This window comes from Parasteatoda tepidariorum, chromosome 4 (genome assembly GCF_043381705.1).
Source record: "Parasteatoda tepidariorum isolate YZ-2023 chromosome 4, CAS_Ptep_4.0, whole genome shotgun sequence".
In the NCBI taxonomy this organism is placed as follows: domain Eukaryota; kingdom Metazoa; phylum Arthropoda; class Arachnida; order Araneae; family Theridiidae; genus Parasteatoda; species Parasteatoda tepidariorum.
This window is the reverse complement of record NC_092207.1, coordinates 45746004-45806951: the sequence shown is the minus strand read 5'-3', so window position 1 is coordinate 45806951 and position 60948 is coordinate 45746004. Positions and strand designations below refer to the sequence as shown.

Below are 60948 nucleotides of genomic sequence, written 5' to 3'. Positions count from 1 at the left end.
AATATTCTATAATAGAAATCTGTTCAGTTATGCTGCCGCAGTAATAAGGTGTTAACCATGCATCCTTTCAAGTTGAATCATAGAATTAAGAATTATGTAACTAAGTTTAACATCCGCAATAATATGGCTCTATTTCGTACCATATTAAGGTAACAGAAAATGTAAACGTTACTATTAACGAACACGATTGGGAATTTCATTGTATTTCTTGATCTATAAATAAATTATCTCAATAATAATTTGGTCTTTATCTAACTCAATAAATCTCGGACTCGAAGGCCGAGTGGGCTTGTGCACAAGGCATCAGCCTGTCGCCCGTGTCAGATGGGAGCACCCATAACTCGAGTACCTGCGACAGTTTATAAAAACACACTTTAAAAAAAAGTCTAAAAAAAAATGATTCTATATGACATCAATCATTGAAGTCATTATTGATTTGTTTATTTTTCTGTCCTACACCAACCATTAATTTCGGATATATATTCGTAATTTTTTTAAATTTTTTTATTCACCAATCAAACGAGAATTGAGAAAACATTACTTACTGTAAAACATAATAAAACAAAATTAAAAGTAAAGCAGCGGTTTCTTCAATTCTTTTTGAAACAAGCATTAAAAAGATCACGCACATTGAATACGAAAAGAATTTTAAAAGTAACAAAGTAACACTTATTCTGCGTAATTTTTTTATTTTCCCATCCCAAAAAAGACCAGCAGATGGGTGTAACCAAAACTGATCACTTTTTAAATAGTAACTGATTTTATTGCATTTTATTTTCGAGACGGACAACGCCCTCATTTGAATTTTGTATCAATTCAGACAGGTGTATCAAAAGGCCAATGTAGTAAAATAAAAAAGTCAGATATCTAAATAACATTATCAGAATATGCGAGGAAATAAATCTTACGTTCTCCGACAATACAATTCATCTGTCAGTTTTATAAAGATATCATTTTTATATTTACTTCTCCCAGAGTACTGATTAATAATAAATAAAAAATATTTATTTTCACCCTTTTTTTCTTTAAGGATTGTTTGACAGATTTATAGATAACAATGTATATTTAACTTAAAACCTGCTGAAATTTTTATATCTAATATGAGGCATTTAATCGAATCTCACTATAAAACTGGAATATCGAATCGATGTATCAGATTTGGATTGTATTTTTCTCTCCTTATAATTTTAATCTTTCCTCATAATTTTAATATAAAAGTCTACTAAACCGGACTTAATCGTAACGATTTCCCGAGAAGTATTGTCCTCTTTTGCCAAACACTCTGAACCATGAAGGTAGCGGGTTCGAATCCCGTAAACTTGGATGTATTTTTGTGTTATTCTCCTCTAATATGCGTTATCTGTACTTTAAAAAGTGTTTTTAAGCCTTTCTTCATATTGAGCTTACAGGCCTGCATATGCATGAGAATAAAGAAGTGAATCAAAACGATTTCCCAATCTTCATTAAACTCTAATTTAAGTAGAAAAAAGTCCCGCGGTGAACTGATCGTTAAGACACGGTTCCCATCAAATCACCGAAGTCAAGTATCACTGGCTGCGGTCAGTGTGCGGGTGGGTGACCACTTGGATCAGTCTGCATGGTGACCGAGGGTGTGCGGTATTGGTCCNAATTAAAACGTGATTTAGTACTAGATATATTTTTTATTGTTAGAGGAGGGAGGGCACCAAAATATTTTCAGTGCTTAGGGCCTCAAGAGGTCTTAATCCGGCCCTGGGTGCCATCCCCTCTGCAGAGGATCAAAATTGTGATGGCATGTCTTCGGATCATCCTCAGAGATGTTTCCTAGGCCGTCGCCAATAGCCCATTGTGAAGCTCTAGTGCGACGTAAATGAACAACAACAAGAAGTAGAAAAAAATGGTTTTTATTAATTATGTTTTTCTATCCAATATGGCTAGAAAAGAGATATGGCGAAGATTGTAAGCCCGTTGCTTGGTCTTGCAAACTTTCTAATTTTTAAATTTATTTTTCCCAGGTCGAGAAAACAGAGAAACTAAATTTCTGGACTGCGGCAGAGAAGGTCGTAGGTTCATGCTCCGAAGTCTATGAAGTCCCACAGCTCTGAGTTTGCAAGGAAGGACCAATAACACACACAAGCGCTAAACTGAAGTAAAGTTCATAGTATAACACAGTATAGTAGTTTTTACACAAAACATACTCTTAAGTTAACACTTTATTTCATTGATTTGTTTTAATTCTTTTTTAAAATAAAACGGTATTTTTAGCTAACACTTTGTCAGTGAACAGTCCCGCAGTGGATTGATCGTTAAGACACGGTTCCCAGCAGATCACCGAAGTCAAGCATCACTGGCTGCGGTCAGTGTGCGGGTGGGTGACCACTTGGATCAGTCTGCGTAGGGACCGAGGGTGTGCGGTATTGGTCCTCGTTAAACTGTGCTACCGTAAAGTGCTCGACTTCGCGTGCAGGTCGTCGGGATACCGAAGCGGGGGTGCCATCCCCTCTGCAGAGGATCAAAATTGTGATGGCTTTCTTCGGATCATCCTCAGGGATGTTTCCCAGACCGTCGCCAATAGCCCATTGTGCAGCTCTAGTGCGACGTAAATGAACAACAACAACAACTTGTCAATGAACTTTTTATTTTGAACATAACTCAGGATGGGTCATAAATAAAATGGTACATTCGAACACTGAACGATAGAACAGTTTATCGAAAACCGATATTACACATCCTCTGTACCTTCGCAGGAAGACCAAAGTTTTCCCCAACCTCTTACTGACAGCTGCCAGTGATGTTTGATTTCGATTATTTACTGGTAATCATGTCTTACGATCCACTGCGGAGCATAAAATACATCTCTTCAATGTTAAGCAATAACTTGTGCCGTATCAAGTTACGTCCGTTTTCCTAAAAGTGCTTGTAAAATGAATAAAACTGTGATAAAAACTGATTTTGGTACACGAACCTACGACATTCTACTGGGATCCAAAATTTCAAGAAGCCAACATGTTAAACGTAATTTTTTGCTTTTATCTTAAATAGGACAGAAACATTGAGTTCCAACAACGATTTTTTGAAAGATTTTTTTTTATTGGACGCCAAAGATTTGTAAACCTAATATATATCGTGTTATCAAAGGTACTAAAATTGATTTAGGCAAGTACTATAAAAAGACAATGCTATTCACTGGTTTGTCTAAAAAAGAATATAGAATGTAATTTTATTTATACATAGGGAAGTCCAGCTATATCTCTACCAATTGAAATCAAAACTATACATGTCATAATGAAAATAAATTCCTTGTACTATACAGAAGGGTCAGCGCATTTGTTTGCGCAGGTGCCAGACGCTTCATTGTATTTCAAATTTCGGTTGTTATGAAAACAGTCAGGAAGTTTTATTAAGAACATTTCGAAAGTTACAAAAATGACTTTTTCCAACTTAATCCTCTCTTATTCGTTTTATAAATGGGTCGGCAGTATCATTGTTGGTGTAAAGTTGCTTAAAATATCGTACTTCATTCTGTGGAATATTTCGTATCGCATTCGGGAATACTTTGAAATCGGTATCATTCGCCCACATATTGGTAAATGGGCAGGTAAGATTTTCAAGTTTATGTTCAAAAGTAAAAATTTATTTCCATTAAAGAAAATGTTAAGAAATGTATATTTAAGACACGTTTTTTTCCCCTTCTAGTAATTACTGGTGGAACTGATGGAATAGGGAAGGCTTATGCGGAAGAGGTATTTAAGGCAATATTTGTATAAATAAATATGAATAATTAATATAAAAGCTGCCAAAAAATATTAGTTACCCCAGAAATCTATCAATTAAATTTTATTTATTATTGATCAGCTTTAATTTTGTCCTGGGATATAAATTTCAATCAATTCAAAAAGTTGATATGCTCCGACTTTGTAATCTTTAAAGTAGCGGTTCCCAAAAAGTGTTTCGCAAAAGGATCACAGCGGTTCCGAGAATTCAGACAATTTTTTTTTTAAAAATCTGTAACAATATTTGAAATTTTATAACAATATTTCAATTTAATAACAATATTTAAATTTAAATTGTCGCTAACAATATTTAAATTTATATGCAGTTATTATTTACTTAATATTTCGATTACTTCTATTAAAATATTCAAGCAAAATGTCAGTGAAAAAGATTGTAGATTTAAAAAAAAAATATTTATAATTACATCAGTATTTTCCATCAAACTTTTTAATACAAAGGTAATAATTTTTTAACAAAATTTGTAGTGACAAATTTTTGGAAAATGACACTTCCTTTCTAAACAAAAAATAAAAATTATCATTTTTGTTGGATATTTAGGAATCTTCAAGTCTGTAAGTATTTATGTGGCATGAATTTTGCACGGAAACAATCATATTTATGCAATTTATTCTTTCTAAAAAGAAACATTTTTTAAAAATGCTGATATTCTAAAATGGAGTCAAGCACTAGCCGATAATATATAATAAATGATGTTTTTGATGACTTCGATTACGGTGTTTTCAAATATCTTAACAATTTTTAAACATGAAGTTCTACTGCAAAGTTAGAGTAAAAATGTTGTACTTATAGAACTGTTATTAATGCAGGAGCCTACTAGCAATTGAGACTTATGTATACAGCTGTACCGTACTGTGTGTTACGACTGTACTGCATCGTAATTCGCACCGTAATGTGTTCAATATACATGCTAAAGATTGCTTGTCAAAAATGAAGACAAAAATTTTTTATACACCCACCATCCTCCTCACTGATTTGTCTTGTTTGCCACCCATAAATATTAACTTACGATAGCCAGTGTGTACATTTTTTGGTATTCATTTTTTACAAGAATACGAAAAATGTGCATAAAGGGTAGCTATTTTAGAACATCCTGTATACAGAATAATTCAATTGTTCACAAAAATAAAAAGTGTATACTGCCCTAATTCTAACTATTTCTTATAGCAAGCGAATTTTATTTTTGCTCTATTATTTGAGTTTTGGTGTTAATCTAGCTGAAGTATGATAAATATATTATCTTAAAATTGAAAGTTTTATTTATTCCTTTGATGGCAAATTCTTACTAGATCTAAATGCATGTTAGGTTAATCATATTGATATTGGTCTACTAATAATCATTATAACAAAATTTCAGAGAAATTGTCATTTGCCTCATTTTTTTAAAAGTTTTATAAATTTATGAGTATTTTTTGTTAGTTCCATTCTGATTTTTGGTTTTTCATTCTGATTCTTTTATTTCAGCTGGCTAAAAGAGGATTCTCCATTTGCTTAATTAGTCGAAATATAGAGAAGTTGAACACTGTTAGCAAAGAACTAGGCAAGTCCATTTATAGATTCCTTATTTATTATTACGAGGAGGCCCGAAAATGATCGAAGATTTGAAAAATCAATTAAAGAAGAATGGAAAGATATATGTATATTTAAGTGTGTTAGAAAACAAGAGTATTTTTCTCACCAAATTAAAAAATAGGTAACTTTGTTCAACAAAATAGCGTTACAGACTGGAAATATTATAGAACAATGCACCAGGCTGTTGCTGCAGATATTTATTTTAAACACATTATTTTAGTTTTTCCCAGTTAGCTGCACTATCAGTTGACGGATTTAGCAATGAATTTTTAAACTTTGTGAGAAATTTCTGGTTACCTTAACAGAACGCAGCAAATAGCGTATTTTAAAATTCGTCCCATTTTCTTTAAATTGCTTTTAAAACCATCGATCATTCTGAGGAAACTTTTGGTTCGGTTTCCGAAGATAGTTTCAAAATAATTCAATACGCTTTTACCTATAACTTGACTACAATTTTTGACTATTTTATTTTTATTCAACTTTCGCTGCTTAACACGTTCACGCCGGGGTGACCCACCGGTGGGTCACGCTAGATTGTCTCATCTTGGCAGCGCACCGGAGTAAAAACTGGTAAAAATAAATTTCATATTTTAGTTTTCTTCCGGGAATAATAAAAATCCATAACTACCAAATGTTTTTAAAGGATGCAATTTTTATATTGAATTGCTTCTTCGCCGTGATAAATTTCCTTACAGTGAATTGTTATTGTTGAGAATAGATTAACTCCTCCCGAATATTATCTAATATTGAAATAGTTCTTCTACCAGTATTTTCACTTTTCCCGGCGTGAACGTGTTAAAGTCTATTTCTCCCAACGTAGGAGCGAAATGTGAATGAATAAATTTAGTAAATTTACCAAAGCGACTGTGTGAATGTTGACATTCCGCGGAGAAAAATATTTATTTCTAATTTTAATTAAAATTTGTTCACGATTATAATTTTTCTCTTTTTAATAGAAGGTAACTACATCATTGAGACGAAATCGATAAATGTGGATTTCACGGCTGGTCCTGAAATATATTCAGAAATTGCAGAAGAACTTTTAAAATTAGAAGGTGGAATAGGAGTACTAGGTAATGTATGAATTGTAATTGAATTGATATGTGCGTTAAAATAAGATACTGTGTCAATGAATAACTTCTTAAATTGAAATACACATTTATATTTGGATATGTCTGAATATTTGATATTTCCTTAGTATAGTATAAATGTATCCAGGATGGTGTTCGATATAACGTAACAAGAAGGGAAGAGCAATTGATATAAAAAAGCAAAAAAAATTACTTGGGGTCGCAAGTGGGAGGGGTAGAAAAGACAGGGAGTTGAAAATTATATGTAATGAGTGTACTAAGAAAATTAATCATTTCGCGACATTTAATTTGTGCTGTATTTCCACACGTCACACATTTATGACTTCTACAGATCATGCACAAAATTTTTACTTAGCTCTTGGATTCTAATCATGTCAAAATTGCGTGTAATGGTGCACCTTCGCCAACACACCAGGTGTTAGGAACGAAATTTCCTAGGATGAAATGGGCTTCTTAAATAGGTCCTTGAAAAAAGTGATAATCTGTTGGAGAAGACAAAGGTTGTGATTCTTCCTTATGTTCCCGCCCTTTAGCAGTTTCGGATAGAGTTTGCCCCCCCCCTTTTTTTTTAAAGGAAAAAAAAATTCCTGCAATGTTTGTTCAATTTCCCTTCTTTATTTCGATTCATCCGGTATAACTGATTTTAACAGCAAATTAGCAAAACTCTGCTCGTGCCGTAAGTTCTTTTAAAAAGAAACATAACTTGATCAACATAGATTTGTATCATTTTTTTAACTATATCGAGAGTGGTGAGATAAAATTTTCCCACTTAGCAGGAATAGTTGTCTATAAGATTGTAATAGTTTTCATCTATTCAAACATGACCATGTGGTTTTCAATCAACCACTTATAAGTTTGTTTGGAAAATAAAAAAATTAAAAGATCGCCTGATTTTAGACGCACACACAATGACTAGAATTTTTGTGCTTCTTGACTAAAAAATTTCTGCAAAAAATGTCCTGGATGCCCGTAAATTTTATTTTTTTTTTTAATTAAAAAAAGTGGATATTTTTACCGTCACGTCTTCTATCAAAAGGTAACTGAAGATAGAATCGAGTTAACATGTCCTTTATACTAGCGAATGTGAGTTTAATACAGGGTTCGTACGCACCTGGAAAAGAATAAAAACTGGTGCAAATTTTGTTATAAGGGAGCTAATTATTTCTAAATATTAGTTTGAACTTTCTATTAGAATTTTATATCCTCCACCTTTCGAATCTACATATATTTACTTAGAGAAAATAAAATACTCGAGTAGCTAAAAACATAATATATGTATAGATATAAAAAAAACTAATATTACTCTTTTTTAATTCTTCCCAGGCGTGTATGAACCATGATATAGTTGTAGTTGTAGCTTAGCTACACTACTCTGAAACTGAATTGGCCTCAGTGAGATTCAGTTTCAAACTTTTGAAAAGAAAAGAAATTTTCTCAATTTATCGGAAACATGATATTTAATGAAGTTCTAAGATTTTCGAAATTGTTTTAGTCAGTTCAAAATTAGTTTCTGAAATTTATGACGCAGTGTTGTAAAAAATGATGCCAAATTAACAATCTAACTCTTTTCAGTTCTGGATGAAAGTTTTTTATAAATTAATTCACTAATTGTTTTTTTTTCTTCATCTTTTTTCTTACATGGTCTAAAATATATTGTGTTTGTGTTTATTGATATTGTGTATTTTGGGTAAAATATTTAAAACAACTTTGCTTTGTTAGAATCTATAGATAATGATCTATAAAAAATGTAATATTAAAAAATTAGAAGAAAAAAAAACCTTGCTATTCCGGAGAAAAATATTGCTTTGAATATTTTCAGCAGCTCTGTATTTTTTCTCTTAAATTGATGAGATTTTTAAAAATCGCAAAAAACAGGAAAGTATTTTTGTAATTCTATTAAACATAGTATTTGAAAGTAAATTAATCAACTGATAATTAAACTTGTTACTTTTTGCTGAACATTGCGAAAATCCACGCTTGAGTAGGATATTAATTTTAAAAAGGCTACTCTAACTCTTTGATTTAAAAGAAAAAAGGTTCAACTTAAAATTTTTCTCATATATTTGAAAAAGAAAAAAAAAATTCTATGAGCTCATAGCGCACTTACAGTTCCGTTTCTTAAAAAAGACCGTACTACTGCAAATTAAATTTTTCTTAGGCTATTCTTTTAGATGTTTTTGAGAGTCTGATATTTCAGTAATATTTTCACGATCACGGTTCTAATGTCAGTTGAAGTGAGAAAAATATCAGTTCAGAAGTTGACTGGTTTAAGGAAAATGCAAATTTTTAATTTATTTCAGAAAGCTTGAAAAATCAGTAAAGCGAGATTAAAATTAGAAGAAAAAAATACCGCGTTTAGTTTGGTTTTTGAAAATAACACGCAAGACTATTTTATTTTTTCGATCAGACACATGTTATTCTCGAGATATTCCCATTTTTAACAATATTTAACTTTTTGTTTTCCGATTACAGCACCACCTGTAAATTAATATGCAAAAACCTGATAGTGCAGCAAATCAGAAATGACGAAAAAGGGGATTCCTGTAAGGATGGTGTTTTCTACATTAGTGTGCGCCGCAAACTTTAATAGTCTCCCTGCTTTCCGGGCGCTTTGTATTTTAAATGTATTTATTTTAGTTTAAGTAAATTAATTTTTGTTTATTTGCAGTTAATAATGTGGGAATGAGCTATAAATACGCCGAATATTTCCACGCAGTGCCAGATGGATCAAATGTAAAGAAACAACTTTTTTTATAACTTAAGATGTTTAATACTTTTAACAATGATTTTTTTATTAAATTTTTTTTCTTTTACAGTTCATGATGAATTTGATCAATTCAAACATCACATCCTGCACAATGGTGAGTTCTTTTGTCTGACACACATTATTTTTTAAATTCTTCTAAAGCTTTCAATAAATATTTTAACTTAAGACTCGCGTTTTTGAAATATAAAGTTTATGAGATGGGCTACAGAATGCAACGATCAATTAACTAAAAAAAAATTGCGAAAGGATAACTTTTTAACTGTAACAAGTTATAGATTTTTTTTTATAAATAAATATAAAAGAATAACCTCCGGAACTTTAACTTGTAAATTGAATGTAACAAAAATTTTTGTCATACTCACATCACTCTAGAGGACATGGCGACATTTTTCGTCATGGATCTTACTTGAGGCGTTTAGTTAGTACTACTTTTAACTAAGAAAAGTCTTCATTATGAAAAGAGTTGAACGAAATTTTATTCCCCGTTTAACAAGTGAAGTGGATGGCAGAAAATATTATTTTTATTTGTATATGAATAGCTAATAAAATATGTAAATGTATAGCTAATATATTTGAGAGATGTATAGCTAATAAAATAATCGTATGAATGCTATATTCATCTATAGCTATGCATGCCGTAAATTTGTCCAAAAGGTTTACTGGATCGATTTTTTACCTTTCTTATAATTTTCCTTTAAAGACTACGACTAACAAGGGTAAATCCAATTATATTTTTACATAAGCAATCGCTTAGTAAAAGCATACAAACAGAAAATAATCTTAAGATATCATTTTTTAAGTATTAAAATTGTACCAAATATTATCCAATATATTGGACACTGTGTCTCGGGATTTATTTTATTTAATAATCGTCGATGAACAACGGATCGAATTTTGGGTTTACGATTACTAATGTTCAGCTTTGTAATTTTGAACCCAACCCAGAGGAAAAGGGAACTCCTGGATCAAGTATTGGGAGAAATTTGCTTTCATGGGGGGACTTTTCAATGGAACTAATCCGTATTTGCGTTACATGAAAAGGGAAACAACGTAAATCTCCCACGGTTAGTCTGACGGCCAGGAAACTCTAACCCATGATCCGTCTACCACTGGGGATATTTTACGCTAGTACTGTGGTCGGTGCGGAATTCGAATAGACCAGCCATCGCTGGGATTCGAATCCGGTACACCTCATTGGAAGGAGAGCGCTCTATCCCCTGAATCACCATGGCTCTTAGGACATATTGACTAATTTTGTGTTTATATATTTAGGAGTCGTACAAAATCTAATTTTTATACGTACTAGGGGGGGAGGGGCTCTAACCCCTGTTCGCTGCCGCTCATCTACCCCGATGAATGCTTCGCAATGATTGTTTTTATTTTATAAGTTTTTTTCTAAGTAAGTATAAATTATTTACTTAAAATATATCTATTTTATATTTTTGTTTGCTTATGGTTGGGTCCCCACTTCCAACATTCATTTCTTTTCGTTTAAATGTTTATTTTGAGGCAAATCTGGTAGGTTTTTTGAGGTAATGTTTATTTTGAGGTAATTCTATGTATATTATAACTCTATTAAGATCTATTAGCGAATATAAATAATTTTGCTTAGTAATTTTTTTAAAATCAAAAGTACTTGGAAAAAAAAAATTGCCGTAAACCGTAAAAATTCACAACTGTAATTTAATAATTTCGCTTACGAAACAGGCTTGATGTATGAAATAAAATTTGAACATAAAGTTCATTAAGTTCTAAATCATTTATCGAATCTCTTAAACGGTAATTTGAAATAGCATATTAATGCAACTTGCTCCCAAAAGTAATTGTAAAACGCTTAATAAGTTAAGACATCGATTTAAATAAGTTTATCTTAAAATGTAACAAAATAAGGTAATATCATATAGAATTAGGTCATAATAAAGAAACAACTCTTTTAGTTTTAAACACTAGAAAACAATCAAAATAACAGAGTAGAATAAGAAATTAATATTACTATATACAGGCAAATTCCTTATAATCTAGAATACCAAATTTTTTTTTTATAGGAAAATAACTTTTAAGATTTTTATTAAAATTACGCTGATGACAACTATAAAATATGGAAATTAATGTGGAAAAGCAGGATCCAAGCGATTTTACGGTCATTAAAAATTACCGACAGCAAATAGAAAACTGAGACATACCATCAATATTTTTATGTATAGTTAGAGATATAGCTTTCCGTAATGACATCCCATAATACATTTGTAGAATCCCCGCCAAATATGAAGTTAAAAAAAATATGCACGTTAGATATTGCAAATTATTATTTAAGCGAGTAAAGAACAAAACGATCGAAATCTAGCGAATTACTCCTGAGAAGATGGGACTGAAAACATTAATACGCGCTGCGCTTGTTTACTTGACAGGAGTTCATCTTTGGTTATTAAGTTTTCATTCGATAATCTGATTTTGTTTAAAGCCCCGTCTTTCTCAGTAATGATTCGTTAGATGTTGATAGTTTAAAACAGAACTAATACAAATCGGTATTATTTCGGTCAACATTTCGTCTTGATGATATATAAGGTGAACAGTTGTTTAGAGAATTACACATTTGATTATTTTCCTCTTCCAACCATTAGATGATGAAAATTGTGCTGCCATATATGGTGAATAAGAAAGGAATCATCATTAATATATCTTCATTGTTGGCTGTTTATCCAATGCCATTCTTGTCAACTTATGCTGCATGCAAAGTAAGAACACAAACTCTGAGTATCTTACAAATTATTTGAACTTCAGTTTATTCTTTTCCTATTTCCTTTTTAATAAAAAATATTGCACTGCTATAAGATGATTTTCTACTAAGTTACTTTTTTTTTTTAAAAGAATTGCAGTTAAGTTCTTTTCGAGTAGCAGAAAAATTTTACAACTAATCTTTTCAAGTGCTGATCCTGTAAGTTAAGAACTCGTTTTTTTTTTTAAATGAAATTTATTTTTCTGAAAATAGATTAATAGATTGAAACAATAATTATACTTCATAATATCAAAGAAAATTTAATATTCTAAAAATAAATACAGGTTTAGAGTGTCTGAAGTGTTACTTGCTTACTCGCTCTTTTCTCACCAGACATAGTTTCCAGCATCTTTAACCTTATAGAAGCGAAGCTGCATCTTGCTCATATATCATTGATCTTGTGCGAATCCTTTTAATCTTCGACTATGATTTTCAAAGTAATTAAAAAAAAATTTCAGCTCCTCTTTGTTTTATCCAATGTATCGTCCAATGATAGTATTTGAATTAATTTGAATAACTTAATGAAAGAACTTTTAAAAACAAATAATTTTGAGAAGTATGATATAATTTAATTAAAACACTAAATATTTAAGTGATTCATTGATAAATTAAACATATCTTTTTGAACAATCTTGATTTTTTTTAAAATTTTTATTTTTACTTTGAAGGTGTATGTCGATTATTTGTCGAAAGCAGTTCAATATGAATATAAAGACAGTGGAGTTATTATACAGGTAAATAGTGATTTCCTTCTATTTCTTTCTAAAATTAAATAAGTTCTATAATTCTCGATCTTTTGCATTAAAAAACAATGGCAGAATGTTTTAAATATGGACATTGCTTTGCAGGAATTTGAAAGAAGTGTAAAGATTTTATAACCATGCATTCATTTTAAAAAATTTTCTCATCTTCAAATAATCACGATTTCCTTGACCCCCTTCTCCCTGAGTGGCCGTTACTTCTTTTATTCCAGTTTTTTCCTGTTGCTACTCTTATTTGTTTTATCATGAACATCGTTAAATGTTCTTGCTTTTTGTTCACAACATCGCAAATTATCAAAGTTTAGCATTGTAGTGTATCTACCACTACAAAAATACAATCCCAATTCACTAGTATATAAGACATGTTAACTCGATTCTATGTAGGGGTATCTTTTCATAGATGAAGGTTGACATTGTCCAAACAACAATCCCCACAGTATTAAGAGTATAGCTGTCTCCAGCTCTTGTGCCTTTACACTCGTAATCTAATTCAATTGTTTTGATATTTGCATCATGTTTGCAAAATAGATATATGTATCAGTCCTTTTATATCAGCATCATCTAATTGCAGAGCGTTCTCCCGGGATATGTGGCGACAAAGATGTCCAACAGAAAACCTAGGTTAGAGGTACCTTCAGCAAAGGAATTTGTAAGCAGTTCCATAAAGACAATTGGATATGAATCGCATACTTATGGATACATTGTCCACAGGATGAGGGTAAATATTAACACTAAATGCATTTTATTTTGATAATTCAGAATAAGTGTAAATTTAAGCAAGGAGAAAAAAAAGAAGCAAATATCATGAATAATTTTGGGTTAATTTTCACAAACATAAAATGTGATCTTAATGGTTAAAAGGGTTATCTTAAATATGATGAGTAACAGAATAATTTAAATTACAGAAAAATGAACAAAAGAACTGAACAAATAGAACAGAACAAACGTACTTTATTTTGTTAATTTTTAGAATATGAAGGGGATTTAATTAGGATGGTGGTCAAAAGTTTAAAAAGCCTTCGTTGCTAATTTTCCTTTTCTATGACTAATTTTCTTTCTTCCAATTGCAAAATAACATATTTTTATAGCATTAAAGTAGTGACTTTTGCCATTTAAAATTACGAACTTTGAAGAAAATCGGTTAAAACATTCTCAAAGCAATAAAACTTTAAGAACAATTCGATCAATTCCGTGGTTTAAAAAAATAAATCATACGTCAAAACTAATCTTGCAGAAAAACAATTGTCTTGGAAATATTTTTTTCTCGTGAATTTGAGTTTCATGGCATCTGGTTTGTTTGGAAATATTACAGGATGACTACAAAATACTGTTACAAATATAGAATCATTTTATTGCACAGATATTAAATAGAAAATAAGTACATAAATATTATGAACACTATAAATGGAAGTTTATCTTAATTTTTTTTTATTCGAATCTAACACCATCTTTATTGATTACTAAAGATAATCTCTTTCACCATTGTTCGATGGCGGCACGAATCATTTTAAAAGGTTTATTGTCCTATTCCCGCAATAAATTAACTCTAAGAGAGTTTCCAAACTTCTGTGCTGCTTAGCATTAACTTCTTTCTCTAGAATCCCCAAAACACAATTCTAAAGGATTTAGATTAAGAGCCAATCTTGTTTGATAAACTTTCGGGCAATTGACATGGAGCATGGAGCCAAGCCTGTGTTATTTTGGCTCTGTGTAGAATCTTACTGAAATATCCAATCCCATTTTGGTATACAATCTAACAGCATAAGTGGCAATACATGTGTAGCCAATACTTTTTTTTTGTAATATTCAGCATTGACTTTTATCGACGGATTTCTGAAAGCGTGCGAACACTATCAGGTTCGCCGAACATCGAAGATTGCTGAATACACAACATTATTTTTAGCAATATAAGTTTGTTCTGTGTAAAATGTTTTCTCATCAGAAAAGATTCTCTGTCCACACTTTTGTTACCGTGCTGTTTCAGCAATTTCGTACATCTTTGTAACCTTTTTTAATTGCAGTTTCAGTTTGTAGGTCAGTAGTCAAAGCATGAACTTTCCTTTTGCGATAAGGGCGAAAACCCAGGTCTTTATTTAATACAATGTATAGTTCTCCGATTCACATTCGCTTCTGAAGCCTTTTTATTAGCAGAACGTTGTGGATTTCTTCGTTATCTTTTCACGAATTCTTTCAATGCGCTCTTTTGTACGAATTGAGCGCTCACGATGGGTCGATCTTTATGGCTATTAGAATCGATTTATAGTTCTATAAGACCCCTAGCGATTTTAATTGTTTAAAGATTCTACAAGCAGAAAATCCGCTATCGAAAAACTGTTAAACCATCAACAAAAATCGTCAGCACTTATATAAAGTGTCACTCACTAGAATGGTGAAAGGGCAATTGTTTACCAAACGGTTAAAATTAATTTTTATTTGTTGGAGCCTTAAAGTAATTAGTAGCCTTCCTAGTAATTGTCAATCAAGTTATCATTACCTGCGATTTAAATAGGAAAAATTATTTAACAGAGCTCATTATTTTAGTAGCCTTTTCAGAAACTATTTTTATAAACGACGTTGCTATGTATTTCCGTCCAACTAAAGCCCTGATTATAAATGAGCTATTCTTATTTCTTCTTACAAAGTTGAATGTATTCAAAATGACTAGAAAAATATCCCCCACTTTATCCCATTGGTACCTGAAAATTAGAGGTAAATAAATTGTCATAAAATGTATTTCATGTTTTTAAAAAGTTAACGAGAAATATTCCTGACCACCATAGTAATTCGATAACTCAAACTAATATAAAGTTATGTTTGTAGTGAATAATTTATTGCATGTAAGTGGTTGCTGAACCAGGTGCATTTCCACAGCTTTGATTAGTTAACTAGAATAACCTTGAGGGATCACTTGACGCCTCCTAAAAAGAATTGAAAAAATCCCCTTACAAAAAACTGAATGAATAAATTAGTTCTGTTCAACTAAATCATAAGTGATAAATGTGCTTTATTTTGTGCACATGGGATTGTGGATTGAAAATCAAAAATTGGTTTGAAAAATATCTCTAACCAAAAAATATCTCCTCCTCCAAATTTATATTTTCATATATGAACATTCCTAAAACTAATTCTCACTTGTTAAAAAAAAGTAGCCTTTCTCTTAATAACTATGAAAAATTTATATTTTGTTTATATTTTATTATTTTATTTATATTTTATAAATTTTACATTTTCATATATGAACATTCCTAAAACTAATTTTCACTTGTTAAAAAAAATTGTTGAAAAAAAGTAGCCTTTCTCTTAATAACTATGAAAACTTACCCCTTTTTTGTTCCGAAACAAAAGCAAGCTATTCAATTGTCAGAGAATGTTTTATTTTGTTGATGACAGAGGTATATAATTTTTTGTGTTTTGCAGTTATTTTTAATATTATTCCAGTTCTCAAATGTAGATTGAAATAGAAATTTATATTAATGTGGTTTGCTGATTCCAGGGTTTCCTCCATGAATGGTTGAAGTCCCATATGCCCGCAAATGTAAATCTTGCTATTTCTGGTTACATAATGCGAAAGAACAGGGACAGCTATTACAAGAAACAGCAGAAGAAATCTTTGGTGTTAGAATAAAGGAAAATTATACATAGTTACTTCATTTTTGCTTGTTAAATATTTTTTTAAATGTTAAATGAAAAGTATTTGTTTTAAAATAAAGTATATGTGCAAGTAGAAATGAGCTTATCAATTATTGAACTCGTTTGTTGTATTTTTTTGTTGATAGTTTATTCATTTTTATTTTACAGTAGCGTTAAATTTTACAGCATTTTACTTTGGGAAAGTGCTACGTGAAGTTGGATTAGGAGCGAAAGTCTTATATTTATATATATTAATGTGGAAACTGAACTAAGGATCAAGAATATGAATCTAAAAAAAAAATGCTTGACTTTAAACTTTTTTTTCGATATCTAACTTACATTAAATGCAATTTTACAAGACGTATCTTTGTAATCTTAAATTTAACAAAATAGAAATGCATGAGGGGGGGGGGGACACCACCCCTTCTCCCAAGTTTTTGGAACTCCTTCACAATTTCAGAGACCATTTAATTTGTTATTCATTCACGTTTCAAGCAATAATTTTAAATCTTAATGGTTTGAGAAGGCAAATTTAATTATGTTAATTGACTGGCACCTACAATATTCGATACTAAGAAATAAGTACTACCTTAGATACACTTAGAGGGACTTACAATATTCGAAATTAAGAAATGAGTACTTAAGTACTACCTGCTTGTAACCATAACTTTTTTTGCATAGCCTAGACTCTTAAAATATTAAGGATTGATTCAGAGTTCATACTAAAAAAAAATATTTTTTTCCCTGACCTTTCTAAATTTACGTAAAATTCCCAGATTAAAAAAAAAAAAAATGCAACAAAATTTATATTTTATAAAATTGTAAATTAGAATGATAAATAAAATCGAAACTCTAAGGAAGCATTTATAAATTATTGTTACTTAAAAAAAAATCAGATGATTTAAATTGCACCAAATCTGCTTCGAAATAATAAATCTACAGAACTATAAACATAACTGAAAGGGGAAAGTAAGACAAAGGGAACTTACTAGACAATATTAAACAGGAAATATTAAAAACAGACAAGCAAAAACAAATCAGCAATAAAAAAGTAATATTTAATTGTTAGCTTTAAAATAAATAAATTATCCTAAAACATGAAACAAAGCTGCAAAAAAATAAATAATAAAACTAATCAATAAAAGAACTTTTCAATATTTAAATTATTTTTAAAAAATAATAAAGCTTAATAAAATTATCATAGAAATATGTATTTAATTTAAATTAAAGCAATAGAGGAATGTTTTTAAGAATAGAAGGCTGAGAAATCAGACTGTAAAACTATTTCAAGGATAGGTTTTACAGCTTTTCATTTAGACTGGAAATTTGAGAGTTTGTTTTCATTTGTTCAGTGTATTACCCTTTGTAAATACTATTTTTTTCTAATTTTGACATTAAATATAAAAAGGATGGTAGATGGTCAGTGGCACATAACAGAATATAATTCTGAAAGATCCATGTTTTAAAATATACCATACCAAAGTTGAATTCTGAAAATGAATAAAAATTTAATGCCTTCTTTTTGTTATAATTAAAAATTATCAAAAATTCATAAATGCCACACATATAAAAGTTTCAATTGCTGAATAGAATACAAAAGTGTTTTTTAAAAAAATATGATTCTTTTTTGTCATAATATGGCAGGAAAATGAATCATGCAAATGGTTTATGAGCAGGAAAAAGCAATAACTGCCACATTTATGTAATGAAATGCTTCATATTATTTTTTTGGCGAGTAGTTTTGGTGAAGCAGTTGTGTGTTAAAAGAAATTGGCTTCAAGTATCCCTTGTTCAAAATTATTTTAAATGTTGACTTACTCTCAGATTTTATTTTTCCAATAAACTTTAAATCTTTGGAGGTTTATTGAACTTTCACTAAAATTATACTGAGTTTAAATTAAAATTTCTTCACAATTTCAGGAAGAACGAAGCACTTGGGTATTGAATGAAAATACACAAATTAAATCAAACATATTCAAAATCATTAATTTTAATTGATAAGATTAAGCTCTTTTGACTGCAAACAACATGAAACTTAGCAGAATTGCATCTGGTGAGGACGCCCACTGCTTTTGGCACATGTAAAGATTTTAATTTTATTGGTGATTTTGTTTTTTATTTATTTTAAATAAAGATATCTATACTTCTAGAGATTTAATTCAAGGTGCCACGGTCTGAAATAATCATGACAGCAGAAGAAATTCATAGTTTTCAAACAGAATTAGCTAAAATAATTTGAGTTTGGCAGGAAAAAAAGAGGTACATCCAGTTATTTTAGTATAAAGTGCACAAAATGAAAAATATAACACCTTGCCTATTGATTTAATCAACGGAATGTAATGTATTAAGAAGCAATTTCAATGGTGAATGAGCCTAAACTTGAATAAGCAGTGCAGACTATATTTTAAGTTTGTAAAGGAACACAAAAATGCATTTTCTCAGAATAAACATACTTTTTCTTAGACGGATTTGTAATCTTGATTCTCAAAACATGAGAGGAAGCCTCTATCTTAATAAGATTTTTTCAATGGTTTGGTTGGGAGAAGGTGTCGTGAATTTTAGAGCCCATTAATATTAGGGCTATTCCATGGTAACTTACGTTACATTCACAGAAACTTTATTGCACTGAGAACTTAGAAGCAAACAAATAATACTAATACACAATCTAAAATAAAGTGATTTCTTAAAATTACAATCAAAACCAAAAGGAAACTAATTAGAATAATTAATATTTTTCAATTTAAGCAGTGTAAAAACCTAAAACTAGTGTGGTAACTTACGTTACTGAAAAAGGAATGGCATAAATTTGCAATATGCTTGAAGGCAAAATTCTGTTCTTATACAAATGTTAATTGATTAAGATTATATGTATCATTTTACTGACATGTTTAAATATTTATTATGCCTAGATTTAAGATTTTATTTCAAAAGTTAAATTAAATATAATTTTTTAAGTGGGTAACTTACGTTACAGTAACTTACGTTACGAAATTCCCTTTGTATCAAACTTTTATCAAATAATGTACAAATGCAAATTAAGTTATTTAAACAGTATAGTGCAAGGGAGAAAAAGTGTACATGAAGTAAATTCAGATACTTTTGATTCACACATAACTGCAAACTTATTAAGTCCTCTGTTATTAACTAGTACAGGGGGCTCAATTCTTTTCACCATGCTTTCTTTCTGGTAGAATATTTCATCTCTTTTTCCTGGTCATTTCCAATAGATTCCCACAGCAGCCATTACATTGACTTTAAATTCTTGCTCTTCAACAGACATTACCACACCAGGATATAACTTTTCCTCGTATCTAACCATATACCAATCTCCAGCTTTTATTTTGGATTCATCATTTTGTTTTTCAACATCTTTCACTTAAAAAACCCTTCTGGTATACCTTCTTGAACTTTTAAATGGTGGATCTGCTTAATGTTTTTAATCTGTGGAGCTTTTGAGAATAGACTAGACAGATTAACTTTTTCTAACACTTCTTAATATCTTCTGGTGTGATCAAACTATCTGGTTCATATTTTCAGATTGCAGCTAACTTTCATATGCTTCGGGTAAAGTATTAAAATCCGAGGGATAAAAAAGATAAAGAGAAGATACTTTTTTGTATCTGATTATATAACTTTAAATATTGTCTGCACTCAAATAGCATATTTAAGGATAGGTTCTCAAGCCAGTTGGATTGCATCGTAGTTTGTTAAAGTCTGCCTATTAAAGCAGAAGTTATTAAGACATTCATTTTTTTATTTTGGGTGCAGTAAAGTCAGGTTAAAAATGCTCTGGCAGTTGAAACAACCAGAAGGAATGAAGTGTCCTCTAATACACCTGCTTTATGTCATCTTATCCAGCATATGGGATAAGTTGGCATTCTTTTTAACAATTTTATTTAATATTTTTATTAAAAAAAACATTTTTTATAAAGTAAATATTTTTACAAATTAAAATGTATTCTACCATCAGTTTGTTGTCGAGTGGTTCAACTAGCCATTCTACTAATCATATTTAATGTAAGTGCTATAGAAAAAATAAATAAAATTATTCAAGTTAGCCCCCTTTCCCCAGTTTTATTTATTCTTACAAAAAAAGTGGTTAAACAGATCTTAAAAAGATTCTAACAAATTAAAATTTTGCAAAAAAATTTATTTTGTCCAGGGAATTCTCCAATATTTTTCAAGTCTTTCCTTAATAACAGTTTTGAATTTGACAAATAAAAAAAGTTGTGATGACGTTGATAAATGAAAAACATTGATGTATTCTGGAAAAATTTTTCAAAAAAAAAAAAGTTTTTCTTTTTTAATTTTGAGATTTTTTTTATTTATTCAAGAAATGTTCAAATAAAATCTTCATGTGATTTAAAAATAAATAAATAAATGAATTCTACGAACTATTTGATAAGATTTGATGCTCGTTGTATAATTTATTTGTACAAATCAGATTTAGCTTAATAGGAAAAATACTAAACATAGAAACTAATATAAAGACAGTTTTTTTGAAAATACTAAGACTTGTCGAAAAATCAGGTTATACCTGGTCAGATTATTAAAGTTAAACATTAACTTAAGAGGTACTTAAGTACTATCTCATCGACCATTTCCGCCTAACGATGGTTGATGGTAAAAAAAATGACTCTGGAACAAGCCAGAGTCCTTTTTGTATCTTTCAAATTTATTTTTATAAATTAAGTATAAAAATTGATAAAATATAAATATAACTTATAGCAAAAAATGAGCAATATTTAAATATGAACTATTTCTAAATTTATTGCCAGATTTGGCGAAAATGATTGACAGTATAATAAGTAGGTACCATTTAAAAAGGTCATTCATAAGAATACTTATAGCATTTTTGTTCTTTTACAAATAATTGATTAAACTATTTCAGATGTTACCAAAAAATACACTCAAATTAAAGAATAAAATATAGTAGTTTTCAACAAATTTTTATTAAACTAATTAAAATCTTTCAAAATATTTACTTCTGGAATAATTTTTTTTTTATACTAAGCAACAAAAATCACGAAATTGTCCTAAATATACAGTTTGACATCAAAAGACCTATTGTATAACAGAGATAGAAAATAAGTGACAGGTAACATTTACAGAAAAACACAGTTGAATAATAAATTTCGTAAAAAGAGTACAAATATCAATACAAAAATAGAACTTTCGAAAACAGTAAAAATTTGACTAGGTTTATATTTATAGACTGGTATTTTTCATCTATACCTTGAAATGCTAGTGTCTTTTCATTTTCTTAAAAATGAAATAATTTTAACCATCCCCAAACAGTAATTCCCAAATAGCATTCAAAGGAATGATGAAAAATTAGCATGAAATCAAGATTTAATTAAGAGACTAAACTAACTAATTGCAAAACTGATTTAAGCATAAAAATAGGTATTAGGACAGTAATGGCAGTAAATTAATTTTAATTAAAAATTAAATAAATAAAAAGAAATAATTAAACAAAAGATATTGACAGTACAACTAAAATAGATTCTGTGACTCCTGAATTGTCAGAAAATTTTATCAGATTAACACCGGGAAAAAAAAATCAAACGTTCATAAATAAACTAATTTATAATATTTATTCAGTTTAACAATGAAAGATTAAGAAAGTATTTCATCCATGAAAAGAGTTTACAATATAACTTACATATAGAACATTCAATATTTTGATTTTAAACATTTTAACACTGAAAGCATAATGATTTCATTATGGATTTTAAAATTTATATATATATAACGTTCAGGGATAAAAAATTACTTTTCTTACACACTGATTGATGTGAGCATGCATAATACAAAGCAATATCTTTGATCAATGGCTTTGTGAGCAATATTTGAGCTTATTACTTAACACTAAAAAAAGATTTAACAAAAAACTTTAGATCTTTGCTTTACATGTAAATACATTGCTTCAATTTAAATATTATTTTTTTTGTACTAAATTATCAAAAGATATAAATTAACTCTAAGAATATTTTCTACAGTTCATTCAATAAAATAAATTAGATATAAATAAACAGAAAAATTAGAAGCCTGAATTAGATAAAATATTTTCATTATTAAAAAACACTATATTAAAATTTAATTTAGTTTCATTGTATTAGATTGCTCGATAAGAATATTTAATGCACATTGTTAGCACAAAAGATGAAGGTACATTGCTAGAAGTCAGTGTTTCAGGTGCCTCTTTTAGCAAATATTTCAAATTTTTTTTTATTCAGTAATTTTATTTATTTTTATTCAGTAATTTTATTTATTTTTATTCAGTAATTTTATTTAAAACTTTCAAAACAGAACATACAATAAAATAAAGAACAAAAATATTTAATTTAGTTTCATTGTATTAGATTGCTTAATAAGAATATTTAATGCACATTGTTAGCACAAAAGATGAAGGTACATTGCTAGATCTCAGTGCTTCAGATACCTCTGTTAGCAAATATTTCAAATTTTTTTTTTATTCAGTAATTTTATTTATTTTTATTCAGTAATTTTATTTAAAGCTTTCAAAACAGAACATACAATAAAATAAAGAACAAAAATATATAATTTAGTTTCATTGTATTAGATTGCTTGATAAAAATATTTAATGCACATTGTTAGCACGAAAGATGCAGGTGCATTGCTAGACGTCAGTGTTTCAGATACCTCTTTTAGCAAATATTTCAAATTTTTTTCTTTTAATTCAGTAATTTGGTTAAAGCTTTCAAAACAGAACATATAATAAAATAAAGAACATAAATCACTCTTTTTCTGCACATAGTAAAAAAAAAAGCATTTTTTTTTAAAAAATTCATCTTTTATTTAGATTTTTTTTCGGAACAGATTGTTTATCAGCATCCATTTTATGCAAACCTGCTTTTGAAAACTAAGTCTCTGAATGACAGCAGCTTATAACGTTTTCAGGGTTTACAAATAGGACGGAAAAAAATAATAATTTATATATTAATACAATGATATTTTTGATATGATTGGTTAAATTTCAGATAATCAAAATAACTACTACAACTAAAGTTATGCATAAGTATGCATATACAACATATATATACATAGTGAGTAATAATCATCCTGATTATGAAATAAATACAATTAAAAAAGGAGGTAATTTCATAACAAATGACACAAACACTTACAGAATAACTTCTTGGGGTGGAGCTGAAGGAAGAAATGTTGTAGAGAGTTTCATGTTGTATTCATTCATTAAAGCATTTGTCAAAACTTCCATCGCTTTGCATGCCGACATAAGAGCACTCTGCTCTATCTTGTTCACTATCAGTGCCATCCAGAGGCAGAAAGCAAGTGCAAATGTTGCCACAAATTGGAAGAAAATGATAAATATTTCAAAAAATCCAATGTTATCGATCAGTGCAGTGACAGCAAGCAGTGCCATCAACAAGAAGCTGATCATGAAGAATAGTAGTCGACTGTTTTGCAGTTGCTTCATGTTTTTCCGCAAAATAATGTGGCTGCTATCGATGGCCTCTAATCGAGCTTTGGGATTTTCCGGCATTCTTGGTGCTAAAAGAAACAAAAATAAATAAAACGGTGACACAATTTATAAACTGAACAAGAATAATAGAAACAGCATTAGAAAATTTAAAAACTTTAATAAATAATAAAAATTTAGGGGGGGGGGTAATAATTACACACCAAATTCTCTTATTTTAGTGTGATTTCATTTCAACTTTTACTTTTAAATTTGTATTCTTTACTAATCTATCTTTTATCACACATTTACAGTTGTGTTTCAGCAAACAACATAAATATAATGTAGCTTCAGCCAACACTAAAATTTAATGTTCGTAACTAATTCTTTCAAACTAATTATAACTAGCTATAATTAGTCAACTAACATAATACAGTTCAACTAACTAATTATAAACTTTTTCAAACTAATTATAATACAGTTGAACCTCAATCCATTGTTTCTGCATCTTTGACTTTCTCAAATGCATCGTCATGTTTTAACCATCACAAATACTCATATAATGTTAATAGTATTTGTTTTATTTGTTTAGAAATCAGCAGATTCCTGCATTTATCATTCAGAAATTCTATAGAATTTGTTTTTTATTAAAAAATTGAAGTTATTTTGTTTTAAGATGAAAAATAATATCTGCTGATGCTAGTAATGAAGGAAAAAACTGAGGATTTGTTACAATTTGGTTAAAACTGTAACAAATCCCTAAATAAGGTTTGATGGTTATGTATTAGTAGATGAAGACGGCAAAACGGAACTACAACCAATGCGGGGTACTACAAACAAAAACAATTTATGAAAGGTCTTGAAGTGTTTAAAACAATGAGAAACTTTCTGCATTTTTTATGCAAACCTACAGAAAATGAACAGCAACCTGATACAAATGTCAAAAATTTATTGTTTGAGCTAAGAAGAAAAGAAAGAATTCGAACTATCATAAAAACGCCCATAAAAATCAAATATTACACACAAAAGTGAAACAGAGATAACAAAAATTCCTTTTAATTCTTGAAATAAAATATTAAAGCTGAACATCTCAGTTTTCCAATTACTGTATTTTCATTAAAAAGTGAAGAAAAAAGAATAAGATCTAACACAAGCATTCTTAAAATTTGCTGTGCCATAATAAAAACATTGATAAAAACCAAGAGTTTTTAGTTGATAAAATGAAAAAAACCATTTTTTTAAAAGAAAAAGCTAAATAGTAACAAAAACAAAAAACACACTTAATTTTTAAATGCAAATCAAATGCTGAAAATATCAATTAAACTTTTTTACTTTGCTGCATTTTCAGAAAAAAAATTGCTATATTATAAAGTTTTTAATAAATGCCTTGTCATAATCAGAACATTGATAAAAAGAAAGTATAAAAAGAACAAAAGAAAAAAATTGTTCTTAGTTCCTAAAAATTAAACTTTAACATTGAAAATCACAGTTTTCCATGCTACAGATTAACTATATTACAGCACTGGAAAAAAGTGACAGAAAGTTTTCCAGAAGATAGATTTGCAAGCACATGAATTTTAAAACTTAATAAATATGCATAAAAATTATTCCCAATAATAAACTATACTATATCTAATATAGTTAAAAATACGATGTCAGATCATTCCTTACTATATATATACAAATTTTTAAAAAAAAAAAACTTCGTAGAAAAATATTTTGCAAAATATACTCTGCCGAATATTTGGTCAAACATTCTGCCATATTGAATTTTTGACAAAAGAGTTGAATACTCCTTATATCCTTAATTTTAATACAATGTCATTGTAATGTGAAAAATTCATGAAGTGGGGGAAAAATGTAAATTTTTAAACTGCTCACTGTTTGTAATTTCGGTTTAAACTATTTGCTGATTAAGTGATTTTTTCAGGGGTAAAAAAGCTACTACTGTACAAAAAAAAATTCAATAAAAAGAAATAATATCTGAAGTATATTACCAAATAAGTATTGAATCTTACTCTGAATATAATGGTTTTGTTTTTATTTAAGGCTTTTGTTTAAAACCATATAACTTTTCTTCAATTAAAATATTTAATTTGAATTTATATTACTTAAGATGCATTTAATTTTATTTCATCCTGTAAGCATTGCTGTTTTTTGTTATGAGAATTTATTTTAAAATGAATTTTTGTATTGCGCGATGAATAAAAAAAACATTTTCTTCCCATGTTTATTTATTTATTTTAATTATTTATTAAATTTATTTTTGATAAATGGATGGATGGAAAAATAAAAACAACGGGTTTATAATATTGGTAATGTTGAATTGGTTGCAAAACATCATTCCAATTTGCAAGGATCAAATAACATAGAAGCAATTAAAAGAATGAGATTCAAGTAATTTAACAATGCTTAGAACCAGAAACACAAAAAAATATTTGTAAACCTTTTTTTTTTTAAAAAATATTCTACTCAATAATTTTTTCAAATCATTTAGTTTATTATCCTTACAAATAATCTAAAATAATATTTTGAAGCACAAATCTTAAAATATTCAAAATTAATAAAAATAGACTATTTGGTGGTCTAACACTTACTAGTTGGTACTTGGTAAGTGGAATACCAAATAATTTGTAGAATGAAAATTGAGTATTAATTATAAAGCAAAAATCACTTTCCTGTAAATATCACAAACACATATAATTTTCACGCATAAATTAAAATAACAATTTCTTCTATTTCAATACAATTTAGCTTTTTTACAAGTGTTTTGAATTCCCAAACAAAATGAAATAAAAGTTAAGAAATTTAACAACTTGCCTTCAATCATAAAACAAAGATACACATACCAGATTTAATGTGTTAAAACTTACCCTCTAGAGATTTGAAAACATGTAATGTAGCAATAACAGCTTCATGATCAGAATAAGGAATGGAAGAATCAGGAATCTTGCCCAAAGTTGTATTACAAGAAAGACATTCAACATGGGTACCTTAAATAGTGGATGTTGTATCATAAAAGTAGCTTCAAACAATCACATACAACTAGAAAACCTAACTCCCAAAAGAAAATCATAAATGGATACACATTATTAAACTTTCAGTTTGTTAGAAGCCTAACACGAATATACACACTAGAATTACTTTTTTCCTTCTAAATAATGTTATGCCTTGGCCCACATCAAAATCATAAATTTTTTAGGAAGAATAAAAATTTGTGTTGAATAAAAAATCAAAGAGAATGTTATGACAATAAAAGGATAACATATAGATCCTAAGAAACTAGCACCCAGATTTGATATCTCTGGATAGCAGCAAGAACAGCTTATACCTGCCTAAGCAGCAGATTAAAGAGATATTGTACAGCCTTTTCAGAGACTTCAGTCACTACAGCTTCAACACTATTCCACAGTTTATTGTGAGCAGCGATTAGTGAGTAGTTGCATGCCAGTCACTAGGCAACCATTGACTATGTGTTTTAAATTGTTCAAATATCAGGAGAACATGGATGGCAGGGTAATAGCTAAATTTGTTTTGTATCAAGGTTGGTTAGAAAAAAACATAAGTCTAGCATTGTCTCATTGAAAAATAGCGTAAGAGAGGTCTCCATGGGTGCAAGTTGGAAAAAAAGGCCAAGACTGAAAATTTTTTGACTGAAATACCTAACATACACAATACCCCTCGACATATGCAAACTATCTAAGAAAGCTTTACCATAATACATCAAGTTTAAATACTGTACAAAAAATGTTGATAAAATAACAACAGGACATAAGAAAGTAGACCAATAACGTAAACCTAAAAAATATTTTTAAGGACAGAAGAAAAAAAAATTCCGATTTCGTCTTCGAGTCAGTCTTGTTTCCGTCCGCAGACATTTTCGAAAGACGGAAATCCGTCCTGGGGACGGAAGACTTGCACCCATGGAGGTCTCAAAGACAAGGCCGAACCCTTAACACACCTAATGCGTTGCTCTTGTGGCGTAACTACCACTACGAATATTAAACATCAATTCGCTGGTATATAAGACATGCTAACTTGATTCAATCATGAGGCACCTTTTGATAGATGAAGGTTGGTATGATCGATAACTCCGCCCCCACATTGGTGACCCGGACGTGATTTGTACCCACAGTAACGCCTACTTCGATAGATGATCTACATTGAACAGTTGATTTGCTACTTGTGATAGCAGCACCATCCATCTCCTCACTCTGTTGCTGCTCAGTCTCGTCTCGAACATACACACAACAACGGCCAGCATACACTTGACAGCTAAAAAGGCAACACAGGAGCGACAATGTCTGTGAAGCTAATACACCTCTCACATTCAGCACTCAAAACCCCGGTGATCTTAATTCCAGCTCTCCCGGTCTTTCACAAGTACAGTAACTAAGTGGAAACTGTTCATTGAATTCTATCTCTGATAAAGTTCTGGTGGGGGAGTATTGTGGCGAAACTACCACTACAAATATTAAACATCAATTCACTAGTATATAACACATGCTAACTCGATTCAATCATGAGGTACCTTTCGATAGATGAAGGTTGGCATGGTCGTAAAACTCCGCCCCCACACTGTTCAAAGTGCCAGAATGCAAGCAAGAGGTGATGAGCCAGCATGATGATGACAAGTGTAAGTTCTCTATGATGCCTCACACTAATGTGCTTATTACAGTGCTGTACACAGAACCGGCATGTGTTTATAAAGATGATGTACTACCATTTGATAGTTCTGGTAGATAGTTGATCACCTATTCACGATTTAGCCTCAAAAGAAGCAGATGCCATGGCTGCCTTTCCGATATCATACGATAGAAAACTGTACCAAACTGTTAGAACATAAACTTGCCGTTTTTCAAGTCTCGACTCCTTGCTCATAAATTAGCAGTGCGAACCTTTGTGGTTTAAGGCACTTGTCTGTTCAGCTATTAGCAATGGAGAACTGCTGAAATCCAGTATGATGCTCCATATTTCATTCCCGAACCTCTCGATTCCGTATTTAGTGGACAGATAAGGGATCTTGATTGAAGAGAGCAGCATAATAACCACAATCCCTGTAGGCTATAATCCTTTATAAAACATTAAATTTGCACTGAAACACATTTCCTCTTTTACGAGGTTGGCAAATTTCTGCCGAGGTGGTTAAAACCACTGGTAGAAACCGGTTAAAACTGGCATGGCAGAAATTCAGAAAATGACATAAATGTAAGTAGTGAGCTTGACATACAATGGATAATTCATAGAAATGATCAGTTTATTGATTATGAATCAGTGAATCTAACCAATTATATTGCCTCTTACATACAGCAAAGATTAAAACTGTTACTGTTATAATAATTGGATTGTTGCCATGCAAATTATGTCTTGAAAAGAAAAAAACTTTTTGAAAATACCTCTATTTAGTTATGTTAAGAGTTACATGATAATAACTACTGAATTTCAGAGTTTAATATAATAAACTAAAATCCAGTATTTATATTTATTATTACATTACTTTTTTCTTTATTTTATATAAATATTTGATATACTGCATTTTTTATATTTAATATAAACAAAATAATATATATTTACAAACAATGAATTAAAAAGTTTGTTACAGTTACATGGAGTTAAATTTTTAAGTTTACTTAAACAAAATGTCATTAAGCAATTACTAGAACTAATATAGACGTTTTTTTAGTTTTTGCTGGTTATAACCAGTTTCTGCCACTGGCATGGCAAAAACCAGTTTCTGCCGGCAAAAAGCCAACCCTGCTCTTTTTATACGTTACATGAACTCTTTAGCTGAACAAAGAAAATATTTCGCTGGCATGAGAAAAATTGGTGTCAAACCTTTGCTTTAATATTTATTTTAGGTGTATCTACTACAGTTTGTTTTAAAATAAATGTTCTAAAAATAATTTGCATATCAAAGTTGATCTATCATGAACATTTCATGTGTGGAGAGTGCTGCCTTTTTGATAATGCAATTTTAAAAGTCAATAGTGTAATGACACATAACAAGGGAAGTAGAAGGTATTTGTAGTAGATGTAAAATATAATTTATAAACAGGATAATTTTTGCCAAATAAGGTTTGATAAGGGATCGCTTACCAGCCCCACATTTGTAGAGGATGTAATCAATTCTCTTCCCAGTTGGACATTCATTGAGCTCTTTGCGACTTGTGTAAAGATTATCTGGATGGCCACATGTAGTCTTGATAGATTCATCCCCCTATCAAAAATCAAGGCAACTTTTTCATAACAATAACTGAAAAATTAAAATAATTAAAAAGACATAAAAAAACCTAAAATTTCTTAATAGACTTTTTTTAAGAGGAAACTAAATCAGCATAACCTCATTTTTATACTCAGGTCATAGTCAATTTGTTAAATACTAAAATTTGGAGATTCCTCACTTTGTCAACAAATAATAAGAAAGTTTTTTAATTGAGATTTTGTGTTAGCGGAAAGTTTTTCATTCTATCTAACTCTGCATATATAATTGACATTTTAATACAATAAACTTACAAAATTATAAGAGAAATCTAAATCACTTTATTATTAGTCATAAATATTTTTTTTACTATTTTAATACCCAAAATGTACTATTTCAACACACTTTGAAAGAAAAAAAAAACCCATTAATAACACAGAAAACATTCAATCTATTAATCCATATAATTGAAGACCTTAGAGGATAAAGATCATGCAACATTTTAATGAAATTCTTAACACCAGCATTAGTAAATAGAGCAACAATATGAAGCATGTTGCATGACATGAGCAACACATTTTTCCATAAATAACCTTCAGATTTCACAAACTGGTAAAAAATTAAGCTTATCATAACACGATTTTAAATGCAAAACTTTGTATTTTTTTTTAAAAATGTGACTGAGCTGCAGGTCTTATTAGGGTTGCCTGCCTCATTTTCACTGTTCCAATAAGTTCTACAATTTAAAATAACGTTAAAGAGGTTGTAGTGGAATGTAATAGTTTTACAAAAAGTAAATTCTTTCATTACTGAAACAAAAGGATCCTTTTGAGCGAGGTAAGCATCAAGGCAGCCAGCATTGTGAACAATGACTCGGTATGGCAAATCCGTTGGTTCAGTATTGAAGTCTCCTGCGACTATACTCAGGTCTGCAGTCTCAGAGGTGAGCTGAACAAATTGGCTAAATTCAAATGCTTGTGCCACCCTATGAGGCAGGTACTGATCATGGAATGTGTTGTACTCAGCATGTAACTGTAGAAAAAAAAAAGACACATATATGATAAGACACATATATGATTCAATTACTGAATTTAATTATTTTTTAGCAATAATATGATAGCAGCAAAATCTGTGTGACAAATTCAATTTCTTAAAAGATATTTTGAAATACTTAAATATTCAACTTTTCTACTTCACTACACATTATAGTCATCTAGATATCATATTTTCAGCATTTAATTTTAATTTTTATAAAAAAGATAAACTTTCGCTCCCCAACACCTCACACATACAAGAATGGGTCATCCTGTTGCCACAACAAATCTTCCTTGTATGAAGCATTATTAAACATAATTCAGAAATATAATTAAGTATAATTCCTACTTACGATGAAACAGGTGTTTCACAAGTAAGTGTTTTTCATAAATTACATAACAAATCTATTAGGAGACAAATCTGGTGTTTATACTGGCCATGTGATTACTTCACCAATTTAGTGCCTGAGAAAGGTGGCCTGGAAATATGTTCTGACCTATCTGCAGAAAAGAGAAAAGCTTGGACGTGGGGAAATCGAATTTTCAATGAATAGGCGCAGAAACACAATTCCTAGAAGCACTTGCAATATTATATGATAATTAGGACAATGAGTTTTGTAAGCAGGGTGTAAGGACTGGGTAAACTGTGTCAGTTCAGTTCTCAAAACTAATTTTTTTGTTACTAGTCAAGCATATAAGTAGTTCTAATTGTACTCAATCATGAGCTCTTTATTAAAAAAATCCTAACTTTTCTTATTTTGTATTTGTGACATGGATCTCAGCTTCTATGTTAAGCATAATTTACCCTATTGTTTGAGACAGAAAAAAAAATTTCTGTGGAAAAATGTGATAACACAAATACAATTGCTAAATATATATAAAAAATAATAAAATTGTCTACCTTGGTTAATCATGATTGAAATATTTATTATTGGATAAGCAGCTGTTGCACTTATACTAAGCATCAAGAAAAATGATGCAGACAATGAAAAAAAAATAATAACTAAATAAATAAGTTGCAACTTATGCTGAACACAAAAAAATAAACATTTCAGTTCAATAAAAGTGAAAAGCCCATTACATGAGTCACATATAAGTTAATTTTTAATCCATGATGGATGACTTTGCAGAGTCCAACCACTTTTCCTCCATACCAGTCACCATGAAGAATTTTGTGAGCATAACCATTTAGGGAATATTGAGACTGTGCTGCATCCACAATGCAGCTCTTGGAGAGGATACAGACTCCACTGCCAAGCACTCCACTAAAACAAAACATGAACATCAGTTCTGCAGCTTTTACACAATTCAAGGTTCAGAGATGTTAAATTTTTTTTCACTTTTCACACATTACAAGTTTATTTAAATCAATTTGAATTATATAAAATAGTATTTCATAACTTATACTAATTTCGGATCATATTTTTGAAACAACTTTAATAATAATAATAATTTTTATTTAATATAAGTTACCATTCTTTATTTAAGAATATTTTAAAAAATATAACACAATGAAAAATTTTAAACATATCCTTAAGAGATGTCACAAGGGGTAAGATAAACCTAATTAACTAGTATCCTCACAGCATTTTGCTAATGATATCTTTATTTGAGGGCAAATGTATCATTTCCACAGAAAACAATATGAAATATTTTTTAACTTAAGAAAATTTTGTAGACTAAATTTTTTGAAATTAATTTTTCATTATTAATTTCAGAAATTTTAACATTTGGCTTTTTAAATAATAGACCTATACAACTGACATATCAGAAATGTGCTATCTGATGATCAGAAATAGGGTGTTGTAATAAACGCCAAGATATACAATGCGTCAGAAAACTAAATCAAGACATTATCAGTAAAACATTACATTTCTATGTTCCTTATTTTAAATCCATAAAAAATATCTACATTAATATTTTCTGCAATAAATGTCAAAATGAGCTTTCAAAAATTGCATTTTTGTTGTAAAAAAATTAGCTGTACAAATACTATGTCAATTATAAAAATTTGTCATTTATAGAATTGTTTACTTAGAAATTCGTTTATTTTTTGGGAAGCCTATTATTTCAAAGACAAAGCTCATACGCTTATATCAATGTCCTCAAAAAAATCAAAATTAAAATAGCATAAACCAAAGAAAACAACATATGGTTGTAGTGTAGATGCTGCAAATCTTAATTATAATTCAACATTGTAAGAAAATGTTTTTTAGATAATATTGAAAGAGTTTTACCTATGAAAATAGTAAGAGAAGGGTAATACATCTGCAGATTTTTTACAAATCATCTGGTAATCATCTTGACTCCATATCTAAAATTGTGTATGATATGTTACAAATAAAGAATGAATGAAATAAACATGCTTAAAATAAGAATATTAAATGTAGGCTATGTTTAATGGCTCTATATAAGATAAAATTTCTAACAACAATTGAAAAAGTAACAGTATTGAAAATTGATAAAAATATTAATGACAAACACAAAAAGATAACTTAAATGGTTAAAAAAATGCTCAGTAAAAATACGGTCAGATTAAATACTTTGAACACCTAGGATTGTATTTTTCAGAGGCCCTCTTATCACAAATTTACAAGATTTATGTACACTAGCTAGAAAAGTTAAATATCTTTCACCTTATAGTATAAATAAATAATGCTTTGATAATTAACAAAACATTAAAAGTCGTAGAGATATTATTTTACTATACATATTTATCGATCACTGATATTCATTATAATATGCAAGGTGATTCAAAAGTGTCTTTTCAACTTTGACACGATACAATGTCAGAGGCAGTTGTTTCTTGAACATAATTTACAAAAGATAAAGTAAGATTTCTTTTTTTAAAAAGTATTTTACAATTTATATTTATAAAGTATTATAATTCGAAATTTTTTTGAGGAAAATGAATTTTAAGAATTATGAATGATCATTTAAATTATTACATTACTTTTTAGTTCAATAAACTGGATTATTTCCCTATTTAAAAGACAACAAAATTCAGGATTAGTAGAGATGTTATTTTACTATACACATTTTTTATCGATCACTGGTATCTATTATAATATGCAAGGTGATTCAAAAGTGTCTTTTCAACTTTGACACACTACGATGTCAGAGGCAGTTGCTTCTTGAACATAATTTACAAAAGATAAAGTAAGATTTCTTTTTTTAAAAAGTATTTTATATTTCATCAAGTATTATAATTTGAAATATTTTTTTGGAGGAAAAGAAATTTTAAGAATTATGAATGATTATTTAAATTATTAGTCAATAAAATTATAACATTACTTTTTAGTTCAATAAACTGGATTATTTCGCGATTTAAAAGACAACAAAATTCAGGATTAGTAGAGATGTTATTTTACTATACATATTTATCGATCACTGGTATCCATTATAACATGCAAGGTGATTCAAAAGTGTCTTTTCAACTTTGACACAATACAATGTCAGAGGCAGTTGTTTCTTGAACATAATTTAAAAGACAACAAAATTCAGGATCTTTTTAAGACCACACAATTTCATTTATAATTCAATCCGGTTCTTTCCTATACTTTTCTGTCTTTTTAAGAAGCTTCATACATTTCATGTTCAGTGATAGTTTGTTCATTAACAGTCATAACATGATAATTACAGAGCTGATAGTTATCAATATTTTTTAATATAGCAATTTCTATCGTTTTATCTTTTTAAAAAAATATTATCACTTCAAATTAGACAAAGTAAAAAAAAAGTTTTTGATTTTTTAAACATTTAAGATGAAACTTACGAAGATAATGTTTAAATCTGCCCCTGAATAAGAAAGTATTTGCGGAAATTTGAAAGAGATAATTAATAGATGAAAAGAAAACTGAAGATCATAGAACAGACATGAATTCGTGTTCATAGAAATTTCAAAGATCTTTACTAGTTATTAGAAAATAAACTTTTAAGAACTATTTGAATAAATAGGAGCCAATTAGCCATATTTGTAAAATGTCATTTTTATATTTATAGTTTATTTCCATATTAATTATATTAATATAAAATTTCAATAAAGTTAACCAAACATTCTTTTTAACTGGTTAAAGTGGTATGGCAGCATATATAGTAAATATCAATATCTTTTCATGGCCTTTAAAATTATAATATATTTTAGTAAAGAAAATAAGAAGTAATTTTAAGAAATACTTAATTGAAAATATGCACCAGTTATTAGTATAACTCAAGTCTAAACTTCTTAAGTTAGCACATCAGGTAATAAATTACAACAAATACTATTTAGCCTAAATTATTAAGTATAAGACAAGCCATTAAATTATTCAAGTTAATAAATTATTATGTAAGCCGAATTGTACTAAGTTTAAATGTCAAATTGAGTATAAATGATAAAAAAACATTAAAATAATTAAAAAAAAATTTAACTAGAGAGAAAAAATATGATTTACCTCTTGTAAGAATACAAAATCATAATTAGAAGATGCAATATGAGTTGCTATAGCCTCCATTCTTTGTTTTCTGTGTCTACTAATGCCCACAATTCCCCTAAAAAACAAAAAATAATAATTTTGGAAACATTTTGTTGGCAACAAAATTATAGCAAATTATATAAAATAATTGCATTTCAATGTTCTGTTCATCTAATTTTCAGTTTTAAGCGTTTTGCTAAGATTAAATTTTGTAAAAATATATAAAAGAAAGCAAATTTATTTTAATTTAAAAATTTTATTTCTAAAATTATATTCTTCCATTTCATACTTTTTGTTCGCAATATTAAAGTCTCTATTACATCAAAAGAAAATTATGAAATACTTTGTACCTAAGGTATATTAAGACTATACTTATTTTATTTGTCAATGGTTTTATTTCAGTTGATTGAATAAAAAAAAACTCAGTAAGAATTTTAATTTTTAAATATTTTAAAGTTCTAATTCTGTGTAAACATACATAAATTTTTTAAAATATTCTTCACCCAAAGATGCACATTTAGTATCATTAACATATTGAAACACAAGGCAAAATAAGTAGAACACTTTAATAAAAATAATAAAATAATTTAAAATATTAATTTAAATTATTTTATTGCAATTTACTTTAAAATATTTAATTGCAATTTTGAACATTGAAACAAAGTTAGTCATTCCAAAAAGTATAGGGATTTATTAGAAACGATTGAAAACTCTGTACACATTTGGTTTCTTATTTAAAAAATGAAATTGCAGATATTTGGTTTTTGCAATCAAGTATATTAATATATGAGATGTCTCTTTTAGATAAAATATACTATGTGAAAATTTTGATTGATTCCAAGAAAAATTATATTATTGAAATTAAGCAAATTATTTTGACTATTCAAAGAACATTAGAATTCAAAATCAAAGATATTCACATGATTAGAAAACATTAATTTCTTTTCCACTTATAATTAAATTACAGTCTTTTCCAAATTTTTTTAATTTTTATATCACTGAATTCAAATAGTATAAAATGGTTCAACAGTTGCAGAAAAAATTAAATCTTTAGTCAAGTAATTGAAATACTAGCTAGAATAATTATAAAAATACTGTTATAGCTTATGACAGTTTCAATACTAAATGTATGTTTGTTTCATTATTTTTTTTTCCTGTTTAAATAATTTTTTTAGCAGTAGTAAAGATAGATACAATTCTTATTCCATTTTCATTAAAGCATAATTTTGAAGGAAAACGAAATCGATAACGTGAACTGATTAAAAAATTCCACAATAAACTTTTTAAGACTAATGTTTCAAAAATCCAACAAGCTACAAAGAATAATAGACTTTATTTACAGGTTTCACAAAACATTACTGAAATAGAACGATTTGAATATTGTTTAGTGAGTACAATCAATTAATGAAAATAATTTAATAGTAGTACTATACAATTTTAACAATACAAATCTATATTACCATTATTTACATGATAGATACAAACTCATTTACTATTAGCATAATTTTAAGAAAGAGATATTTAAAATGGAAATCTATTTCAATAGAATTTATATTTCATTATTTTGAATGCAAAATTTTGGATTAAATAAAGGATAACCAAAAAGTGATGCAAGAAATTCTAAATTTTTTAAAGAAACTTTTCAAGGGGTCATTCTATTTTTTAAGAATGTATAATTTTGGATTAAATACAGAAATAACCTGAACTGATAGAAATAATTTAAAAATACGATGAGTAATTTTTTAACATAAATCCATGAGTCACAATTTTCACAAGACACTATTAATAGACAATATTTATAACAATTACAGGTTATACAAAATATTTAAAAAATTTTTATTTTATTTTTTGACTGATTCATTTAAGGAGTTCACTATAAATACGACCATTTATTAAAAGATCGCTGAAAGAGGTAAAAAATAAAATAAAAATTGTATAACATATACTAGTAAGGAGCAACATAAAACTTATGAAGTTAATAAAATTTTAACATACCAACAATTTAGTGTCAATATATTTAATTTTACATCCATCTTCATTCCGAGATTAGGATTACTTTCGCTTTTTACAAACAAAATTAACAATTCTAGATTTACTTGTATTTATACAGGCAATTGTCCACACTGTCATCGGAAATGCATATGCATCGTTCATTCTGGTTTTTGTTTACATCAGCATAGTCCCATAAAATCGAACATCATCATCATCGAGAACGTAAAATCACCGATACCGATTAAAAACAGCTACACCACACATCGTTCGCTGAATGAAGTGCCGTCTATCGGCAACGAAATGAAATAAGGTCAGAATATGTCGGTCAAAGAACTAAAGAGAGCAAGGATCTCAAGACACTTTTACTTCCATAGCAAACGTTTATAAGGAAAAGTGTTGTAATTTTACTTTTTTTTTCTTCATCCGGATTTGGGGAAGGAATGTTATGTTTAGAAATTTTAGTTCGAAAAAAATTGTAAGAAATTAAATAAATGTAGACAACCAGTGGTGGGGGGAAAGGGGGCATCTAATCGACGATTATATGCACTGAAATTTTAAATCTGAGATAAAATTTTTAGTTATATATAATAAAATTTTGTAATAATACTAGCTATTAATTTAAATTAATAGATATTAATTTTATCAAGAAAGTATTTCTTATGAAAAAACATATAATAAAATATTTTATGAAGAATGAAATATATTTTAAAAAAATTTAATAATGAAGTGTCGAGCCACTGCAATTTAAAAACTTTTTAAAAATCTTTATTCAATTGTTATTAATTTTATCAAGAATAAATTATTTATTAAATAGTTATTAAATTAATAGTTATTAATTTTATCAAGAAAGTATTTCTTATGAAAAAACTTATAACAAAATATTTTATGAAGAATGATCAAAAAATTTAATAATGAAGTGTCAAGCAAGCCACTACTATTTAAAGATTTTTTATGTCTAAAAAAAATTAAAGAATATTTTGTTGGAGGTAATAAATTTTAATAAAGAATAATTGCCGCTTACAATTACATAAAAATAAATTTAGAACATGGATTTAAATTTTTACGAATACACATAGTTCCTATGTTTTTCTTTCTTTTTAACTTAATCATTTTTTTCTTCTTTGCTCTAATCAGAGATAGCATAATTGCTTCCTTAGGAGCATGGAGCATCAATCACTGAGTTTACTCTTTAATTTGTGAGGGTGGTGATAAATTTTAAAAACCTTATTTGATAAATTTATTTTTCACCAAATTTATTATATAATACTACATTAAAATTTATATTTATCAAATCAATCTTATTAGAGCCATGATTGGTCAGGGGATAGAATGTTCGCCGTCCAATGAGGAGTACCGGGTTCGAATCCCAGCAATGACTGGTCTATACGAATCCCGCACCCGACTTGCACCGACCACACTGCTGTAGTAAAAATATCTTCAGAGAGTTAGAGTCCCCTTGTCGTCAGGCTAACCATGGAAAATTTTCATAATTTTGCTCCCTATGTAAGGCAAATGCGGATTTTGATGGCAAATTTCTCATAATAATTGATCTAGGAGTTCCCTTGTCTTCTGAACTGGGTTCAAAATTACAAGGCTACGAAGTTGTACATTAGTAGTCGTAAACCCTAAGTTGTATCGGATGTTCAACGACGGTTATAAAATAAAATAAAAATCAATCTTATTATATCTAAATTTATAAAATAAGCAAGCAAATTTGTAATTGGAGGATTGGTTGAACCTTGGTTGAACTTACACATTAGTTTTAATTTTTTTTACAGGGGGATAATTTCAAGACATTTTTTTTAAGGATTATTATTTTGATAATTTTTATTATATCCTGAAAAGATGTTGGAGTTCTCAGAAGAATCCCAAATTTTACTCTACAAAACCTAATTTCTTGTGACTGCATAGTGCATAATTAACCCGTCTCCATTTTCATAAGATGAAATTGATGCATTATATTACGAGTTAAACTCTTCGATTTTTAACGAAGAATTAACTTCCTTGGTACTGGTACCAATTGACAAAGTCATTGTAATGGCAATATTGATGACGTAAAGGATCGTAACAGGTAAGCTAGTACCAAGGAATTTAATTCTTCAGTCAAATTGAAGTTACATTTGAATTTTAATTGTAGGACGTTTAATTTAGTCAAACAAAACTAATAAAAAAAATTCTAAGTCTTGCGTTTTGGTGCAACTCATCAGGTAATCATTTTCATTCATATTGAATTTAGTAACTTCAAAATAAAATATGGAGCTCGAAAGATTCAAGATGTGCAGAGACACAAATTTTATTTTATTGTATGTACTATTTATAATATTTACTGTTTCTTTTAAACAAAATAATATCTAAATTCCATAGTTAATCAAAAATCTTTTTAGGTCTTAATAAATAAGTAATTAGTTCAGAAAGTTTTTCATTTACATTGATTTATTAAGTGAGTATAGTAGTAATTAGCATTAAATTTATGAATTATGTTTTCAGCAAGTTTTACTTTGGCTCCCCTTTGAATTTTTTCTAGATACAAGCTTGATAATCTGCATAAATATTCTAAATTTAATAATCTAAATTTTAAATTAAAATTTTAAGCATTTTTCTCCTTCAAAGCTGTTTGAAAGTATTAGAAGCTAGATTTCCTTTCATTTGCCCCTCTAAATGGTATTACTTTTGCTTGTTTTATTTTTCTCTCGTTTGATAAAAAGGGAATCCATAATTCTGAAATGGTGATAGGTGTAGGCGGGAAATAATAGTTGCTATAGAAACGCAGCGCTTATCAAATCATGTCACATATTTTTATCTCTAACATCGATCTGTATTATCCTTAATGATACCTCATGTGTTTTTAGAAGATATTATTCATTCGTTGTTAGATATTATTCATTCGGAGAAAATATATTTAAAATATTTAATATCGCGGAACTATCTAGTCTAAGCAATTGAGATAAAATGCTCACGAGCACTTAATTTTTAGTTTTGAATTTTATTCGATCCAGTGTAATAACAATTTGTTACATTAAGTTCTCTTTTGAGCTATGAGCGAAGTACTAAAACTATTGAAAGTTAGAAAATAATTGAAACATAATTGAACATAAATTGAAAGTTAGATATACATTTTGATCAATCGGATGTAGAGTCTAACGACAGAAAAGTTAAAAACGGCTATACTGTCTCAAAACTGTAACAAAATTATGCATATTAGTACTTAAGCACTTATAAATATAAGTACTATTTGTAGATAAATCTCCTGATGGTTGATATTAGCATTAAAAATAGTTATTTTAGAAATGATTTTGCTTGATTTAAATAAAATACGAGATGACAGTCTTTGGAATAACCTACCATAGTTGTCCATTGCCACAATGTAAGCAATAAAAGTTTTTACAACAAATTTTCTAAGTTATTTCCGTTGCATGTTTAGAATTATTACTTTTAAAAACATCGCTTTGCATCGCTTAAGCGATCTCTCCGCCACTCCTCTTTGTCAAAGAAAAAAAAAAACTCTACAAAATACTTTTTTTATTGAATGACTGAGTTTTTAACCAACAAGTAGTGGAAATATCGCAACATGATATTATTATTATATCTATCTATTCATAAAAATCTATAACTAATCATGCGTAAATGTTTATTTTATTTTATTAGTACTCATGTTCATTATTATTATTATTTTTACGATTTAGTTTGGAAGAAAAAATAAAACATCCAATTCATTGAAAACAGAGTTGTAAATGAAATTTTTAAGAAAATTTTTACTGTAAAATGAAGTTATTTGCGAAAGCCAAGATAAAACTTCTCCTCAAAATTAAATTTTAAATCTATAGGTAATGTGTTCATAAATTCATTCTCTTCCAAGAATAATCCTCAATTCATATTTTCAAATGTTCAAATTTTTGAAATTTTTAATTTTTTTGTATAACGAAGAGTGAAACATATTTTTCATATTTCTCTCCATTTTGTTTCGATTTATATGAGATAATATTCCATTTATAAAATAATGTAAGCTCTAATCAAAATAATGTTTCTTCCATTTAAATCATAGTTTAAATTCTTACATTCCCCTCCCCCCCCCAAGAAAAAAAAACTCAGATGTCATACCACTCATATTATAGTTCCCTCAAAGATTTTCTTATTCATTTAAAAACTAAAATAGAATAAAATAGCAAAATAGAATAAAATAACAAAATAAATAAAGATGTTTATACAAAATATAATCATGTTTTTAATGCATTCGTTCATTCGTGAAAATCTATAATTCATGAACATAATATTTTCATCTGGCAATCAATCATGTTGGCACTCATTTTTATAGACTATTATTAACTACCTTTTGTGATGATTCAGATTAATATTATAGATTAATTCTTATTAGCTTGTATTTTTAATAAAAATATTCTATTATACATGTATTTTCGTTATTTTTTGAAATATGGATGAGGCCTCCAGCATTAGGAATATAAGCAATGCTGGAGGTACCAGGCCAAGAGGGTCATGGAGATTAAAGCTCTACAATTTCGAAACTAAGGTCGTGATCAGTGGTTACCAACTGGCCGCCCTCGAAGCCTTTTTCGAGGCCCGCGAACTAAAATATATTAGTTGTCCTTTTTTGCAGACAATTTTCGTAAAAAATCTATATGGGCTTAAAATACTTTTTTCGTNATTTTTCTCCTTCAAAGCTGTTTGAAAGTATTAGAAGCTAGATTTCCTTTCATTTGCCCCTCTAAATGGTATTACTTTTGCTTGTTTTATTTTTCTCTCGTTTGATAAAAAGGGAATCCATAATTCTGAAATGGTGATAGGTGTAGGCGGGAAATAATAGTTGCTATAGAAACGCAGCGCTTATCAAATCATGTCACATATTTTTATCTCTAACATCGATCTGTATTATCCTTAATGATACCTCATGTGTTTTTAGAAGAAAGATAATGTTAGATATTATTCATTCGGAGAAAATATATTTAAAATATTTAATATTACAGAACTATCTAGTCTAAGCAATTGAGATAAAATGCTCACGAGCACTTAATTTTTCTTTTGAATTTTATTCGATCTAGTGTAATAACAATTTGTTACATTAAGTTTTCTTTTGAGCTATGAGCGAAGTACTAAAACTGCATAAATTGAAAGTTAGATATAAATTTTGGTCAATCGGATGTAGAGTCTAAAGACAGAAAAGTTAAAAACGGCTATACTGCCTCAAAACGGTTACAAAATTATACATATTAGTACTTAAGCACTTATACATATAAGTACTATTTGTAGATAAACCTCCTGATGGTTGATATTAGCTATAAAAATAATTATTTTAAAAATGATTTTGCTTGATTTAAATAAAATACGAGATGATAGTCTTTGGAATAACCTACCATAATTATCCAATGCCACAATGTAAACAATAAAAGTGTTTAAAATTTTTTTTCTAAGTCACTTCCGTGGCATGTTTAGAATTATTACTTTTAAAAACATAGCTTTGCATCGCTTAAGCGACCTCTCCGCCACTCAAAGAAAAAAAAACTCTACAAAATACTTTTTTTTTTATTGAAGGACTGAGTTTTTAACCAACAAGTAGTGGAAATATCGCAACATGATATTATTATTACATCTATCTATTCATAAAAATCTATAACTAATCATGCGTAAATTTTTATTTTATTTTATTAGTACTCATGTTTAATTGATCGTTATTATTAGCATTTTTTTTTTTACGATTCAGTTTGAAAGAAAAAATAAAATATCCAATTCATTAAGAGCAGAGTTGTAAATGAAATTTTTAAGAAAATTTTTACTGTAAAATGAAGTTATTAGCGATAAAACTTCTCCTGAAAATTAAGTTTTAAATCTATAGGTAATGTGCTCATAAATTCATTCTCTTCCAAGAGTAATACTCAATTCATTTTTCAAATATTCAAATTTTTAAAATTTTAAATTTTTCTTGCAACGAAAGAGTGTAACATATTTTTTATATTTCTCCATTTTGTTTCGATTTATATTAGATAATATTCCATTTATAAAATAATGTAAACTCAATTCAAAATAATGTTTCTTCCATTTAAATCTTACATTCCCCCCCCCCCCAAGAAGAAAAAACTCAGATGTCATGCCACTCATATTATAGTTCCCTCAAAGATTTTTTTATTTATTTAAAAAATAAAATAGAAGAATAAAAGAAGATAGAATAAAAGAACAAAATAAACAAAGATGTTTATACAAAATATAATCATGTTTTTAATCCATTCGTTCGTTCGTGAAAATCTATAATTCATGAACACAATATTTTCATCCGGCAATCAATCATGTTGGCATTCATTTTTATAGACTATTATGAACTACCTTTCTGGATGATTCAGATTCATATTATAGATTAATTCATATTAGCTTGTATTTTTAATAAAAATATTCTATTTTATATATATTTTTGCTATTTTTTGAAATATAGATGTGGCCTCCAGCGTTAGGAATTTAAGCGATGCTGGAGGTACCAGGCCAAGAGTGCCATGGAGATTAAAGCTCTACAATTTAGAAACCAACGTCGTGATCAGTGGTTACCAACTGGCGGCCAGAGGGCCGCATCCGGCCCACGAAGCTTTTTTTGTGGCGTTTTTTAGTTGCCATTTTTTGCGGACAATTTTCGCAAAAAATATGTATGGACTTAAAATACTTTTCTTTCGTTAAAAAAAAACAACAACCTAATTTCTTCGTTTCTGTGAAATCTAACATCCCAACGAGGCAAAAAAATTTATTTCTCAGGTTTTACATCCAAGAAAATATCTATTCAAATTAAAAAATAATCGTGTATGTTGCTTAAAAATCTACTTCCAATTTTAATTTGTAATTCAATACGTTTGTTTTGTACAACTTGATAAAAATCTGGCAGTAATATTTAATGTTCCTTCAAGCATAAAAGAGTCCTAGATAAAATTTTGATAAAGTTTGCGGCCCGCCATTTGACTGGTGTTTTTAATTGCGACCCCTGGCCCCATGCAAGTTGGAAACCCATGATAATGGAAATGTGTTCAGCATTACGCATCGGCTGTCTGTATGACCTAGACCAGTGTTTCCCAAAGTGTCGTACGCGTACCCCCAGGGGTACGTGAACAGTTTAGCGGGGGTACGCGTTCTTATGCGAAATATCTTGCAACAAACGAAAATTTCACAAAGTTTTATTTAAAAACAAAGCTAGTCATGAAAATTTACCATTACGTATTTTTCTATTGGCTATTTTTTTGCAGAGTTAACAGTTAATAATTAGGGGTATCAACAGCCAGTTGTAATTTTTAATTTTTGGGCAATTTTTTTACAGTAAAAAATACATTCATTTTGTATTAGTGGTACACAGCGTTACGAAAAATTTAGAAAGGGTACACAAAAGTCATAAGTTTAGGAAACACTGACCTAGACAAGATGATTCCACATGAAGCTGGGTTAGCTTCAAGTCTCAAAATTAGATATCTATCGAGATGGAATAAATTCGATGGAATGTACCCCTAAAGATGGAATAAATTAGATGTGATATATTTTTTGACGCAGTAACGAAAAGAAGTTTTATTAAGATACTGATAAACAAAATGTATAATAAAATTAAAACATAGTAAGTGACACAATTCGTGGAATATATAAAATTTTTAATACTTTTTTTCTTTTCACTCTCAGCATGACCTCAATCTCCCGTGCCTCCTTGACACATATGAATTGAGCGAAGAATTCTACCAGAGAACGTTTCCGACTCCCCATTCCATCCTCTTATCGTTTGAGGTTCGATGAACTTCGGCACTACTCGAGGAGGTTGATGTCGTAATTTGTTCTTAAAATAATTAATAATATACCGTCGCTAATTCTTAAAACGCTTCATACTTATCTCGAGTAATTGAAATGTCTTTGAAGTCGTGAAATGTAACAGTTGATTTCTGTTTTAGAGTTTCTGTCTGTCTAGGTGTCTGTGTAGGTATTGGTTCAGGGTCAAGACTGTTATAGTGTTAGATTTAAAAGTTTAGCTACATTGTTAGAAGTGTGTTGAATCAAAATATCATTCAAGGTTTCTGATAAAGATTTGGCTTAAGTTCCAGTGATCTGTGTGATTGCAATATTGGAGGAACACAAGACGTTGAGCATTTTATTGTAAAATGCTCACATTTTGAGAAAAATAGAAAAAACTTAATAATTGCTTTAAATTCGTTCAATATTAACTTTCCTCCTCCTCAACGTACTTTTGTGGGAAACAAAACCATCTTCTAACTTTTCTGCAAATTCATTGATTCAGTTTTAATGAAAATTCATAAATCACTTTGTTTTGTGTACTATTTTAATTTTTCTTTTTTCTCATCATTTTGTGAATGTTTTTTTTATTTTTATTTTTTATTTTTATTTTTTTTCTTATTTTTTTCTCTATTATTCTTATTTTTCTTTTCTAAATTGTACATGCCCTTTTAGTATGTATTTCTGCTTAAAAATCCTACATTGTTTTCTACCATACTTACGTCTGTAAGCCTCGTGTTGTACTTTTTCAGTGGTGCACGAGGAATTATTTTGTTCTTAAATAAAAAAAAAAAAAAAAGAAAAAAAAAAAGGATTTCTGATATTGTAGTATGGTGCTTCATACTACAATATCAGAAACCTTTGCTCGATTATACAGTAACATCGTTTAACTTGAACGAATGTATGGTTCAATTTAAACCATTGAAATTGCAGCAAATTTGCACAATAGTTTTGTTCAAGGTACTGATATAGTGTTTCAAAGTTAACTCGATTTTTCCGAGAATATTAATATTTTAGGTCAAGATGCCAAATAATCCCAGCTAATCGGCACTTTCATTTACATTATTTCAAACACCTATTATTTCTGGGATATGTGTATTTCCCGAAATCTAGCATTAACCGCGAAATATACTCAATTTTTTGAAATTTTATTGGAAGCCGTCATTAGAACAAGATGAAAATAATGAAGTAAATGGTGTAATTTGTTTAAGAGTTGTCAAATATTAAAATAAGGGGTGAGTGAGTAAAAGGCGTTTTAGATGTCAGAGAAACATAATCAAACCCTCAAAATTTATGTTTCGTGTATCGATAATATTTTAATATGACTTCTTGTGCTTTTTACCTTAGGGAATTAATTTGTCTAGTACAGTGGTTCCTAATTTGTTTCGGCTATGGAACCCTAAATAATCGACCTTCTTTCGGCAGAACCCCGATTTTATATATCATGTGCATAAAGACAATCGTGAACGTATTAACTTATAAAGACGACAAATTATTTTGAGAAGGATGGATTTTTTTTGTCGTTTTATATGTAATAATTTTAAATTAGGTCTTATGTCCGGTAGTTGAACTCGAAGGCTTATAGTTGCACCGATTTTAGTTATGAATTCAATTTCTGTGTAAGCTGAAAAGAAATAAAAATAATGTAGATTATGGTTTTTGAAAGTGGGAAGAAAAGTTTGTAATATGAAAATGGATAGCAGGGAAACATATTTCTTCATAGACGAATTTAGTCAATTTTCTTTTGATTTGGAAAGCACAGTGGACAAAAGTAACGTAATTTTTTATTACTGTTTTTATAATGTTTACTGTTTTAAAAAATGAAAATTTTATTTATTGAATTTAATTATAATTACTGAGATTTTGAAAATCATTACTGGTTGGAAGAAGCAGGGCTAAAGAGAATAGAAGGGCTAGTTCACTCCGCTCTTAGAGCTGAAGCTACGATTTCCCTCCTCATGACGTCACTGTGTCCACAGATCTCGGAAGATCGCACGCAAAGATATTATGATAACTTTGCATCTTTCTCTTTGTAAAAATAAGTTAGACTTTTTCTGGTTATTAGCTTTCAAACTTTACGTAATTAACACATTATTTCCATTCATAAACATAGTTTAAAAAAACTTTCTTGGCCATTATATTAAAAAAATAACATTTTAAACTTATACAAATATTTTACTAGTTGGCGAAAATGACACTATAAATACTTTATTTTAAAAGGTTCAGTTTTAACCTTAATTATTAAGAAAAATAAAAGCATATATCGACACTTTTTTATCTACATATTCTTTTATAACAATAAGTTGAGTTAAATTTAGAATCCCCGATTTTAAAATGTGCCGTTAATAGCAATTTGTTCATACTTAAACATTAGGAAACATCAACCTTAAACGCTAATTACTGAAACGAAATAATAAATTAGGTTCATAATGACATTAGAAGTTTTACAATTGTTTATAGATATTTAAATTTAAGATGACATAATTTATAGAATATTCAAGAGAATATAATTTTTAAAAGAATCATAAATATTTAGAATAACTACATTAAAAATATAAATTATGAAATTAGGAGAATTTCAACTGTACACTATATATTTTATTTATACTTTTTACTTACATTTTAATTTTCTTTGACTTTATCCATTTTTTAATTTTTTTCGCATGACTTTCTTTTTGAAGTAACGAGGCGGTTTCTATTTAGATAATGAATTTTTATAAAAGTTCTTAACGACAGNAAAAGAAATAAAAATAATGTAGATTATGGTTTTTGAAAGTGGGAAGAAAAGTTTGTAATATGAAAATGGATAGCAGGGAAACATATTTCTTCATAGACGAATTTAGTCAATTTTCTTTTGATTTGGAAAGCACAGAGGACAAAAGTAACGTAATTTTTTACTACTGTTTTTATAATGTTTACTGTTTTAAAAAATACAAATTTTATTTATTGAATTTAATTATAATTCTGAGATTTTGAAGATCATTACTGGTTGAAAGAAGTCCGAATACTCGGAGCTCCGTTTATCCTTCCACGGAACTCTATAGGATTCCACGACGGAACACCTTTCTAGAATCGTTGGTTTTGTAGGCTACTGACTAATTCGAGATGCCCCCTTTGTGCTCACACTTCTTCACTCAAAGTACCTTAACTAGTGAAATAAGTTATCCGAAAAACATGACTATACACTTGTTACTATTCTTCGAATTTTGCTGTAATAGTCGTCTGACAGTCGAATGTTTAGTTAAAACATGTATAATTTTTTCTTCAATACCATAATCAGTCATTATATATTTTTGCGTTTTCCCGTATTTTATTGCGATCTTAAATACATTTTTTTTTATTATGTTCGCGTTCACGTAGAAACGCCGAGTGACAAAACTGCGTATTCAACTATGCAACAAGACCTATTTGCGAAGAACAAACTTTTAACATTTGCCAAGAGTGCAAACGATAATTTTTTTCTCTCCATATTTCTACTTTTTAATTGAAATATTATAATACTTTTTTTTAAAGTTACTTTAATTTGTTTGAAATAATTAAAGGAAACATAAAAATATACTTGTTTTTAATTTGTAGCCTGTTAGCCGAATGATTAGTTACTGATTAACACTGAATTAACACTGAACTTTTTAGGGTTAAAAAGTCAAAATTTTTCTTCCATTATTGCCAAATAAAGAAAAACATGAAGGAGTTTCAAAAATAAGAATTATAAGAATACATTTTAGGTAACTACATAAAATCAACTAAAAATAGTTATAAGAAGAATTAGAATTTTGTTTCGCATATAATATTTATTTATTTTCAAGATTCTTTAGCTTCTTTTACCCTCATTTTAGTAATTTGTAAAGAGAAAATAAGTTATATGCTCCGAATTTGTTTATGTTTAATAATGCCGATAAGTGATATGAATACACCTTCACTGGTTTCTATAATTTATTTTACTTCAATCATTGGGTTTTTGACTGCCAGACGTTTTTATATTTGTTATGATGAATTCGAATCCGAAATAGAATTGTCTGCGAATTGTCAACAGGTGGCTATAATTGTTCTGTTTAATTGTGTTGTCCGAAGTAAGAATAAATTCGAAACAAAAATAAATGAATTGTGCGAGTTAATATACAGTGAGAAGGAACCTTAAAGGCAAATGTGATTTTTTACGAATCGGGTTAGAAGGAATCAGTGACCTCTACTAAGGAAAACTATCTCCCTCAGGCAATATACACATATGAAAGTTATTTTTTTAATGAAGCTTGTCCCAATTTTGTCTGGAAAAAGAAACTGCAATACAAAGTTAGAATAATTTGTTCTTATTCCTGTTGTTTCGAATATTTGAATGGGAAGTAGATGATTGTCGTTATCGTGTGGCGGATACATGGTAAAGAATTACTTTCACGAATTATACTTTCTCGTAAGAAATGAGGCGAAACCGAGGAAAATGCTTTCTCTTTTCTTATCAATTTCAGGGTTGGCGAATTATTTATCCATTGATATTAAATTAATCATTTAATTACTCTTCTAATTCTTTGAAATATAGCAGAACCACTATCATTTAGACATAAGAATTTTTTTTTTGCTAAAAAAATAGACAAAAGGAAATGAATATATTGTAAGTACTAAATAGGAAGTATGAATAATTAAAGGGAGCATTTTTCAATAACCGAATGAAGAAGTTAACATTAGATTAGAAGTTTTAGTTCACATTTGGAAGTTAACATTAGAAATTTTCATTTTCCATAAATGACTGGATTGTATTTTCACAATTTTAAATTTATTTAAACTAGTGAGCTACGCCCCCTGATCGCTAACGCTCGCCCACCCCTGAAAATTGCTACGCAATCTTATTTCTTATCTCGCTTCGCTCGCTACTTACTTAGGTACATACATTGCAAATGCACAAAATTCTAAGAATTCAAAACAATCATTCAAATCCATATAAAAACTTTTTTCTTAAAAAAATTACATCTTTTTAGTAAATACTAAGTCATTAAAATAAATTTGAATTCAAATAAATGACATGTAATTCGTTAAACCTATTAAAAATGTGCTATAGTATAAAATCTTAAAGCGTAACAGCACGACTGAGACTCATTTTTCAATGAAGAACTAATAACAATAATACAACAAATAAATTCGTGATATAAATCAAAAATCGTCAAATAAATTCGTAATATTCGTAAAAAAAACCTTTCGACAAAATACTAAAATAGAGATCTATCGACAAAGACTACTCACTTCTGCGTAGCTTAATAGTATGAGATTGCCGCAGCTGATGCTCTCTGTTTATTTCAGTATCCGTCTTTAAAAGCGCTATATGTTGAGCCACCTCAGCTAGATTTGGCATGTGACATTTTTAGCAGCAATCATTGGTCGATTCGCCGTGTAAGAGAAATAGCAACGTAAACAAAGCAAAGCAAACGTTGCACACCGGCGGAAAAGAAATACAACCAAAATTTGGGAGCCACGTAAGAGAATTATATATATTAGATAATGACAACAAAATGAAGACTTTGTTAAATGGCAATTCTATTGTTAAAACCTAATTATTGCAATTTTCTAATGTTTTAAAGACTTCAATGCCTTTTTTGTTGCTGAAATCAGTAAAGATTTCTAATTACGTTTTCAAAACATTCGACAAATTAGTTAATTTTTGAAATTTTCCAAATGTCAGACGAAATTTCTGAATAATTGACGTTTTGGGGATTTTTTATGAGTGATCTTTTATTACTGGCTCCCCTAAAAGCATGATTAGTAACTTTTATTTTCTCATTATAAAACAATGCATGCTTAAATATATCTTTCTTAAATATAAAAATGCTCATTTAGGTTTACATTTTGTCTTTATTTCAAACAATTTTATGCCAAACTTATTATTTTCAGAAAGCTCTTGTTCTTTTCTTTAAGCGACATATAGTCATATTTTTTCTTGACATCGTTTAGTCTCTAGTTCAGTGATTCTCAACCTTTTTTTTGTGGCGGCACACTTTTAAAGATTTCGAAATTTGACGGCACACAATGAAAAAAATTAGTTTAAAAGTTGTTTAATTACCTATAATACACTGTGTTAAATAGTTTGTGATAATAATTTTGAATGTGAAATAAAATAATATGTACTACAAAAGCACATTTATTAAGGGATTAATTATTTCTTTCGACTAATTTTTTATTAGTTAGTAACAGTTTTTTCTGCTAGTTATTAATTCTTAGCTTGTTTTCCATAGATATTAACTGTTAGTTTTTTAACATTCATTACTATTATTTGTGATTTCTTGTTAGTTAGTTTTTTGCTAATTATGTTAGCTTATTTTTTTTGCTAGTTAAGTTATCCTTTGTTGATTTGTTTTTATAACTATTAATTGGATAGCTTACTTTATTGATTAGCTTTTATTTTCGCTTGGAAGTTAGTATTTAGCTTTTTTTAGCCTTTGTTAATTAATAATTTTAATAGTCATTAAATTTCCTACTAATTTCAACATTATTTAAAATTGTGTGTCAAAGACAATTTAAACACTTCCTTCTTATTTTAANCTCTTTTCTTATCAATTTCAGGGTTGGCGAATTATTTATCCATTGATAATAAATTAATCATTTAATTACCCTTCTAATTCTTTGAAAGTTAGCAGAACACTATGATTTTGACATAAGAATTTTTTTTTGCTAAAAAAAAAAATGAATATATTAATAAGTAAGTACCAAATAGGAAGTATGAATAATTAAAGGGAGCATTTTTCAATAACCGAATGAAGAAGTTAACATTAGATTAAAAGTCTTAGTTAACATTTAGAAGTTAACATTAGAAATTTTCATTTCCCATAAATGACCAGATTGCATTTTTACAATTTTAAATTTATTTAAATAATGACAACAAAATGTAGATTTTGTTAAATGGCAATTTTACTGTTAAAACCTAATTATTGCAATTTTCTAATGTTATAAGGACTTCAGTACCTTTTTTGTTGCTGAAATCAGTAAAGTTTTCTCATTTCGTTTTCAAAACAAATTAGTTAATTTTTAAAATTTTCCAAATGTCAGACCAAATTTCTGAATAGTTGACGTTTTAGGGAATTTTTATGAGTGATTTTTTATACAGGCGCCCCTAAAAGCATGATTAGTAACTTTTATTTTCTCATTATAAAACAATGCATGTTTAAATATATCTTTCTTAAATATAAAAATGTTCATTTAGGTTTACATTTTGTCTTTATTTCAAACAAATTTATGCTAAACTTATTATTTTCAGAAAGCTCTTGTTCTTTTCTTTAAGCGACAAATAGTCATATTTTTTTCTGACATCCTTTAGTCTCTAGTTATTTAACTCGATTCTTCTAACGTATTTATATCCATTTTAAGTTAATTTTGCTTGAATGTTAACTATTAGTTTTTAAAATGCTTTAAATTAAAAATTCATGTCTTCAAAGTTAATTTTTAATTTTAAAATTTAATTTAATTTTTTTAAACTGAAAAATGCTGCATTTTAAAATTTTGCTTTTAATTTTAAAGAAAAAATATGCATTTATTAAAAATTTTCGGGTAATGTTTTTTGTTTTGTTTCTTGGAATTATTGAAAAAAGTGAATAAAGTCAATGGCAAAAATTAAATGTCTTTAAGTTATATAAACGTCTGAAAAAAAAATGCACAGTGAGGGTATAGTGCTAAAAGCAGTGTATGTTGACTTGGACTTCTTTTTCTTCCAAAAACGTAACGAATTTGATACAATATCTCAGTTTATTTCTTCCAATGATTGACTTATTCACTTTTAGGAGTATACTCTTAGTTTTGATGTAAGTAGAAGTGAATAATTTAATAGACTAATTAGTTGATATTATTGTACGTCTTAAAAACAGTTTGAGTTTAAAATGTTACCTTTAGGTACTAGTACTTAGTCAAATCATCAGGAAAGATTAATCAGTGGCGAGCTTTTGGCTGCCAAGTCATTTAAAGTTCTTCTATCTTTGCTTGACGTAAGGAAAAAGTTCATAATATCAAACACTCCCTTTAAAATAAAGATTAGAGCATAACGATTACTATAATGTACATTATTATATGATTACATCTAATGCACAGATGACCGGTGCAAATCATTAGCTATCGGCCAAATTCACAAGACTCATAAACACCACAATGTTATTTCAAATAATAATAATAATACTAACGAATCAACTGCAAACTCCAGAAAAGGTGCTATAGTATGAAATAGAGTCGACAGAGTTCACATATTTAATACGTTTTGGTACTAATTATAATCTAAGAAAATAGTCATATATAGATAATTTTATGACAAAAAGTAATATATATATATATGTGATGCCAGAATTTAGCATTACATATATATTTCCTATCTTTTTAAAATATCCTTCATTACTTAAGCTTATTTTTATTAATAGAATTATTTTTAAAATAAATCAAAAACTTAATCTTTTTAAACGAACNTATACTGGATAATTTCAAAATTTTTTTGAAATTCAAGCTCGAATATATATATATATATATATATATTCGAGCTTGCAATTTTAACTTCATGGGGTTCAAATTGTGCTAAAATTAAAATAAAATTAATAAAAGAAATTGTTGCTTGTAAAGTATTTATCTTTCATTTAACGTTTTTTTTTCATTTATTATATTTCACTGTTTCATTTTTTTTTATTTTTAAATTATGTTCCTTATGACATTTGATTTCAATACTTTCCCCATCGGTTAGTAATAGGGGCGTATATTTCCTCTGAGGGGGGATGAGTAAGAAAGATTTGGTAACAGGTTTCAACAGGTAGCAGGTCAGAGATAGCTTGAAATAGGGACATTTTTTTCCGAATGTTTCTATTTCAATTTTTTTTTAGAATTTCTTCAGGTACAAAACTATTTGTTTCATTATAAATTTAATTGCACAATTTTGAGCAAAAAATTGTTATCTTAAGAGGAGCTGTGTCCCTTGATTTATAAAATGTGAAAGGGCTGAAGCTCTCTCCAAAGTCAATGATATTCACTACTACTTATTAGTTTCCACATACACCTCCTCTTTTTCATTTTTCTATTAAAAGTATTCAATATGCAGTAATATTCAATGTCACAATGTCTTATTCGTGTCGTTGTTGTTTCAAAAATTGCTTCCATTCATTTCTTTATCATACTGTGTTTCTGCATCAAACTTTCTGGGTATGTTGCACGAAAATATTTGAACAGTGTTATAAATTGGTCGCTACATCATCCATTAATAACTCTTTGGTGCTGACATCTATTGATATCAAGACAAAATAAAAACACTTCATAACTCATAAGAAGCAGAATTTCAACTTCATTCAAATTTAAAGAGAGATCGAGTGTAATTTTTCTTTAGAAGCATCAATATGAAACTATAGAATAAAGAATTAAAAAAAAATGAAATTGTGTTTATTTTCGTGTATATTTTGCTGATTGTGCTGGAACTTTCGTGTACTATTTTAGGAGCGTAAATAACACCCCCCCCCTCCAAAGCTTTTGTCTTAGTAATATTTACTTTCACTATGTTGATCTAGATCTTATTAAAAAAAATTGAATTTTTTTTTCTTGTTCTCGTAGGAAATATACATTTTATCCCATCTGCTATCCTCTCATCACCTATGCATAAATATAACACTCAAATTAATACATTAAACTAATACTATATAATAATGTTTTTGATGACTGAAAAGGAATAAATTAATATGTAAAAGAAGCAAATACAAGAAAAGACAAGGCTGGTGGAAAAAGACTATAGAAATTAATTCTAATGCAATTTTTAGAATAAAAAAATATTTTAAGTTATGTAAAAATTCCTCATTTTTAAAACTTGTAGACACTTGATACCATGACTCTTCTACATTTATATTACCTGTACTTTGATTGATTAAAATTAAATATGCACTTCACAGTTATTAATTTGTTGAATTTTTTCTTTTAAACTTGTAAATGACTTAACTTCCTAAGAGAATATTTTATGTAAAATTACAAATTAGAAAACAGTTATATATACCTTTTATCATTAATTTCCACTATTATTATAAATTTAAAAAATACTGTTTTTAACGATGGATAAATATTTTTTTTTATTAATTTTATTTAATTACGTTCATTTTTTGTTTTGTTATTTTTTCTCTTTAAATTTTTTCGAGAAATTGAGATTGAAATATAAATATTCAAAATAAAGGTAGTAAAGTTCAAAAATTTACTTAAAATTCAATTTGAGAATAACAAACATTCTAAAAGTTTTGAATTTTTCTGATAAAACTTCTTTTCAAACATAATATTTTTAAACCAATGTTTTTAAAACCAATTTTGATGAGTTATATTTATTATTATTTTTTTTACAGTTATCATACTATGATGAAATTATGTCAAAGTACAATAGATGGCGTTACAGTTGGGACATGGATTAAAAGAAATTATTTATACAACAGATGGCAGCACCGCAGAATCATAAAAATTTAATTTCTTTCTCCATTTTGAAAGTATAATTACTTTAATAAATCTATTTTAGTAGAAAATCTATCGCTATTACTTGAAAATCTATGATTCCGCTCCTCCGTGCAAAGTTTTATTCTTATAAATGTCTTTGGAATAAATTTAATTAATCATAAGCGCCAATTGGGTATAATATAAAAAAAACACAGCTACTTCCACTTAGTAGGAATAACATTTACCATGACGCAATGCTAAATTCTATGCCACTATCCACATAAATCAATTANTCGCAGGTAAGCGTCTCATACAACAACGCCCCCTATAGTTCGTTGCGATCGCGAATTACTTTAATAAATCTATTTTAGTAGAAAATCTATCGCTATTACTTGAAAATCTATGATTCCGCTCCTCCCTGCAAAGTTTTATTCTTTTAAATGTTACTCTCTTTGGAATAAATTTAATTAATCATAAGCGCCAATTGCATTTATTATAGCATAAACTATTTAGATACTTAAATTTATTATTCGAAACCAAAAATTACATGTATCAATAAATATAAAAGTCGAAAAATAAATAAATAAATGTAAAATTAATTAAAATAAATTAAAATCAAATGAAGCAAAATAAAATAAAATAAAATGAAATGAAAAGGAGAATAAAAATGGAATAAAATAAAGAAATAAAATAAAATAAAATAAACAAAATGAAAGAAATAAAATAAAAATGTTTAAAGTAAAGCTTTTCACTAATAAAGTGTTATATTGCTTAATGATTTTAAATTTAATGGGAATGTTTCCGTATCGTGATCTGTTGCTCCAATAACAAATGTCAAGGCATCAAAAATATTCAAAATTTGCAAATTTTTTTTAAAAAATAAGACATGTGGAGGTTTGCCCGAGAACTACTACAACTTGGCTATCAGTTATACCTTTCAAATTAGATTCTTCTGCGATGTTTTCTTTTTTTCCCTCTTCCTTTTTCTTCCTCTTTATTTTTTTTTTGTTCCTCGTGGCAAGACTTAGTGATTATTTTGCGGCAGATCACGATATGGAAATCTCCCCAAGTAAATATTATTATTAAAGCTAAGTAGAATTCAAAACGCTATCAAAGTGTGTCTAATATCTAGGTAAGAAGAAGGGATGTAAAACATCAAAAATAGTTATAAATATTTTTTTTTTCATGGGCGAAATATTAATCTGTGAATAATTTTTATCTAATGTGGATACTTAATTTCTTCATTATTGTCTGGAATTCTAAATATATCTATTAAGGGTTGTAATTACGGAAAATCCTGTTAAAGATTAGCAAGATCCTGTTAGATTAAGAGCAAGATTTCTTAAAAGTCAGGTAGGAATGGATACTTGAGATTTTGGATTTTGCTGAAATTTTCTGGATATTTTCTTCATGACAAGTGTTTTTTTTTTTATTTTTGTGTTACGGAGTTTTGGGGTATCAAAACTCTAGATCCTATGAAATTTTGAGAAAACATTTCAATTTGTCCTTTCAATTCAGTGGTAATACTTTTTGTGAAATAAGTAAATTGCGACATTGATCATTAAGTTTGGTTCTACTATGTTCACACTAACTGGAAAGACATAAATACTTACAGCGTACCTTTGTGTCGAAGGTCAAAGGTCATTTAAAAGTTTTCGAAAAGGGCTATTTTCTTAGACTTTGATTGCCAAAATCAACCAGTTCCAATAGTAAATCACTTAGGTGTACATTTCTGTGAAGATATATCGATGAATAGTACCTAAAAAATAAATATATGCGTGATGTATATTCGGCGGCGTGACTTTAAAATTGACTTTAAAGTACCAAGAAACTGAAGTTTTGGACAAATCTCAAGGTCATTAACTGCATTTGCTATATCTAGATCAGGGGTCTCCAAACTTTCCAGCCTTTGGGCCATACTGATTACTCCAGTAAGTTCCGATGGACAAAACCATATTATCATTGTTGCCGGTGGTAAAAAGTGAAATAGTCCACTGGATGAAAAAAGAAGTCCGAAAAAGTACGTAACGTTTAAAAAAGGCTGCAAATCGTACTAAAGTCCGCAAAACGGCAACACTGCATATTATTAATTTTCCTGTCATTATCTGTAATTTCTTGATTAGTCGTAGAGTACGAGCCCTGAGGAGTAACGTGACACGACATCTGGTGGGAACAAGCGGAAATAGGTAGTACCTTCTATCGCTAACAGATGGTGCTAGTAGCACGTACAGAATAATCTCGTTGGTTCGAGAAAGTTCTGGTTTCTTCCACTCACTTCCAGATGGCAGTAATTGGAATATATAAGAAGGCTAGTGGCGCAACCACAAGTCAGTTCTTATTTCCAAAACCGGGTAAATGCGCTGCAAACCAAAGTAATTACCGCCCTATTAGCTTACTCCCAACTATGTCTAAAATTTTAGAAAAGATAATCCAGAAAAGACTAGGCGATTATCTATATAATATACCAAAACAATAATATGGTTTCAGACCAAATTTATCAACAACCAAGCAGCTAATTAATATTTTAGAATTCATTAGCAATGAGAAATTCAAAAATGAGACTATGGCCCTTATCCTACTCGACGTCGCAAAAGCGTTCGATCGAGTATGGCATAAGGGCTTAATAGTCAAACTATATAATATGGACTTCCCAATAGATATTATTCACTTAATTGCCTCATACCTAAGCAACAGAAAATTTAGAATAAAACTGAATAATGTATATTCTGACTATAGCATTATCAGTGCTGGTGTTCCGCAAGGGTCAATACTTGGTCCAATGTTATAGATTTTATTCACAGCAGATTTCCCTATAGACAATAGTAACCTAAATGAAATGGTGGCTCTTTATGCTGATGACACCGCCATAATAACGAAATCCACGAATGTAACAAGAGCAGTACTGCAAAACAAACTAACACTAGTTGAAGACTGGTAAACTAAGTGGAAAACCCAACTACATCCAGACAAAAGTCAATTTATTGTCTTTAACAATAAGAAAAAGAAGAAACACTCAATTACCCTCTTTAATATCAGTATTATCCCGATCAGTAAAGTGAAATACCTAGGGGTGACCATCTCACAAAACCTCAGTTGGACCCAACATATCAATGATATTATTAGAAAAGCTAAAGGTGCTTACTTTGGACTTAGCCCCATTATCAACAAAAACTCAGTATTAGACTTAGCTAATAAAAGGCTCATTTACTTACAAACCATTAGACCTATACTGACCTACGCTTGCCCGGCCTTAACAACTATAACAAACAACCTAAAGAAAAAACTATCCAACGCAGAAGAAAAAATTTTAAGAATGATGTTAGGTGCTCCCAGAGCCATTAGCAATGACTCAATCAGAAGGGATTTGAAAATAGAAAATATCAATGAATTCATCGCAAAGTTAAACACTAAATTTTTTAGTGATGCAACTAATTGCACAGCAGCAGATTTTAATAACCTTCTCAATATTGATATTATTGCAGATAATATAAGCTATAGCCCAGTTACCGCTTTTCTAAGCTCTGACTGCATCATCTCCAAATACTTCAAACACTAACAACACAAACACACACAAAGTATAACACAGGAGGTAGCGAGCCCGGGGAAAGAGCAACCCGAAAGGGTCCCAACCGGGTAAGCTGCATTCCTTTAATTCCCACAGCGAGCAACCCGGTACGAGCGGTAATTACCGGGACGGCCGGGTCGCTGTGCTAGCAGAGGTACATTTATTACACAAATACAATTTAAATAAACATAGCTGCAGTTAGTCATGTAAATAAATGTATATAGTTGTAATTATTTTTCAGTGCCCATTTCATGTCATTATTTAATATTATTTTTACTGTTTTATATTTCACTTATTACATTGACAAGCAGAATTAGTTAATGTGCTCAATTTCATGACTCTAAATTTAGGAGCTCGCTCCAACCCATTTTCTTTAATTATATGTCTTTATGTATTATATTATGTCTTTTAGCATATGTCATTTCAGAATACGACGAATCGCGGGCCGGATGTGGCCCTCGGAGACCCCTGATCTAGATAAATATGAAATTTGTCGGAAAAGAAGCCGGTATAGCAGAAGGTATAGCAGAAACAAAATCAATCAACAGACCTATGGTTACTGATTCAACTTTTTTACAATATACTTAGGTTCGAAACCAGTAACAGAGTAATGGAATATCGAAATAGATATGGCAATGCTGTAAATAGTTTTTGAAAATGTGATTTAGATCCAATAACAGTATTTGAAGTTGCACTTTTCCCCGAGGTGAGCTGCAGTTTCATTCTAGAATTTACTGAGAAAAAGAAAACCAAAGCGGGAGGAAGAACTTATATTTTGCTATCTATAGACAAGTGATATATTGTTTCGATGGATTTTTTTTACACCGAATCTAATGAAACCTCATATATTATGTCGATATAACTAATCTCTCAGAAGTTCTAAAAGCTTTTCTGGAAAAGTAGTACAGTATACTGCTGGGCAGACAAAGATTTAGATCGTATTTGATTAAAAACTTCATTTGCTTCAAAAATATGCAAATTGGAAATAACAGTCGACACGTTTCAAGCTCCTAAAAATTGGCGTCCATTTTAATGACTTACCAAACGTGAATGAGAGGAAGCAAATATGGATTGAAAAGCGATTTTCTAAATTTGGGAAAGGATATAATTCTAAATTTACTTTAAAGATTTTACTGCAAATTAAATTTAATCTCAATTGTTATCAAAGCTTAGCATTTAAATCTGAGTTAAGCCTCTACTTTTTGTGCTCTGTTCAAAAGATAGTAGAAAAGTAATAAATTTGTTCAAATCAATCAATATTCTACGGAATAAACGTTCCGTTGTTTAAAAAATTGCAGGGAATGGAACAATTAATTGAAAGTATTTTCCAATTCTCGGTAGCTACTATGAGAATATTGTGAATAATACAGTCATATTTTGAAAAATAATTTATTCAAACATTCTTTGGAGTTGATTTTTACTATTTGAAAAATATAAATATGTATGGCAATTAACACTTGCCAATTATTTTATTTCATCTCCGTCGTTTAACAGCCGACCCAATTTTGAGCTTACGTTTACCAATGTTCAATTCCGTAGCTTTGTAATTTTGAATCCGATCGAGAAGTCAAGGGAACTTCTGGATCAAGTATTAGGAGAAATTTGCCTTTGTGGAGGACTCTTTAGATGAAACTTACCCGCATTTGTGTTACATGTAGAGGATAGAGGAAAACTACGAAAACCTTCCACGGTTAGTCCGACGGCATGGGAGCTGAGGATATTTTACGCCAGCACTG

At 28.8% G+C, this 60948-nt stretch overlaps 2 protein-coding genes across 2 annotated transcripts; one reads left to right on the top strand and one right to left on the bottom strand.

Moving 5' to 3' along the window:
* The first annotated feature begins 3043 nt into the window (after positions 1 to 3043).
* Positions 3044 to 16466, top strand: LOC107440210 (very-long-chain 3-oxoacyl-CoA reductase). The gene is made up of 10 exons (XM_043040446.2): positions 3044 to 3577; positions 3676 to 3722; positions 5236 to 5311; positions 6300 to 6416; positions 9103 to 9167; positions 9251 to 9295; positions 11823 to 11936; positions 12646 to 12711; positions 13310 to 13456; positions 16232 to 16466. The coding sequence occupies exons 1-10, from the start codon at positions 3406 to 3408 to the stop codon at positions 16361 to 16363; spliced, it is 981 nt and encodes a 326-aa protein (XP_042896380.1). The 5' UTR covers positions 3044 to 3405; the 3' UTR covers positions 16364 to 16466.
* A 4835-nt stretch (positions 16467 to 21301) lies between these two features.
* LOC107440204 (neutral sphingomyelinase) lies at positions 21302 to 37788 on the bottom strand. The gene is made up of 8 exons (XM_043040447.2): positions 37495 to 37788; positions 35479 to 35575; positions 33283 to 33359; positions 32127 to 32310; positions 30822 to 31043; positions 29909 to 30029; positions 26686 to 26805; positions 21302 to 23904 (listed from the first exon to the last, which is right to left on the bottom strand). The coding sequence occupies exons 1-8, from the start codon at positions 37536 to 37538 to the stop codon at positions 23516 to 23518; spliced, it is 1254 nt and encodes a 417-aa protein (XP_042896381.1). The 5' UTR covers positions 37539 to 37788; the 3' UTR covers positions 21302 to 23515.
* Positions 37789 to 60948: the final 23160 nt, after the last annotated feature.

Coding starts and splice junctions, on each gene's coding strand:
- LOC107440210 (XM_043040446.2), top strand. CDS start 3,406: ATGACTTTTTCCAACTTAATCCTCTCTTATTCGTTTTATAAATGGGTC. Junction 9,168..9,250: donor CAGTGCCAGATGGATCAAAT/GTAAAGAAACAA, acceptor TTTCTTTTACAG/TTCATGATGAATTTGATCAA. Junction 12,712..13,309: donor ACAGTGGAGTTATTATACAG/GTAAATAGTGAT, acceptor ATCTAATTGCAG/AGCGTTCTCCCGGGATATGT.
- LOC107440204 (XM_043040447.2), bottom strand. CDS start 37,538: ATGAAGATGGATGTAAAATTAAATATATTGACACTAAATTGTTG. Junction 31,044..32,126: donor TTAACTTATATGTGACTCAT/GTAATGGGCTTT, acceptor TTTTTTCTACAG/TTACATGCTGAGTACAACAC. Junction 26,806..29,908: donor CCTCTACAAATGTGGGGCTG/GTAAGCGATCCC, acceptor CCACTATTTAAG/GTACCCATGTTGAATGTCTT.